Source organism: Nicotiana tabacum, chromosome 17 (assembly GCF_000715075.1).
Source record: "Nicotiana tabacum cultivar K326 chromosome 17, ASM71507v2, whole genome shotgun sequence".
Taxonomy (NCBI): Eukaryota; Viridiplantae; Streptophyta; class Magnoliopsida; order Solanales; family Solanaceae; genus Nicotiana; species Nicotiana tabacum.
Genome location: NC_134096.1, coordinates 106,573,763 through 106,645,851, shown reverse-complemented (window position 1 = coordinate 106,645,851; position 72,089 = coordinate 106,573,763). Strand labels below are relative to the sequence as shown.

Genomic DNA, 72,089 nt, shown 5'->3' with positions numbered 1-72,089 from the left:
GGGACACATGGCACTCTCTAAAAGACCAAGACACTCCACTTCACTAAATAAACCCAACCCGCCCCAATTACCTTGCCCCGCCCGACTAATAAACCCATAAATCAAAAACCCACCGTAAAAACACAAACAAAATATCAAAATTCTAGGGTTTCTTCGCCGTTCCCTTGTTTAGTATTCAGCTGGTCGGAAACTACTTTACGATGTCAGAAAATAGCTGTTCGTCGAAGAGGATCTACCATTGTGGGGAATTTGCTAATCACTTTACTTCAAAAACTCTCTTAAACCCCGGTAGAAGATTTTACAAATGTCCTAAACCTGAGGTACTTTTTATTTCTCTATTTCGATTTATGTTATAATTCCCAACTTTATAGTGTTCAATCGTTGAATTTATTTTGTTGTGGGTTGTGTAGAATGAAGGATGTGGGTTTTGGGAATGGCGTGATGAAGAGTATCCTTATATTGCGTTAATTTCAATTAATAATGTAAGATTAGAAGCTGCAAATCGCGAGATTAAGATGTTGAATGTTTCTTTGGAAGCTCTTAAGGTTGAAAGAGACGGGCTGACTGAAAAGTTTGAACTCATAGAGGCTATGAAGAATTTTGAAGTTAAAAAAATATGGAATTGGAAGCAAAAGTGGTGAAGTTGAAGATGATCATCTCAATTTTATGCTCGCTAATAGTTGGATTTTCATTTTCCTCTATAATGAAGTGAAATTATGTTGAAATTATTTTGTAGAAGGAGAATGTTGTATCTGCAGTTTCCATGAATATTGGTAGTTAGTCTTAGATGTTTAATGGTTGTATTTTTATTGTAATGACATTACTAAGTTAATGATTATTGGCAATTTGTTTCCGATGATATTGATAACCAAATGCTAACAAACAATCATCCCAATTCGAACAGAGGAGATAGGTGGTCTATGGACATATTTCTGGTATGCTCAAAATGAGCTCCTTCAAGCAGACACAACAACAGTAATAAACACAACAGCAGTAACAAAATCTGCTTCAGGGCATCGATTAATTCACTAAAACTGGCAACAAAAAACTGGGCAACAGTAAAAAAAAATAGTAAATGAACAACCTAAGGCACAACATGCAGTAATAAATATGAGTAATGCAATAACTTCAATTTAGACAAACCAACTACATAATTCAGCAAGTCATAAGTTTGATAATTACATCAAATTGGAGAAGTGGATGCCACTGCTATAACTTCAAAAACTCACTCAACCTTAGTCATAATAAGGCATCCAAGTGTTTAAGTTTCACTTTAGCTACCAACTAACAAAACAATCCTAATCAAATTATCAATGCCCCTTTTTTGTCTTCAACTTCCCAATTCTTTGTCTTGTTTGCATCTCCAATTGATTCCCAGTGATTGCTGCCTTTCCCTTCCATGTCAAGTTTACTTGGGAGTATGGAAGATCAACAGGTTCATTTACACTTGTGTTGTCTCTTGTAAACTTGATTGTCCTTGTCCCAATATTCATACCAACCTGCTGCCTTTTCATAAGTCTAGTATGTGATTCTGATATAATAATAGGCCTTAATGGAGGTTCAGGACCATCATCAACATCAGAAAAATGATCTAGAGTTAGAGTAGCCATAAAGATAAATGATTAACTGTTGCCAATGCCTTGACTTGTTTGAGACACTCGGGGTGCTGATAAACTTATATCTGCCAACACCTCATCATCATCGGTGTCTTCATCAAGCAAAGTCCTTTGTCTTTTGGCTAGCTTCTTAGCCCTAGATGTATGCCCATCATTTGATGGCTGCTTCTTCTTTGTCACTTTCTGCCCAGTCAATGGCTGTTTAATGCAAAAAAGAAATAGTTAATAACGATTAAGTATAATAACAAGTTCGTAAATAACAATTGGATCTATACCTTTTTACATCCCCTTGCATTATGGTTTGCCTCTCCACAATTGCCACAGGTCATAATTCTTGCCTTTTCTAGACCGATTCCACTCCCCTTGCCCCTTGCTTGCCTTATCCTTTTGTCTTTATCTCTTTTGACTTTAGGTCTGCCAGCTTGATTCACCAGTTCTGGAGGTTCCATGGCTTGAGATGGATCTATCTTCCAAAATTTCTCACCAGGTACATGCTGTAACTTATGCTTGTAAGTAAGTAGAAAGGCTTCTTTGCTATACCACCAGTGCATCTCTCCTTCAAAGGGTCTTCCTTTAAATACAAGCACGATTTTATTGCATGAGGACATGGGATTCCAGAAAGATCCCATGCTCTACATGTGCATCTTTTTTCCTGTAAATTGACGATGAATTTGTCAACCCCGTTTTGGGACTATTTTATGAACTAGGCAACAATGTTCATCGCATTCACGAGGATATTGTCGCGTTCGCGAAGAGCTACCCTACTAGGCTTACATGATCGCAAAACCCTCACCGCGTTCGCAAGGGCTATACCTCCAGCCTTCGCGTTCGCAAGCCTGTGCTCGCGTTCGCGTAGAAGGAAAGTCTGACCCCTCCCCCATGTCCCAAATGCTACGCGTTCGCGATGAGCCAGTTGTGTTCGCAAAGGGTAAAGCCCCCTATCACTCCGCATTCGCGACCAGGACTTCGCGTTCGCGAAGAGGAAAAACTCACCCTGACCACTTACCCTTCGCGTTCGCGAGAGTATCTTCGCGAACGCGAAGAAGAACACACCAGAACAGCTGCTGCAGCAAAAATACCAGATTTTCTAAGTCCAAACATCCCGTAGCCTATTCGAAACTCACCCGAGCCCTCAAGGCTTCAAACCAAACATGCACACAAGTCCTAAAATATCATACGAACTTGCTCGCGCGATCAAATCGCTAATATAACACCTAAAACTACGAATTGAACACCAAATCAAATAAAATTTTCAAGAAGGTTTAAAACTTTTATTTTCACAACCAGGCGTCCGAATCACGTCAAACCAACTCCGTTTCTCACCAAATTTCACAGACAAGTCTTAAATATTATAATAAACTTGTACCGGGCTCCGAAACAAAAATACGGACCTGATATCCACAAGGCCAAACATAAACCAAATTCTTAAGACCATTAGATTTTAAGTCTTTCAATTTTCAACAAAAATTCATATCTCGAGCTAGGGACCTCGGAATTCAATTCTGGGCATACGCCTAAGTCCCAAATTATGATACGGACCTATCGGGACCGTCAAAATATGGATCCGGGATCGTTTGCTAAAATTGTTGACCAAAGTCAACTTAAATTGATTTTTAAGGCAAAAATTCTCTTTTTATTAGTTTTTAACATATAAGCCTTCCGAAAGAACACTCGGACTGTACACGCAAGGAAGGCTAATGTAAGGTTTTTGAGACCTCGAAACGCAGAATTAGGTTCTAAAATATAAGAATACCTATCGGGTCATCACATTCTCTACCTCTAAAACAACCGTTCGTCCTCGAACGGACATAGAAAAGTACCTGGGCTGGTGAAAAGATGTGGATATCTATTCCGCATGTCTGACTCGGACTCCCAAGTAGCTGCCACGTTGGTCTGACCTCTCCACTGCACTCAAACTGAAGGATAACTCTTTAATCTCATATGGCGAACCTGCCGGACTAGAATGGCCACCGGCTCCTCCTCGTAAGTCAAATCATTGTCCAACTGGACATAGCTGAAATCTAACACATGGGACGGATCGCCGTGATACTTTCGAAGCATGGACACATGGAACACTGGATGAACTGATGATAACCCCGATGGCAACGCAAGCCTACAAGCCATCTCTCCCACTCTCTACAGAATCTCAAAAGGTCCGATATACCTAGGGCTCAACTTGCCCTTCTTTACCTCATTACACCCTTCATGTAATATACCCGAAGCAACACTCTCTCCCCGACCATGAATGCAACATCACAAACTCTACGGTCGGCATAACTCTTCTGCCCGGACTGAGCTGTGTGAAGTCTATCCTGAGTAGTCTAGACCTTGTTCAAGGCATCCTGTACCAAATCTGTACCCAATAACCGAGCCTTTCCCCGGCTCAAACCATCCGACCGGTGATCAACACCATCTATCATATAGTGCCTCATAAGGGAGCCATCTGAATGCTCGACTGGTAGCTGTTGTTGTTGTAGGCGAACTCTGTAAGGGGCAAGAATTGATCCCATGATCCTCCGAAGTCTATAACACATGCGTGGAGCATATCCTCCAAGATCTAGATAGTGTGCTCGGACTGTCCGTCTGTCTGAGGATGAAACGATGTGCTCAACTCAACCCACGTACCCAACTCACACTGTATTGCTCTCCAGAAGTGTGAGGGTGAATTGTGTGCCTCGGTCAGATATGATAGACACGGGCACACCGTGAAGACGAATGATCTCGTGGATGTAAATCTCGGCCAACCGCTCTGAAGAATATGAAACTGCAACAGGAATGAAGTGCGCTGACTTAGTCAGCCTGTCCACAATGACCCAAACGGCATCGAACTTCCTCTAAGTCCGTAGGAATCTAACAACAAAATCCATAGTGATACGCTCCCACTTCCACTCAGGAATCTCTATCTTCTGAAGAAACCTACAAGGTCTCTGATGCTCGTACTTTACTTGCTGACAATTTAGACACCGAGCTACATAAGCAATTATATCCTTCTTCATTATCCTCCACCAATAATGCTACCGCAAGTCCTGATACATCTTGGCGGCGCCCAGATGGATAGAATACCGAGAACTTTGGGCCTCCTAAGGAATCGACTCACGAAGTCCATCCGCATTAGGCACACAAATACAACCATGCATCCTCAAAACTCCATCATCTCCAACAGTAACCTGCTTGGCATCACCATGTCGCACCGTGTCCCTAAGGATAAGCAAATAAGGGTCATCATACTGCCGTTCCCTGATGCGCTCAAACAACGAAGACCGAGCGACGGTACAAGCTAGAACACGAGTGGGCTCAGAAACACCCAACCTCATGAACTTATTGGCCAAATCCTGAACATCTAGTGGAAGCGGTCTCTCACCAATTGGAATATATGCAAGGCTACCCATACTAGTTGACTTTCTACTCAAAGCATCGGCCACCATATTGGCCTTCCCCGGATGATACAATATGGTGCTATCAAAGTCTTTCAATAGCTCCACCTACCTTCTCTGCCTCGAATTGAGCTCCTTCTGCTTGAACAAATACTTCAAGCTCCGATGATCCGTGAATACCTCACATGGAACGCCGTAAAGATAGTGCCTCCAAATCTTCAGCGCATGAACAATGAATGCCAACTCTAAGTCATGGACAAGGTAATTCTTCTCGTGAACCTTCAAATGCCGCGAAGCATATGCAATAACCTTGCCACCCTGCATCAATATCTCACCCAAACCAATATGAGATGCGTCACAATATACTGTATAGGATCCTGAACCTGAGGGTAACACCAATACCGGTGTCGTTGTCAAAGTAGTCCTGAGCTTCTGAAAGCTCGCCTTGCACTCGTCCGACCATCTAAACGGGGCACCGTTCTGGGTTAACCTGGTCAACAGGGCTGCTATAGATGAGAACCCCTCCACAAACCGACGGTAATAACCTACCAATCCCAAGAAACTACGGATCTCTATAGGTGATGTGGGTCTGGGCCAGTTCTGAACTACCTCAATATTCTTAGGATCCACCTGAATTCCCTCTGCTGATAGAACGTGACCAAAGAAAGCAACTGAACTCAACCAAAACTTGCATTTTAAGAACTTAGCATATAACTGGTTGTCCCTTAGAGTTTGAAGAACGATCCGAAGATGTTGCTCATGCTCCTCTCGGTTGCAGGAGTAGATCAAAATATCATCAATAAACACAATCATGAAGGAATCCAAGTAGGCTTGAACACCCGGTCCATCAAATCCATGAATGTTGCTGGGGCATTTGTCAGCCCAAATGACATCACTAGAAACTCATAATGCACATACCAAGTCCAAAAAATTGTCTTAGGGACGTCGGATGCCCTAATCCTGAACTAATGGTAGCCAGATCGCAAATCAATCTTCGAAAACACCTTAGCACCCTGAAGCTGATCAAATAAATCATCAATCCTCGGCAATGGATATTTGTTCTTGATGGTGACCTTGTTCAACTGCCGATAATCTATACACATCCTCATCGATCCATCTTTCTTCTTCAAAAACAACACAGGTGCACCCAGGGCAAGACACTAGGTCTAATGAAGCCCTTATCAAGCAGATCTTGCAACTGTTCCTTTAATTCTTTCAACTCTGGCGGGGCCATGCTGTATGGAAATGGGCTGAGTGCCCGAAGCCAAATCAATGCAGAAATCAATATCCATGTCGGGTGGCATCCCCGGCAGATCTACAGGAAACACCTCTAGAAACTCACGAACAACCTACACTGAATCCATGGAAGGAACCTCCGCACTAGAATCGCAGACATAAGCCAAATAAGCTAGACACCCCTTCTCGACCATATGTCGAGCCTTCACATAAGAGATAACCCTGCTGGTAGAATGGCCAAGAGTCCCTCTCCACTCTAATCGAGGAAACCCCAGCAAGGCTAAGGTCAATGTCTTGGCATGACAATCTAATATAGAATAATAAGGTGACAGCCAATCCATACCCATAATGACATCAAAATCAACCATGTCGAGAAGTAGAAGATCTATACAAGTCTCAAGGCTCCTAATGGTGACCACGCATGAACGATAAACACGATCTACAACAATAGCATCTCCCACTGGTATGGACACATACACAGAAGCACTCAAAGAATCACAAGGTATGACCAAATAGGAAGTAAAGTAGGATGACACATAAGAGTAAGTAGATCCCGGATCAAATAGAACTGAATCATCCCTACTGCAAACTGAAACAGTACCTGTAATAACGGCGTCAGATGACTCAGCCTCAGGTCTAGCCGGAAAAGCATAACATAGGGGGTGGGGCCTACCACCCTGAACTACGTCCCTAGGATGGCCTCTAGCTGGCTGGTCTCCACCTTTAACGGCCTGACCTCCACCTCTAACAGTCTGGCCCCTACCTCTAGCTTCCTGACCCCTGCTCTGGCTGGCTGAGCAATTGGTGGCGGAACCATGGCACAAGAACCCTGATGCTGTGAGTTGCCCGATGTCCGAGCGCAAAATCTAGAAATGTGCCTCGGATCACCACAAATATAACAAGACCTCGGCTGTTATGACTGCTGGCCGTGAAACTGACCCTGTCGACCTGAGTAACCACCCTAAAAACTCTAGAGTGGAGGTGCATTAATAGGGGCTGGTGGTGCGCTGTAGGCCAGCTGGTCGGAATAATGCATCTGAGGGCCACGACCACTTGAGGCACCGTGGGATGCCTGGAGTGCTGAATGAAATGGCCTGGGAGGATGGCCTCTGCCATAAGTACCCCGGCCTCTAGATGAGGCTCTACTGAATCCACCGGAGTGACGAGGCTTCTTGTCAGACCCCTAACCACTCCCCTGAGCTAAAACCATCTCGACTTGACTGGCAACATTGGCAGCCGCCTGAAAAGAAATCTCACTCCCAGTCTCCTTAGCCATCTGCAATCTGATAGGCTGAGCAAGTCCATCAATAAACCTCCTCACCCTCTCTCTCTCTCTCTCTCTCGGTAGGAAGTAGAATAAGAGCATGACGGGTCAAATCCACAAAACGGGTCTCATACTGAGTAACAATCATACTGCTTTGCTGGAGACGCTCGAACTGACGTTGATGCTCCTCTCTCAATATGATAGGGAGAAACTTCTCTAGGAAGATCTGAGAAAACTGGTCCCAAGTAAGAGCAGGCGACCCAGCTGGTCTGGTCAACAAATAATCTCTCCACTATTTCTTGGCGGAATCATTCATCTAAAATGCAGCAAAATCGACCCCATTGGTCTCCACTATACCCATGTTCTGTAGAACTTCGTGACAGCTATCGATATACTCCTGGGGATTCTCTGAAGGAGCACCACTGAAGTGAACTGGAAAGAGCTTGGTGAACTTGTCCAATCACCACAAAGCCTCAGAAGACATAGCTGAACCATCTTCGGCATGTGCCGCAATAACCGGTTGAACTACTCTAACTCGCTGAGCTGCTGGAGCCTGATACTGGGGAGCTATCTGCTCCGGAGCGGGAGTAGTAGGAGTCTGGGCTCCTCCTCCATTCTGAAAGACGGCTGGTGCCATGGGAAATGTGCTGGTCTGGGCCATACTCCCCATAAGGCCCACCAAGCGGACCAAAGCGTCCTGAAGTACTAGGGTGGCAATGAACCCTTCCGGAACCTGAGCTGGTACGGCAGGAACAGTCTGGGCTGGAACCTCCTCGCCCAACTCTAGCTGAGGCTCCATTGCTGGTACTGTTGCACGAGCTCTGGGCTGAGCCCTGCCCCTGCCTCAGCCTCTAGCACGGCCCTGGCCTCGACCTCTTCCCCTCGTAGGAGTTTCCACTGGGGCTCTGGCTGCTGCTCAGCTGAGGAAGCGGTACATTTTCTCGCCATCTATGAGAGAATAAGAGTAGAAGAGTTCAATCAGTATTGAGAAAACAAAATCGCACGACAGAGAAGCATAGAAGTGAAATTTGTTCCTAAACTTCATAGCCTCTGGAAGATAAGCACAGACGTCTCTGTACCGATCCTCCAGACTCTACTAAGCTTGCTCGTGAATCGTGAGACCTAGGCAACCTAGTGCTCTAATACCAACTTGTCACAACCCGGAATTCCCACCGTCGGGACCGTGATGGCGCCTAACATTTCACTTGCTAAGCAAGCCAATGTTAGAGAATCATTACACCAATCTTTATTCCATTCAGTAAATAGCAGCAAATTAGCTAAGATGAAATATAGTGAGTGTGAAATAGTATAAAAATTATATTAATTACTACCACTCGTATCTGGAGTCACAATTTACGAATTTTCTTTTGTTTCTTTATCAACTACAGCCCAAACTAGTGGATAAAAGTGATTCATATTATCTTGCCCAACAATAACTAGTAGCTGTCCTTTAGCCTTCTGTCACGACCCGAAATTTCCACCGTCGGGACCGTGATGATGCCTAACATTTCACTTGCTAGGCAAGCCAACGTTAGAGAATCATTAAACCAATCCTTATTCCATTCAGTAAATAGTAGCAAATTAGCTAAGATGAAATATAGTGAGTGCGAAATAGTATAAAAACTGCATTAATTACTACTACCCAGATCTGGAGTCACAATTTACGAACTTTTAAGATTTCACTACAAGTAAATGTTTGAAGGAAATACAATTGTTTTTGATACAATGAAACATTAAAGGAAATGCATAGAAGGGGACGCCAGGACTTGCGGACGCCAACAGGACTACCTTGGGTCTCCAAACGGATCAAGCCAGCAGCTAAACTCAAGGTCAACTCGGTCCGGTACTAAAATCTACACAAAAAGTGCAGAGTGCAGTATCTGTACAACCGACCCCATGTACTGGTAAGTGTCGAGTCTAATCTCGACGAAGTAGTGACGAGACTAGGACAAGACACCTGCAAATAAACATGTACTATATATCAATATATACAACCATAACAACAATTAAAGAAGCAAGGCAAGAAATATTGGGAAGGGGACATGCTGAGGGGATTACATGGCAAGGAATCACAACAGGAATGAGAACATGATCAATCGATATATCTTTGACAAAAAGAAACAAGTAAACACAGTAAAGGAAAGTACACAACATCACCCTTCATGCTTTTACTCTCAACCTCACCATAAGAAATAATAGAAATGACACGGCATCACCCTTCGTGCATTAACTCTCTCTCATAACATGGCACAACATTACCCTTCGTGATTTTACTCTCAACCTCACCATAAGAAACAATAGAAACGGCACGGCATCACCCTTCGTGCATTATCACTCTCCCTCACCAAGACAATGAACAATAACAACAGGGAGATAGAAATATCAAGAACAAGCCTTACTTCAACATTCAATTCCACATTACTAACCTCAATTTTAAGTCAATATTTAATCGATACCAATTTCCGTAAAACATAATAAGAGTTGTTCAATATAATGAATAGCTAGTCTAAACATGAACAATATGATCAAAGAATACCACGATTACAATAATACAACTCACTCGCACGTCATGACCCAATGACAACACATAGGTACTCGTCACCTCACCTATACGTTGTACTCAACATACAAACACGTAGCAAATAAGCGAATAATACCTAATCCCTCAAGCCAAGGTTAACCACGACACTTACCTTGCTCCGAAGGCCACTCAATAATCTTGTATCTATTCAAAAATGACTTAATAATATCAAATATTGCTAAAGGAATCAATTACATTGCATAAATTTAGATTTTCCAAACTTTCCCCCAAAAAAGTCAAAAATCGACCCCGGGCCCGCTTGGTCAAAACCCGAGGTTCGGACCAAAATTTATTTACCCATTCACCCCCGAGCATGGATATAAAATTGGTTTTGGAATCCGTACTCAATTTGAGGTCTAAATCCCCAAATTTTAAAATCCCTAGTTTCTACCCAAAAATCCCCAACTCTACCATGAAAACCTTAGGTTTTAGGTTGAAATTTTATAAAATGTAATGGAAAATTGAAATAATACGGTTTAGAATCATTTACCAACACTTTGCGGAAGAAAATATCTTTTGAAAATCACCTCTAGGCTGTCTAGCTTTTGAAAATGTGAAAGAATGGCTGAAGTCCCGTTTTGGGACTGTTTTATGAACTGCGCGATAGTGTTCATCGCGTTCGCGAGGACACTGTTGCGTTCACGAAGAGCTGCCCTGCTAGGCTTATGCGATCGCGAAACCCTCACCATATTCGCGAAGGCTATAACCCCTGGCCTTCGTGTCCGCGAGCCTGTGCTCGCGTTCGCGTAGAAGGAAAGTCTGACCCCTCCCCCATGTCCCAAATGCTATGCGTTCGCGATGAGCCGGTGCGTTCGCAAAGGGTAAATCCCCCATCACTCCGCGTTCGAGACCAGGCCTTCGCGTTCGCGAAAAGGAAAAACTCACCCTGACCAGCTTCCCTTTACGTTCGCGAGAGTATCTTCGCGAACGTGAAGAAGAACACACCAGAACAGCTGCTGCAACAAAAATACCAGATTTTATAAATTCAAACATCCCGTAGCCTTTTCGAAACTCACCCGAGCCCTCGGAGATTCAACCTAGACATGCACACAAGTCCTAAAATATCATACGAACTTACTCGCGCAATCAAATTGCCAATATAATACCTAAAACTACGAATTGAACACCAAATCGAATGAAATTTTCAAGAAAGCTTTAAAACTTCTATTTTCACAACCGGACATCCGAATCACATCAAACCAACTCCGTTTCTCACCTAATTTCACAAACAAGTCTTAAATATTATAATGAACCTGTATCGAGCTACGGAACCAAAATACGGACCCGATATCCACAAGGCCAAACATAAACCAAATTCTTAAAACCATTAGATTTTCAATCTTTCAATTTTTAACAAAAATTCATATCTCGAACTAGGGACCTCGGAATTCGATTTCGGGCATATGCCCAAGTCTGAAATTACGATACGGACCTACCGGGACCGTCAAAATATAGATCCGGGTCCGTTTGCTAAAAATATTGACCGAAGTCAACTTAAATTGATTTTTAAGGCAAAAATTTTCTTTTTATCTGTTTTTAACATATAAGCCTTCCGGAAGAACACTCGGACTGTGCACGCAAATCGAGGAATGCTAATGTGAGGTTTTTGAGACCTCAAAATGTAAAATTAGGTTCTAAAATATAAGATGACCTATCGGGTCATCACACCTTCCCCTTTAAGAATGTACCATCAAGCCCAATAAATGGTCTCAAGCCCTCTTTATACCCCATCTTCAATGCCTGAAAACAAACGTACATCCTAAGGAATTTCCTTTTGCCTTGCAACAGTGCTTCTTTAGATAAATTAATAACCACATCACTTCTAGGATTACTGTCCCTCAAAGTATTGGCATATGCTTCAAGCTTGTTATAATCATCAGTGAAACTCCCTTCCAACCTCTCCAATATCATTCTCTTTTCCCTTTTAACCTTTGATTTACTAGAGTTAAGTTGAAATGAATTCTTCATGTGTGCCCTCATTTCTTTCACCTTATACTTAGGGTTGTCTTGCAACTTCTTCTTGAAGTAGTAAGCTATAGTGCTATATTCAACCCTACTGTTATCAAAAGCAGGATTACAGTCATGTCTTGGGTTTAGTGTCTTCACTCTACACCTATCACTGCCCTTGTCACTAGAAATAAGACATTTAAATGGGCAGCCCTGTACACACTTATACCTCACTCTAATTTTGTCACTTTTCAATAGCTCTAATTTCTTTTGATTAACTAATGAATAAAAGTTCATGAACTTTCTAGCTTCAGGAATATCCTTGAAAGACATGCCTTTATGAATCTCTTTGTATTCATTAAGGTTTTCACTAGGATGCTTTTTTCCTTTGAGCCTCAAATTGTTCTAACTCTTCAGAATCATAGGCCAAGCCATCAGAACCTGCCTGATCTTCATCTTCATCTTCACTACTACTATCATCAGTACCAACTAATACTGGAGATATATAAGCCTCATTGTGGTTGACAATGTTTGAGACATAAACACTTTCTTCACACTCATCTACATCATAGACATTTAGTACATTAAATTTCCTCACAAACAAGGCATAAAAGCTGCCTAATCCCTATATCTCCTTCAACTTCATAATACTTACCAGATGGGCCAGCAATTATTAATTGGTGTACCCCTATATACCCTAACTGAAGAGTGTATTCATCTACTATATCTTTAAAAGACAATAGTTCAGAATCTTTTCTTTCTAGATGTGGACCAACTTCTTTGAATAGACTAGGTGTGGCTCTGTAATCTAGTCACCCCCATAATTGAAAACTAGGTCCACAAGAACCATCTACAAACATAAATAAGACAATGTAAAATTTTTATGACTATAAAGTAATACTTTATACAAAATGGACCCCACTTGATAAAGAAATCAGAAATCAAACAATAAAGAATGAAAAAAAAGAGTGATGGTTACTCTTCAATAAAGAATGCGGAACATTACAATAAAGAATGCAGAACTACCAATTTCCAATATACTTAATCACATGCATAAGGAAAATTTGGACCCCATTAAATCATACATGAGCAAAAACATACAGCTCAAAGCAATAACTTCATTATTTAAAAAATAAAATAACACCTCTATTATAGCCCTTAACAACAAGCTAATCATATAAAATACGAGAAACATAAAAGCCTAATAGACCATCAGAAATTAGAAATTAAGGGACCACCTCAAAAGATGCACATACACGAGAAAATAACAATAAATCGACGAACAACAGAGTAGGAAGCACGTATAAAAACAGACATATGCACATTTACCAGAAAAGAAAAAAATCCTAGCTTGAAATATTATGTAGAAATCGCACATTCTTCAACAAAATTAGCAGAAACACCACTTAACTTAGCTAAATCATGAAATTTTTGAAGAAATAACTCACCTTTTTGAATTTCTCGAGTCTTAGATCCGAAATTTTGTCACTGACGAAAACCCTAGATGGAACCCATCCCGATCTTTTTTCCTTTTCTCAATTTTGATCTTTTGTTTATGTGTTATTTACGATGGTTTTAGTGTATTAACTTAGTTGGCTGGGTTTATTAGTCGGGCGGGGCAAGGGAATTGGGGTGGGTTGGGTTTATTTAGTGAAGTGGAGTGTTTTGGTCTTTCAGAGAGTGCCACGTGTCACGACCGTTAAAATAGGGACAAATATACTACTTTATTGGACGGTAAGGGCTTTTAGGGACGAAAAGTATAACGGGGGACGATATTGAATAATATATCATAGTAGAAGGGGCATATCAGGCCCTTTTCATTAGTTTAATTCCCTCCGGAGTTGGGAATTTCAGAAGTTGATGGTATGTTAACGGCATAGCCTTCATCTCGTGCAGCCATAGTCTTCGAAAAAAATATTGTAGCCCATATCGCCGTCTACTACTTCAAAAATGGTCGTCTTCATTACCCTTTCGGCATTTGTGGGAAACAGAATTTCCCCTCGGGTTGTCACGCTTGCTAAATTGAACCTGGTGAGGCGCTTTGTGGCTGGAATAATACTTCCGGTTAGCTTGGCTTATTCCAGCACTCTCCATTGGATAATATTGGCTGAACTCCCTAGGTCCACCAAAACACGTATAATTTTAAAATCTAAAACATTAAGGGAAATTACGAGGGCATCGTTGTGTGGTAGTAGCAGTCCATCTGCATCATCCTCTGTGAAGGTGATGTCGTCTTAAGTGACTTCCCAGAGTCTTTTGCTATATATCACCGATACCTTCATCTTTTTTGCTGCCGAAAAAGTTACACAATTAATCTCGTTCCCCTCGAAAATCATGTTGTTCGTTAGACGAGGAGGGTCTTCTCCTGCTTTCGAGGGCTCCGCATTATCCCGGTTGCGACTGTAGTTGTTCTTAGCCCGGTCACTTAATAATTCTCTGAGATGATCGTTTGTTAACAATGTTGCCACCTCCCCAAACAGATGTCGGCAGTCCCCGACCAGTGGACGTTGGTCCCATGGTACTCGCACCATAGATTAAGATCTCTCTAACTAGGGTCGGATATCATCGGCCTCGGGAATCGTACTTCCTTAATGTTCCTCATAGCTGATACTAGTTCCATTATGTTGATGTTGAATTGTATTCGGACAGCCTGGGGTAGGTGGAGTCCCGGAGGCACGATGCCTTTTTGTCTTGCAACGATATGTTATTTCAGCCGCAATCTGCTTGCCTATCGGTAGCGAACCTATACGCCGAACAAAAACCTCTGCCGCGTCCTTCGGCCTTTTCGTAGGGCAAAAACCGACCTCTGGAAGACCGTCGGTCTGCGTCGAAATCATCATTCAACTTTTCCTTATTCTTCTCTCAGTCCCATCCCATCCCTTAGTTGAAGCCGAGAAACCGAGTTGGTCATCCTCAATTCTTATCTTCGACTTGTAGCGGTTGTGAACATCTGCCCATGTTATTGCTTGAAACTCGAGCAAACTTTCTTTCAATTTTTGGGAAGCATCAGAACTCCTGGGATTCAGCCCTTTAGTAAATGCCTCATCTACCCATTCGTCCGACACGACCGGTAGCAACATCCTTTCCTTATAGAATCTGGTCACGCACTCCCACAATAATTCGGACTCTTCTTGCATAATTCTGAATATGTCAGACTTTCGGGCATGTACCTTCCTGGCCCCGGCATGAGCCTTGATAAAAGAATTTGCGAGCATCTCGAAGAAATCTATTGAGTGTTCGAGTAAAAGTGAAATACCATGTCAAGGCACCTTTCATGAGGGTCTCCCCAAACTTATTCAACAAGACTGACTCAATCTCATACGGAGCTAAGTCGTTTCCCTTCACCGCTATTGTATAAGTAGTGATGTGCTCCTGAGGTCCGAAGTCCCATCATATTTTGGCATGTTGGGCATTTTGAACTACTTCGGGATCAACTCTGGTATCGCACTTGGTTTGAACGGCAACTGGTGTGTTTCTTTGAATTCAATCCTTTCAATACTGGTGGTGCACCCGGGATTTGGTCCATTCAGACATTTATTTCCCTCACAAACTGCATGAGTTCGGTTTTAAATGGATCATTCTAATTATCGTTACAGGATCCGCTGCCATTCCCCCTGGCCCTATAGAAGCCGACCTCACCCCTCGGGGTATTGTTATCAACCTTTTGTGCTGTTTAGTTTGTGGGAGCACCGGGAGGAACTGGACCTCATCCATTTGCATTATTGGAAGCACCCGATAATGCTTGTCTCAACTCTTTCATGACCTGATCCTGTCACGGCCCATAATAGCCTTTTGTTGCTCCCTCAGGATTCTTACGGTTTCCGTGATGTGCTCGTCTTCAACATCATCAGGAGTTGCCTCCTGAACATGTCGTGGATATTGCCCTTCATGTACCGGTGTGGCCTCATCCTTCTCGTTGCAGTATCACTAATCGAGTCTTCGTATTGAGGCTGATTTCCTGGGACCTCAATGTTGTGTGCGACTTTGATATCGTTATCTGTCATTTTTTGTGATTTTCGCTAAGACACAAAGAATTAAACAGGTTAGTAATAGATGTAAGGATCAACTCAATTACGCAACTGTCTAAGCCCCACGGTGGGCGCCAAACTGTTTATCCGTAAAACGGTGCAGTTGAATTTGTAACGTGGTTTACAGACAAGTGAGTCGATTTGATCCCAAAATGATAAATAAATTAAATAAAATATAAGACTTAGCGTTGAAATCGAGATAAGGCAGTGAATAGCCTGATTCCAGGATCGGGTCTTCCGAAGGCAATAATAGCAATATTAATAAGCAAGAAATGAAATATTATTGAGCTTTTGAATAATATATAGCATATGTTTGTCAGAAAATTTGTGTCTCTCTAATGACTGTTGAACTCATTATTTATAGTTGCACCTAGGGAACAAGGTTTTAGGATCAAGCCCCTCTTAAATAACAATTATGGGGGCCATTGAAGAATGTGTAACGATAGGGTATGAATGTCATATTCTCTATAACGGACTATGTATTTAATACTGCATAATATTCTTCATTGAATGCTATCGGGTAGCAGGCATTTATTTATCTTTATGAGCAATATTCCCTTCGGGGACAACCGAGATTGTTGCCTCCGGACTTGATTTCCACCTGTCTCGCTTTTCATCTGTCTTCGGTTCCACTTGTCACTCTATTATGCGAGTGTTTAATATGAACAGATTTTGCCTTATACAATGACCATGGATAGGAAGGTGTGGAGGTTGATAATTATGGTAGAGGGTTAGGTAGTCGAGATTTGTCTTTGTTTTGTTACAGTAGCTTTAGTACATCACTTAGTATCTTTATGTATTTTCACCTTTCTGTACTTCTGTTATTACTTGTGATTGCCTTTGCTTCAGTTTTAACTGTACTAGCTAGTGATAGTTGTGTGTTTTCGCCTGATTTTATGATTGGTTTGCTTGTCATTGGCCTTCCCTCTATCTTCCCTGAGCCGAGGGTCTACCGAAAACAGCCTTTCTGCCTTTTTAAAGGTAGGGGTAAGGTCTGCGTACACACTACCCTCTCCAAACTCCACTTATAGAAATACATTGAGTTTGTTGTTGTTGGTATGCCAAGTATGTCTTTGTTCAAGGTTCTGCTTAGTATCTCATTAACTTCGTGGTTAAGAGCAATAATTCTATTCGCTCCGTCCAAGTTTACAAGTCCATTATTGACTTGATACCACCCTTAAAAAATACTCCCTTTAGTCCATTTTAATTGATTTTTTGGCTTTTTTTGTGATCCACAATATTTAATTTTTTCGGATATCAAGAAGGAATTAACTTCTTTTTTTAAAAGTTGCCCTTGGAGTAAAGAGTCCGCAGTGTTTGTTAAATTTCCAATGAACAAATTAAAAGTTAATAGGGTCAATTTTATTATTAATTAATGCTAAAATATGAATTGTTTAATATATATGAAAACAATCGAAAAATCAATTAAAGTGAACCGAATAGAATAATAAATAACATGGTAATTTTACAAAGCACTACAGTTTTATCAAAATCAATGCTATCTCATTTTTAAAATGCACTAAAAATTTTCTTTGACAATAGAAAGCACATATGGAATTTCTCTATTAACAATTTCCTCAACATTGATTTAGATCTTGCATCTTAACCTTTTTAACCTCATGCCTGCAACTTGTAAGCTCACTGTCGTGTTTTGTCATTTTTGAAAATTGGAAGTATTTTCTCTGTCACGTAAATTTCTTATGACGTTATTCAAGTTGCTTACTCACCCCAACGTGACAGGATTTCTCGTATTTATTTTTAATGCCTTAAATTAATTATATACTATTACAGTTAAATGAGCGAGAAAAAAAAATGTATCATCCCCACTTGCTTATTCTAATAAACCGAGTAAGATTAGCTTGGGTGAAAAAAAACTTAAACAAGCTGGCAAATTATATGGGTAAAATATATTCATATTTAATGATCGCATGAGAAAGTGACATGTGGAACATAAGACAGAAGATAGCCAAATCCGGAGGCAATGATCACGCTTGTTATCGGAGAAAATGATACTCATAAAGACAAAAGAAATATCGTCATCCGGTAGCATTCAATGAAGAATATTCTATGGCATTAAGTGCATGATCCGTTACAAAGAATATGTCATTCATTGTCCACCGTTACACATTCTTCAATGGCCCTCATAATTGTCATTAAAGAGGAGCTTTAATCCTAGGACCTTGTTCCCTAGGTGTAACTATAAATAGTGAGCTCTATCATCATTGTAAAGACACGAATTTTCTGACAAGCATATATTATACTTCATCAAGAGCTCAAATAACATTTTACTTTCCTGCTTATTTGCACTGTTCTTATTGTTCCTGGTAGTTCTGTGCCTGTGATAGGAAAAAGAAAACTTGATCAGATAGTTCGAGGTGAGGGTCCGAAGGAGGCTCAATCTTTCACTATTCAGGAGTAAGGGAAAGCAAATGTGATCTAAGCAAGACGCCCCGAAATTCCATTCTGTAGGGAAGGAGGAAAGAGTTCGACACCTAAAAACCCCGAAATAAAGCTTGTATTCTTCCTAAACCCCCTATTCTTAGCATGACGGATATTGAATAAAGGGACGACCAGGGGAGTACTGATTTAAGGGAAGCTCGTTCTTAGATCATCACAAAGCTATTAATCCAATCTGATCCAAGATGAGTAACCGAGTTCTTCTTTCTATGGTTGGCACGAGAATCCTTTAAGAACTATTGACTGTAAACCATAGCAGTTACAGTCACTCAATGGAGATGTTCGCCTTTGTTTGGAATGAAGATGGATGAACAGGCACTTGATCCTGTTGCCCGCGCTAGTGCATAAGTTAAATACAAAGCGTTAGCTATCACTGCTTCTGAAATTTAATGGTTCTCCTACTTGCTAAATGATGTCTGAAACCAAGATATCTGTCGTTTATTTCAACTTTAAGACTAAGTCTTTTATTTCTGTCTAATTTGTCTGTTATTTTTGGATCAAATTAATTCACTTGTCTATAAATTATCTATAAATTCAACTGTACCGTTTTACATATAAAAACAAATAAAATATGCTTCTTCAAATAAAAAATAACTACTAATAAAATCTAAAGGTGTAGTTACAATTTTTTATCGGCACATTTAGGGATTGTTTCCAATATTACACAAACCCCAAAGACCGACAAAGTTGGAAGAAAGCAATTTTCAGAAGAATGGGTCAGTAACCTTAATTCAAGGGGGTAATAAAGTTTGATTCGCGTAAATTAATGTATCTTAATTTGACTGTATTGTACTGAATCTCAATGATTACATATTACTATAAACTAAACTTTACATTGTTTAGCTAAAGAGTGAATTCTATCACGGGAAGAAGAGCTGAGTGCAGGGTGCTGCTTGCTGGGAAAGAGGATGAAGGTTTGTAGACTAATTAAACTTTATATTTCTTTCAAGATGTAAGAGCCACGGGCCATTGGGCCTTACTCTTCTAGCTCTACCGATGGTTTTTGTGTGAGTTATGTTTTTCTTTATTTTTTCGTATTGCGTAAATAGGGTAAAAATAATTTTTTTTGATAATATATAAATTGTTGCATCCCTTGGCATAGGAAAAGATTTTAACGTAATAGTAAGGATGGGTCAAAAGTTACTTTAAGTTATAATTTTTAAGTCTCAACTATGACATTCCAGTAATTTTGACAACTTATATATATTACTAGGGGTGTTCATAAAAATCCGAAAAATCGAACCAAACCGAAAACCAAACCAAACCGACCAAAAAAACCGATATTTTTAGGTTTGGTTTGGTTTTGGTTTTAAATTTTAAAAACCGATCAAATTTGGTTTGGTTTTGGTTTTAATAAGAAAAAAACCGAACCAAACCGACTATAAAAGTAGCTATTTAAATTTATTATTACACCTATATATATGTATATTTTTATATAAAGTTTCTAAAATTTTATGGTACATATTAGTCATTTGTATTTTTAGTCTAGTTCTTTGCTATTATAATAATCTAATTCTTTTCCTTCTAGTTTGATTGGTAGTTTTCTTTTATTAAGTACAAGAATTTATTTCATGTTAAAAATAGTCGAGTTTTAATTGAGTACTTAAGTTATTCATCACTATTTGAGTCAATTATCATCAATATATCTTGGTAAATGATAGATTTCTCAAAGAGCAATTGGTTTGATAGCGTTACGTTGAAAATGTACTCGCCGGAATATGCGTTTGGTAGTGTATGTCTCATATTTAAGAAAAAAACCGACAAAAAACCGAAAAACCGACAAAAACCGAATCGATAAAAAACCGACTTAATTGGTTTGGTTTGGTTCTAATATTTGAAAAATCGACTTACTTGATTTGGTTTCTTTTTAGGGAAAAATCGACCCAAACCGAACCATGAACACTCCTATATATTACCGACTCCGCTACGGATGTGAAGTTTGATACTATATTATGCTCGTGCAGTCGTGCCTCAACACTAGACTATGAAAATTTCGTCTCCAGTGGATCCGCCTGGGCGCAACCCTTAAGGTTTGATTTGCTATATTTTGCTCAATTGGATGTTTGGTTTAAACTGGATGTTCAGTATCGATTTCTTAATCGTTTTTGTCATACTTAGCCCGTGTGTACCGAATATTCTCGACCATATACAAACAGATAATTTTGCAAAAAACATAGTACTAGAAAGTTATGTAAGGGGAAAAAAAACAGTAGTATAAAATTTTAAGCCTGCAATTTACAAGATTTGAACAAATTTACATAATAGCGGTTTGCATTGATGTTGCTCCATCTGATAAAATTTTTATCATATGTGGACATACCACATTAAGTATGTAACGCTATCATTTTCCTGTGTAATATCATATCCATTAGTTTCGCCTTTTCCTTTTTGATCTTTTAGAAGTTTTATATGCATTATTGTTTCTTCCCAGATATAAGTTCACAGCTAATTAGGAAAAGTATTTGCGGTGATAAAAGCAGAAACCTCCTGTCAGGATGAGATTGAATTTCAATTTGAAATTTCCTAGTCAACAGGAAATGAATCACAAATGTCAAACATGATTCTTGAAATGAAAGTCAGAGGCTCATTAGCCGCGACGTTAAGCTGATTACACTGTTTACTAATTTATGAGGCATAATTAAATAATTGTAACATGAGTCCATTTAAAGCAAGTAGATTTATAGCTTTTGTGCACTCACATGGATTCATTAGCGACTCACGTGCTAAAAACTGTCGGGAACCCTCTTTTTGGGCCTTACGAAAAATTCGAATTGCGAATCTCGTTTTTTATCATTCCTATGTACTATTTAAAATTTTATTACGAAAAATATTTATGTTTTGATATTTATCCGATCTAAATATATTTTAGTTACAAAATATATACAATACACCTTAAAAGGCTCTCAATTCATTATTTGTGCATTCAATCAAGAGATTTAGTTATAGGATGGTCTCATGAGTCATGACATTATTGCTTTCAGAGCGTCTTTGATATATCGGTATTTGAATGGAAAATCCAACTTCTTGGCCCTCGATGGAACCACCTTATGCCCATCCAATACCTGAAATACACATTACTAAGAATTTGGACAATATTTGGTTGAAGTTAATGGAAAAAATAAAAGTATAAAAGTATAATATATACATAATAATTATATATTATACAACTTATTTATAATTTTCATACATTATTTTTACTCAGTTATATACAACTACAATATCATACAACTTAAATACAATTTTTATACAAATTTTATACAATATATCTTTTGTATATTTTGTATCTGATTTATACATAGTAAAAATAAATTTCATACAACTAATTATATATCTACAACCTATCTATAACTTATCTACAACTTTCATACATTATTTCTACCCAGTTATATACAACTACAATATCATACAACTTAAACACAATTTTTATACAATATTGTTCAACTTTCATACAATATTTAAATAAAAAAATATAAACAACAGAATACAATTTATCTACAATTTTACTACAAATTCGTAAGTATAATGTATGTCCTTCTTCTTCTTCTTCTTCTTCTTCTTCTTCTTCTTCTTCTTCTTCTTCTTCTTCTTCTTCTTCTTCTTCTCTTCTTCTTCTTCTTCTTCTTCTTCTTCTTCTTCTTCTTCGAGTTTCAATATAAAAAGTCTAATCTTCACCAAAATACCCTCAAAATTGAGATATAAAACTCCAAACAATATTCCCAATTGATTGCAACAACACCCACTCCAAACAAAAAATGGTTTTTGAAAACCCAAATTCAAATTCAAAGCTTCAAACCTTTTTAATGACTGTCAATAGTGAGAGTCAAACATCTTTAAAATTTATTGATTGACAATTTCAATTTGAACACCAATTGTGCAATATTACTGAAATTTGAACACCAATTGTGCAACACCTTCAACTCTACATTACTGGAATTTCAATAAGTATGGAATTGATGCTCTCTTTCCCTTTGCTCTACATTACTGGAATTAGGGACTGGGAGATAGAGAGAGACGTAGAGAGAGAACGCATGAGAGAGAGAGACGGAGAGAGAGCGTATGAGGGAGAGAGAATAAGGATGAGAAATAATTGATTCATAATATAAAAGGATACTCATTTAGTTCCTAAAGTGTATATAATTGGTAAATTTGTATATAGAATGTAATTAAATTGAAACTTGAGTAGGGAAGATAATAGAGTTTCAAATAGTGTATAGGAATTTAAAAATGTTTAGAATGTTCATAGAAATTGGGCTCCTTGGTGAGCTTTTACAAAAATAGCCACCTATTACAAATTTGCCCCCAATTTACCCTTAGAAAATTCAGACTCTGCAATTCCCTTCCCAGTTGAACCAATTCCCTTTGCACCCATAACTCAAATGACCATTGCCTCTAGAGCTCTCTTTCTCTTCAATAAATCACTCACAACAGCAATCACTGTAACGACAACACCAAAGTCCAAAAATTGGAGAAACCAATTCAAACAAACCCAATTAGTTACCCAAATTTCCTCTATTCTCTTACAAAGACAAAAAATCCAGTGGCCTTCACTTCTCAAGAACCTCAAACTTTCTTCCTCACAATTAACTCCATCGCTCTTCCTTCAAATCCTCCACAAAACCCAAAATACCAACCCACAAGTCTCTCTACATTTCTTCCATTATGCAAAGAACAATCTTGGGTTCCAACCTGATGCCAAAGTTCTTTGTACACTTGTACATGTGCTTCTCGGGTCCGGACTATTCAAACCCGCAAAACCCATAATGGATTCTCTCATTCAAACATACCCACCAACCCAAATTGTTGATTTCTTGATTCAGTCATTCAAAGCTGCTGATTTTCACATTCAGGTTTCAGTCTTGAGCTCAGTTCTTGATTGTTATTGCAATAAAGGTTTGTTCTTTGAAGCTCTTCAGGTTTATAGAAAAGCTAGAGAATATGGTTATTTTATATCTATTGATAGTTGCAATACATTGCTTAGTTTGCTGTATAGAAAGAATGAGTCAAGACTGGCTTGGTGTTATTATGGTTCTATAATTAGGAATGGGGTTCAGGAGAATGTGCTTACTTGTTCCCTAATTGCTCAGATGCTTTGTAAAGATGGGAAATTTGAGAAAATTATTCCTATTATTGACAAGGGTTTATGTAGTCCTGTTATGTATAATATACTTATAGACTGTTACTCCAAAAGAGGGAATTTTGAAGCTGCATTTGGATATTTAAATGATATGTATAGGAAATGTATTCATCCTACCTTTAGTACTTTTAGCTCAATTCTTGATGGTGCTTGCAAATATCAAAGTGCCGAAGTGATGGACTCAGTGATGAGTACCATGGTGGAGAAAGGACATATTCCAAAAGTTTTGTCGGCCGATTACAATTATGTAATTCAGAAGCTCTCTGATTTGGGAAGGACATATGCAGCTGAATTATTTTTCGGGGAAGCTTCTGAAAAAAAGATTGAGCTGCCAGATAACACTTATGGCTCTATGCTAGGGGCACTTTCCAAGGAAGGTAGAGTTGACGATGCTATTTCGATGTACAACATTATACTTGAGAGGAAAATTTTCGTCAGTGACAAATGCTATAGTGCCTTAATGAGTGTCCTATGCAATGAAAATCCATCAGACGAAGTTAGCAGTTTGTTGAAAGATTTAATAGGAAGAGGATTCACTCCTCCCATTTCTCATGTGTCTAAATTTATTGTTTCTCAGTGTGAAATGCGTAAGTGGAAAGAAGCTGAGGAGCTTCTGAATGTTATTCTTCAGAGAGGACTTCAGCTTGAATCTTTTTGTTGTCGCTCTTTGGTGCGGCACTATTGCTTTAGCAGAAGGATTGATTCTGCCATTTCTTTACATACTGAACTAGAGAGACTTGGTGTTGCTTTAGATATCGAGACCTACGGTATACTACTTGACAGGCTGTTTAAATCAAGACGGCACGAAGAAGCTATAAGGATATTTGATTACATGGGAGCTCATGACATGTTAAGCAGTGAAAGTTTTTCAATCATGATTAGAGGGCTATGTCAGGAAAAGGAATTTAGGAAAGCAATGAGATTGCATGATGAGATGTTGAAATTGGGGCTTAAACCCGACAAAAAAGCATATAGGCGTTTGATTTCTGGGTTTGGCTAAATAATATAGTCTCATTTATATTTGATCTCTTAGCTTACTGTACATATGTACAGTATGTCTGCTCATCTGAGATTAGATTTCAGTGATGCTCGCTTTCCGTAGCCATCCAATTTTCACATCTCTATATGCACAACAACTAGAACAACATACGAGGAGAAATGTGAATCTGTCCTCTACTTACAACAGGTAATTTCTGTTTCTTTTCGATTTCCCTTTTTCCTGATTTTGTTCGGAGGGAAGTTTTCATGCATACAGTTGCAGAATGGTTTGACAGCAAAAAACTTCTTACTTTTGGCTACAGTAGAAAAGTTCTATTACTGATGTCATGGTGGAGTCATTTTTTTAATTGGCAGTAATGATGATCTAACTTTATTATGTTAGTTCTCTGCATCATTGCCTAAGGAATTCCCGAGACTATTGCATGTTAGACTGTCTTACACATACTTTCTTAGCCTGGAAACTGTTTCCAAGAGCTTCCTTCTAAATGGTTTTATCTTCCCTCAGTAGAGGTGTCATTTTTCAATTGTATTTCAGCTCGCACTCTTTCTGAAGTGATTCATAATGTCTCTTGTGAAATACTTAATTCTCTTTTCTAGCTGTGCTGCTTCACAAATCAAAATTAATGTGGATGTTTAAAGGACATCTATTACCACAGGTAACAGGACTGGCATGCCTCGTTAGTTTGTTATTATTTTGGATACTAGATTATGATTGCCCGTGTTACCACGGGCCCAACGCGGGGAATGGCTCCTGCAGTGATAGCATATTTAAATTTCACATAAAATTGATTATAGCAGAAAATTAATTATAATAGTTACAGTACAGGAACTCAATTGCTGAATGTAAAATTGTATGGAAACACAGAATATGTAATATTTGGCTGTATACAGTACATAAAAAATATTCTTAGGCATAACAGTTTACTATATTTCTTGAAATTACAACTTCAAATTCAAAAAAGCTAAATGCCATAAAAAGACATAACATGTTACTAATTCAAAAGCAAAAAAACTACAATGCTTAAAAGACATGTCATGAAACTTTAATGGAACTCATCACTCCACAAGCATACAGAACCAGATTGCTTTTGCTTGCCGATTTTCTTTATCATTAACCTCACATTAAAGACACTACTTGATCTCCTGTCATTTCTACTGTTGCTACCATCCTGGCCACCAAAGCAACTTTTTGCCTTCCTTTCGCACTCTGCAAAGCCACATAGTTAACTCGATTATCATTGAGATGTAGAAAGTTTCTATCATCATTGGATGAGATGATAAGAAATTTTATTTAGTAGCTACCATATTGGCTAAGATAAATTCTAAATGCCTCCAAGCAGCATCACCAACCTAGCACTGATATGTGCATATGGCTCGAGAGACTTGCACTACTTGCTCTTCTGGATAGCCATCCATATATTCTACATTGTTGGCACAATCTTGCAAAGGACCAAATTCACATAATCTAGCTAACTCTCATTGTTTTTTCAATCTCAATCATACTTCGTAATAACTTTTTGCAAGAGAGATAGATTCATCAGTTTAGTGATATATGAAGCAACTTTGAAGCAGATACTCATTCTCATCTTTCATATTCGATTTCTTTATTTCGGATTCCGGTGAGGAGGTGTGAGAGGTTGACATTGGAGGGCCTACAGAGAGGTAGAGATAGGCCAAAGAAGAGGTGGGGAGAGTTGATTAGGCAAGACATGGCGCAGCTTCAGCTGACTGAGGACATGACCCTTGATAGGAAGGTATGGAGGTCGAGGATTAGAGCAGTAGAGTAGGTAGTCTAGAGTGTTCATAACAGTAGTATTGACACGCAGTCTCGCTTTCTGTTGGTAGTAGGTTTTTATGACTAACCATTGTTTTCTTTCATTGTTGATTACCTTACTGTCTCGTTGTTTTATTCTGCTTTTATATAGCTTTTTGGTACTGTCCCTTCTTGTCTTTATTTTCATTAATGTGGTGCTTATGCTTTCCTGAGCCGAGGGTCTATTGGAAACAGTCTCTCTATCCTCACAAGGTAGGGTTAAGATCTGCGTACACACTACCCTCCCCAGACCCCACGGTGTGGGATAATATTGGGTATGTTGTTGGATTTCTTCATACCTTCCTATATGCCTTTCTGGAACCCGTCTTAAGTAATGTGCGCAGTCATATAGCAGCATCAGCATTTAAAAGGCCCAATTATAAACTTCACCATAATTTTCCAACACACATGGATCACTACCATTTCCTCTTAGACAACTTTGTCTTTACTATCCTTAATGAAACTAAGAAATATATTCACAACTAAGGTTTCAACAACACATCATAACCTATGAAATATAGGAAGAATTTATGCATAAGTTTCATATAATTATGGCTTAGAGAAGTGCAATACAGATTTTGACTGTGCACTTGGTCAAAATCCTCTAATGATATTTGACTACTTAAAAAGTATGGAGCTAAGCTAAGTAAAGAAATTTAGTTGCTTCTCAGAATCAACAAACCAGACATTAGACTGGTTATATAATTCTTTTTTTCATGTAGCGTGTCATTAACAGCTTATTTCTCAAGTTAATTATAGCTTTCAACTAAAAGTAATTGGATGCCATAAAGTAGTATTTCAGTAACCAAAAAGTAAATTCAATAGAATTTTTCTTGAAGACAACTTGCAAAATCACTTCATGTGCCAGATGCACCATTTTTCCGAAAACTTAATACTCTATCTTACTTTAAAATTCAAAAACTTAAGAACAAACATGTTTATATAACATGGATTAATCCTCTAGCTAACTGTAATGCATGTTTCCAAGACTAATCGACCTTCTTCCTTTCTACTGCAATACTCAATCAACATCCCAAGATGTCACCTGACCAAAAAATATATTTTAGTTTCAATCTTTCCGTAAGAGATAATGCATATAGGGTCATAGGGATGCATAACAAACAACAAACAGAAGAATTTTTAAGAAAATGAGATGTTATCAAATAGAAAGTAAAATAATCAAGCACAAAAGTGTACTTTAGCAAGCATAGATGCAAAGAGAGACTGAGAACCAACTTACATTTTAATGGAACCATCTAAGCTACATGTATCCATACAATCATTGGTTTTAGTTAGAGGAGATAAAATCAATACCTCTAGGATGCACCATATTCAGTATCTTTCTTTTTTAAAAAAAAACCCTCCCAATTTGGGAGGATCTATAGTGTTTCCACACTTCCCCTCCGGCGTGACTCGAACTCAGGACCTAACGGTCGTGGGTGGAGTTGTTTTTACCAATTGAGCAAGCCTCACTTGTCAGTATCTATTAGAATATATATAATTGACAACTCCATGGATATATTGCAACTATTTCAAGTCTCTTAAATTGCTATGTCAACATACTGATCTCATAAGCTCGTCCAATCATTTAAAAGAAAAAGAAATAAATTTTAATTAAATGACCATTTTTCTCAACAAAATAGAACCAAAAAAGCCCTCTTAGGTACTCCAAGCCTTCCGGTAGTGTGGGGTCTAAGATTCAATTCTATCAAAAAGCACTTTTTATCAAAACAATCAATTACTTTGCATATACCATCTAGAAGCTCAAAAGAAACGACAATCAACTCTGACCTAGTAAATAGAATTTTAGGAATTTAAGAACCCTCTTTTATTGGAGTACGTCTCCTAAATTAGATGAATAACTAAGAAAGAGTGTATGATAATCCTTGGACTCGTGCACAAAAAATAAGGAAGATGATTTTTTTTTTGGATAAGGTAAATTGTATTAATCAAAAGGGAGAAAAAACTTCCGCATACAAGAAGTATACCAAAAAGTAGAGAATTTACATCAAAACATGATTCTCTACAAAAGACGCCCAATCTTCTACACAAGTAGGGGCTATATGTGTGCACCAAAAAGCGATCAAAGATAAAAGACTATTTTTAAGATGTGAAAACGGAGATTAAATCCCCTCAAAAACTCTCTTATTTTTTTTCTCCCCAGACTATCCACATGAGAGCTAACGGGGCAAACTTCCACGCCTTTTACTTGCTTCTTCTACGGAAACTGGCCCAGCTATATAGTATTTCCTTTACAGTGTTTGGCATCACCCATTGAACACGAAAAAGATTCAAGATTGCCCTTCACAAACCCCAGGACACAAGGCAATGCAGCATAAGATGATCAACTTCTTCCCCTGAGCTTTTACACATGTAGCACCAACTAACAAGTGTAATTCCTCTCTTTCGCAGATTTTCAGCTGTCAAGGAAGATGATCTTTGAAAGAAACGGATGATGACGTATCTTGAAAACAATAAAGTGGTAATTTTTTTTTGAGCTTCAAGAATCTTAATGTGCAGTCAATTTAGTTTATGTAATTCACATCTCTTAATACTTTTAATTTGTCAACAAGTATTTTTTCAAAGGTCTCATCGTTGTTATGATTCATATTCAACATATCTGCAACTTTTCTATTCCCTGAATATGTTTCTAAAGATTGAGACTTGAATTACATGATTAATTTTTGTAGCCAAATCAAGAATCCAAAGTTGAATTTTTGTTAGGGAATTCTTTCACAGTTGTAGAAGCATAAATATCCAAAGCATAGAATACACCTGAATAAGAAACAAAAACTGAAAAAGTGAGGAGCTGTACCATGGTTTCAAGTAGCAGAAGAGGATTATGCTCAAAAGTGTGAAAATCCATTTTAGTCTCTCTTGACATTAAGATGTATAGCAAAATATCTAGTATCTTGAAATTTGAAAAAATGCAAGACTTTTCTAGCTGATGACAGATTTAACAAGTTACCAACTTGAGAATTCGTAATAACTTCCCAAAGTAGAGCAGAAAGCGGGAAAAGAATTGGAAAGTGCGAAGAGAATTGGACAAAAATTGAAACAAAATCAGAACCGAAATTAATTGTAATACCCAACCGAGAAGACGAAAAGAACTGAATGAGTAATCTTTGAAATGAATAAAGTGAAGGACAAAGAACATTGAAGAGAGAGTTTGGGCAGAACCATAGCAACAACAGGCATGGATTTTAGCTTTGAGCCTATGACATTGGAAAATCTGAAGAGAGCTTGAAGAAGATTTGGGAAAAAATTAAAGAAAAGCATACCTGAAATAGCGATAGCTAGCTGAGAAGATGAAGAGAAGTGAAAGAGTAGTATGAAATGAGAAGAGCAGCCTTGCGTCTGAATTTTAGAATGAGAAAGACAAAAGGACAAAAAGCACCATTTTAATAGAGACGTCTAAATTACTATTCTACCCTTGGTCGACCTCTACTTCGCTCTTCTATATAATAGGAAAATCTGGCACTTATGGTTAAAACTAAATCCATTTTTGTCTCTAATTATTGTTGGATTTTCCTAAGGCTTCTATCATCATGGGAAAACAGAGTCGTAAGTGCAATTTTGTATGTATCTGGAGGTATTTAGTAAATAAGTTGCAACTCAATGAGATGATACAATATGCATAATGAACTTCTGCACTTGCAAGCCTTTAGGACAAACCTGCATGTCCTCAATCAGGAGAAATAACTAAGACTTGCATATGCTGCACTCTTGTTACCACCCTGTCCCCCTCTCTGGCTTGATTTTCATCATTATAGCTTACCACATTCATTATGTAATTTTAACTGAAATGAGATGTCAGCCTTGCCTCTTTACTCTTCTATGTTTTAAGTTATTATAAACATATATTAAGTGGAACTCACAGTTTCTTTTTGCTGTTTAATATATCCACTTATATTCATCTCTTCTTCATTGATATAGTATTTAAGTTGCGAGCGTCATAACAGTTAATGATATGTGGTCTGAAGTCGTTATAGTATTAATGGAAATTTATCAAGGGTAATCTCAAGTCTCAACATTGAACACCACTGCTGATATGGGTGATCATAGGGAATCTCCCCTAGTGCTGATTAGGGATGAAGGTATTACAGGCAGAAAAATGGTGAGGACTCACACTCAAAGTTCTTCCCAACGCAGTGCAAACATCAAACATAAGCTAGAAGATGGACCCTTAGTGGCGTAATTAGTGCTGATAGTGATGTAGAGAAGTGCTTCAGTTTCAAATTTTACTCCTGCTTCTTTTATATGGTTTTTTCCTAGAAGATTATTTGAGATCCCTGTGATCAGACTTACCCGAGAAAGAGGTAGCCAAGGGTTCTCTAGGGGAAAATAAAGAGCACCAAGGAGGTGGCAAGCGGTAACTTGGATGATCTAATTGGCAGTTGTAGTCTAGTTTTGGTTATAAGGAGTTTCCAAAGCAATCACTTGGTGTTAAAACCAAAAGCAGGAGCATCAATGCCTTGTTGTGACGCCCATGTCGGAGGGCGGGTCAAGCATGACTGACAAGCTTCTGAAGGGAGTGCACATGTCACCTTAGGCGAATCCCAAATCGAAATGGGAGAGGAAAATGAAGAGCTCCATAAGGCACAACACAACTTCACATGGTACGCATGCTTTTGGGCTCGATGATAGATAGCCCAAGGGGAAAATCTATGAGGTCTGTTGGGCTAAATTGGATAATATGTGCCATGGACTTGGGTCGTGACACTTGTACATGCGTTTGCTTAGTAAATGTAAAAGCAGATGCTTCTACTTGGTGAAAATTTGTGCCTCTATAAATTCCAGAAGGTGCGAAATATGATCTACATCTCTTTTGCAATGTGATGGCAGTTGGACATGGTTTTTAGGAGCAAGATATCTCTCCAACTTCCATTTCTTCGCTTTGTTATGTTCCAAATTCCTACATCTTGTCCGAAGTTTCCACTCATTTCAGTTTTACAGACTTAAAAATGCGTAAGTATCATATATGTGGGTCTAACAACTCTGATGATTTTATGAATGACATAAAATACTTGTTTTATATATTGTGCTTTCTGAAGTGTAACTTTCAACTAGCAGCATCTTGACTTTGAAATGTACAGCCTTTGTGAACTGCCATTTTCTTGGGGGTTTAATCATTGCAAGATAAATATGGAAATGCAGCAAGTGAGGCATCTTGACTTCGTCAATAGTTTTTTATTCTACGGAATCAGCAAACAGTTTGAACATAAATCCGTAAAGGATCATGCAATTTGCTTATATAGTACTTGCCTTAAATTGAAGAAAGTCACTGTACCAGCGTTTTTTTGCCATGGGAGAAGATGATGATTCAAACAGACAGCTAATGCTTTGCTAGTCCAATTTATGATCCAAATTCTGCTGCTTGATTTGACATATTACTACTGCACCAGGAGATCAGCACTATATACTTCTTGTGCCAAAATTTCTGAAGTGCTGTGGATCCAATTTATGCTAAATGAACATTTCCTTGATCTTGTAGGAAGAGCTACCTTTTGCAGCTGAAATTAGTAGAGTTGCCTAATTGTAGACTTGTAGTGCTGCAGCTTATATTTTAATTGATTACTATTAATATTTGGGATATTATGTTGGTATTTATTTGTACTGTTTCTTGAAGTGTTTTGTTGCTTTCATATATTTTTCTTCAGCAATTGATGTTTGTTTTCAGACTCTTTACCAGTTCCGGTCACCATAGATTTACAAAAGGTTAGATGTTAGCGCAAAAACAGCCCTACGATCAAAGAAGAATATTGTAGCTGAAGTTTTTGACATTTTATATATTAGAAATAAGGTTTGATCAAGCTTATGAATAGAGATTGCCCGTCCGCAACTGCATGTATGCTTTTTCCTCTTCATTGATTCTAACATTTCCCTCCTTAGTTACAAGATTTTATTCCTTTTCAACTAAATAGGAATAGACTCCGTTTAGCTTAGCTGAACAATAGTATCTTTTAACACCAAGTGCTGAAAGACAATGTTTAAGTGCTTGAGATGATTTTACAAATTAACAATTAATACGTATTTTCATAGAAGTATTGAAATTAAAAATAAATAATTATGTTTGAATTCACTAAAAATAGATATTTTGATGTCTTAATAATCTGATTAAATTAAAAAGAAAAAATCCAAAACCCAAATACATTTTGCAGTGTAGTAGCTAGGCTAGGATTGCAATTTGAATAACAACTTCCACCGTACAATTTCGTATAGTTCGTGGAACTTCCAATCTTACCATTCAAGTATTCTTGCGTGTCTGTAATCTGTGTATCCACATAAAAATCTTGCTCAGTCAATAAGACCCGACCCGAAATCAAACTACCCATATCTTGCCCTTCCAACACAAATACATTCTCGACAACATTTCTGCTTTTTCTGCATGCATGAAACCCTTCAAAATTTTCTTATCAATCTAACAATGGCAATTTCTCCATCTCCATCATCTCTTTTACTCATCACCCTCCTCTTCCTCCTTACACCCATATACACTCATTCCAATACCTCCGATGCCTTACTCTCCGAACTGATCAACCTCCGATCACAATCACCCACCGGCGTCATCCACCTCAATGACTCCCTTCTCCAACGCATCCTCTCTATCCCTTCCCCTAAACCTTTCTCTTCCCTTATTTTCTTTGACGCCAAACAGCTCCACTCGAAATCCGACATCAATCTCCCTGCTTTCAAACGTGAATTCTCCCTTCTCTCCTCTTCTTTCCTCGTCAACCACCCCAAAAACAGCAACAACACTCACATCTTCTTCTTTGTCATTGAGTTTCAAGAATCTCAATCTTCTTTCGCCTTGTTTGAACTCAAGTCTTTACCCCATATTCGGTTATTACCCTTTTTTTTAACGGATTTGAAAAGGGATAGTGTTCCAATGGATGCTTCCGGTTATTCAAGGGGAGCTGAGTCGATGAAGGAGTTTGTAGAGGCGAATGTGGAGGTTAATGTGGGTCCCATTCATCGACCCCCAGCTATTTCCAAGAAAATGATGGCTGCTATTGGTGGTGTATTCTTGATTTGGAGTCCATTTTTGGTGAAAAAGATTGTTTCTGGAGACACCCTTTTGCATGATAAGTATATGTGGATGACCGGGTCGATTTTCGTGTACTTTTTTAGTGTTTCAGGGACAATGCATAGTATAATTAGGAAAGTGCCGATGTATTTGGAGGATAGGAATGATGCAGGGAAGATGATTTTCTTTTACCAAGCATCTGGGATGCAGTTAGGGACTGAAGGTTTTGCTGTTGGATTCTTGTACATAGTTGTTGGATTGTTGTTGGCATTTATGACTCATGTTTTGGTTTGTGTGAAGGACAGGGGAGCACAAAGGTTGTTGATGGCTTTAGGGCTCATCGTTTCGTTTTGGGCTGTAAAGAAGGTGATTTACTTGGATAATTGGAAGACTGGCTACGGTATTCATGCTTATTGGCCTTCAAGTTGGATGTGATAGCAATGTAGTTTCTCTAGCCGATATATTTAGCTGGTATTCTCTTAGGTAAGATCTCTGTAGTAGTTTATACTACATGTGAGCTGATCCAGATTCAACCAATAATATATAGTTGACTGAAAAGTTTCAGCTTAGATTTATGGATCTTTGTACCTGTAGTGAAGAATGTATGTGCCAGTTGAAGTTTTGAAATATGTTTTGCTAGAATTTGCACTCTGTATATCAATAATTACATGTTTACGTCTCTCAAAATTACTGTTTTTTAGTTACTTACATGATCATTGTTGAGGTTTTAATTTTTAAGATGAAATAGTCTTAAAATGAGGGTGAATGGGAAATGGAGGGAAAATGAAATTTTTGAGTAAAATTTTAAGTTTCCCCCTCTTGACAATGAGACATTGTCCCATATTGGAAGAGGAAGAGATTTTTGGTGGGTATATATATAATTGCTCTTCTTGTAGCTCTTAAAGAGTTAAGAAGAAAGCAAGTCTCGCGCCGTCGTCGTCGCTCGCTCGGCTTCGGCTTCGGCTTCGAGATTTATTTGTTAATAGTAAATATTAACGCAAGATTATCCGGGACCAAATTTATCCGGGAATGGACAAACATGAATATGTACTTGCTCTACAAACAAGCTAATGCTTGCTCCACCATGGAGGGTGGACGTTTGGTCTTCTTCAACACTGGCTGCTATATATATGTGCAGCAGATGTTGAAGAAAGACACTCAACAACACAACACATAAGACACAAACTGAAATCGCTCAACAGATTTGGCTATACATTGCATTCCTTCCTCTCAGTATTTCCATATGATTTTCTGAGTTTCTACTCCCTCGTTCTGCATTGTTTTTTAACTTCAAACAAAGCAACTGTAAGTGTGATTTGCTACCGAACTTTGTATTTGCTTAAACACTGGGGTTTGAAGTACCGCTACACCAGTGTGTGATTCGTTCTATCCTGGGAGGAAATAATCCATTACCTTGGGTACTAGGAGGGGATTAAATTCCTTAAGAAAACACTGTGAATTCAGTGGGCTCGAATTAATTACTGTTTCATTACGTTAACTTATATTTTGCAGAATTATTATTTACAAATACAGCAATATTGGCGGGAATAACAATCTTAAGGAATTTAATATTTATTTCTGTATTTGTGTTATTCTTATTATTCTGCAAACTAAAACCTTTGTGGTTTTGTGTACTCCCGTTTTGGAGAGTAAAGCCTTCGTGGCGTTTTGTTGGAGAAATCTACGTGATTTTTTACTCCAGTTTGAAAACGTGTATTAAACGTTTGTTTGTGTCATTCTTTTATAGAAAAAATGACGACTGAAAGCGAAAACCAAGCTATTCCGATGGTGACTGCCAATGCATCGACAAGCCGAACACCGGCGTTGGCACCGACAGAAAAACCCAAAAAATTTTCCGGGATTGATTTCAAGTGCTGGCAGCAGAAGATGTTCTTCTACTTAACTACGTTATGTCTACAAAAGTTCATCAAGGAAGATGTTCCTGATCTGCCAGATAAAACTCCAGAGAATGAACGCTTTCTCGTGATTGAAGCGTGGAAGCATTCTGATTTTTTATGCAAGAATTATATTCTTAGCGGACTGGATGATAATCTGTATAATATATACAGTAGCGTGGAGACGTCAAAAGAATTGTGGAATGCGCTTGAAAAGAAATATAAAACTGAAGATGCCGGGATGAAGAAATTCGTTGCCGCAAAATTTTTGGACTACAAAATGGTAGATAGCAAGTATGTTATTACCCAAGTCCAGGAATTGCAAGTGATTCTTCATGATCTACTTGCTGAAGGTCTTGTCATCAACGAAGCATTCCAAGTAGCAGCAATGATTGAGAAGTTGCCTCCGTTGTGGAAGGACTTCAAAAATTATTTGAAACACAAACGAAAGAAAATGTCCCTTGAAGATCTCATTGTTCGGTTGAGAATCGAAGAGGACAATAAAGCTGCTGAAAGGAGAGGCCGTGGAAATTCAACAATAATGGGAGCAAATATTGTTGAAGCTAACAAAAAGAGGAAGAAGGCTTCTGGTCCGAAATATAATCCAAGCAAGAAGCGGTTCAGTGGAAACTGCTACAACTATGGGAAAACCAGACACAAATCTACGGAGTGTCGTGCTCCGAAAAAAGATAAGAAAAGGGGTCAAGCAAATATGGTAGTAAAGCATGATGATGTTGATAACTTGTGTGCCATGCTTTCTGAATGTAACTTGGTGGGAAATCCTAAACTGTGGTGGTTTGATTCAGGAGCCACTCGCCATGTTTGTGCAGTTAGAGAAGCTTTTGCTACTTATGCTCCTGCTGGACCCGGAGAGACAGTTTATATGGGAAATGCTTCAACAGCAAAAGTTGAAGGATATGGGAAGATATTTCTGAAAATGACTTCTGGCAAGGTCATGACTTTGAACAATATCCTTCATATTCCCGAAATGAGAAAGAATTTAGTCTCTACTGGACTTTTTGTTAAGCACGGTTTTAAGTGCGTTTTTGTGTCCAACAAGGTTGTCATTAGTAAGAATGAAATATTTGTAGGAAAAGGTTACCTCACCGAGGGCCTTTTCAATCTGAATGTAATGGTTGTGGAAAACAATAATAATATTTCAGTTTCTTCTTACTTACTTGAGTCAAATGATTTATGGCATGTACGTTTGGGTCATGTCAATTATAAAACCTTGCGAAAAATGATTAACTTGGAAGTACTGCCCAAGTTTGAATGCGAAAAATCAAAATGTCAAACATGTGTGGAATCTAAGTATGTTAAACATCCTTATAAGTCAGTTGAAAGGAATTCAAATCCTTTAGACTTAATTCACACAGATATTTGTGACATGAAGTCAATACCATCTCGCGGTGGAAAGAAGTATTTCATAACTTTTATTGACGATGGTACTCGATATTGCTATGTTTACTTACTGAATAGTAAAGATGAAGCAATAGACGCATTCAGGCAATACAAAAATGAAGTTGAAACGCAACTTAACAAGAAAGTAAAAATGATAAGAAGTGATAGGGGTGGTGAATATGAATCTCCTTTTGAAGAAATATATTTAGAATATGGAATTATTCATCAAACAACAGCAACTTACACGCCCCAATCTAATGGGATTGCGGAAAGAAAGAATCGCACATTAAAGGAGATGATGAATGTGTTGTTGATAAGTTCTGGTTTGCCACAGAACTTGTGGGGGGAAGCCATTCTTACGGCTAATCGAATATTAAATCGAGTGCCCCATAGCAAAACACAATCCATTCCATATGAAAAATGAAAAGGAAGGAAGCCCAACTTGAATTATTTTAAAGTGTGGGGGTGTTTGGCAAAAATGCAAGTTCCTAAACCCAAAAGGGTAAAGATAGGACCGAAAATCGTTGATTGTGTTTTCATAGGATATGCGACAAATAGTAAAGCATATCGATTTCTGGTTCATAAATCAGAAAATCCCGACATTCATAAAAATACGGTTATAGAATCAGATAATGCTGAGTTCTTTGAAAATATATATATCCGTATAAAAAGGAATGTGAGTCGTTTGGTGAAGGATCTAAACGACCTCAGGAAGAAACAAAAGAAAGTACATGTAATCAGGAGGATCCAAGACGTAGTAAACGTCAAAGAACATCTACTTCATTTGGACCAGATTTTGTGACTTTCTTATTGGAGAATGAGCCTCAAACATTTAAAGAAGCTATGACTTCTTCGGAATCATTGTTTTGGAAAGAGGCAGTCAATAGTGAAATAGAATCCATATTGAACAACCATACATGGGAATTGGTTGATCTTCCTCCTGGAAATAAACCTTTGGGTTCTAAATGGATTTTTAAGAGAAAAATCAAAGATGATGGCACTATTGATAAATTCAAGGCAAGACTCATAGTCAAAGGGTATAGACAACGAGAAGGTCTAGACTACTTTGATACATACTCTCCAGTTACAAGAATTACGTCCATACGGATGTTAGTAGCGTTAGCTGCAGTGTATGGTCTTGAAATTCATCAAATGGATGTTAAGACGACCTTCTTAAATGGAGAGTTGGAGGAAGAAATTTACATGGAACAACCTGAAGGGTTTGTGGTTCCAGGTAAAGAAAAGAAGGTATGTAGACTTGTTAAGTCTCTTTACGGACTAAAACAAGCACCCAAATAATGGCATGCGAAATTTGACCAAACAATGTTGTCAAATGGTTTTAAGATAAATGAATGTGATAAATGTGTGTACATTAAAAATGTTCCAAATTACATAGTCATTGTTTGCCTATATGTGGATGATATGATGATAATGAGTAATGACATTGCCAACATAAATGCTACTAAGCATATGCTCAATAACAAGTTTGATATGAAAGACTTGGGAGATGCTGATTTAATTCTGGGAATTAAGATCCATAAGACTCCTCAAGGTCTGGCATTGTCACAATCTCATTATATTAAGACAGTACTTGAAAAATTCAAGCACTTGGGCTTTAAAGTTGCAAAGACTCCAATTGACGTGAATCTTGCATTAGCAAAGAATAAAGGCCAAAGCATATCACAATTGGATTATGCTCGTGTGTTGGGATGCTTAATGTATATCATGAATTGTACACGACCAGATATAGCTTGTGCTATAAGTAAACTGAGTCGATATACGAGCAATCCAGGCCAATCTTATTGGATGGCAATGAAACGAGTTTTGTAATATTTAAAACATACCCAGAACTTTGAATTGCACTACAGTAATTTCCCTGCGGTGATTGAGGGATATTGTGATGCAAATTGGATCACCGGTTCAACTGATTCTAAGTCCACGAGTGGATATGTATTCACTATTGGTGGAGGAGCGGTATCTTGGAAGTCGTCCAAACAAACATGTATTGCCCGCTCTACAATGGAGGCTGAATTCATAGCCTTAGATAAAGCCGGTGAAGAAGCTGAATGGCTCCGGAATTTCTTGGAAGACATTCCATTTTGGCCCAAACCGTTGGCACCAATATGCATACATTGTGATAGTCAAGCGGCAATTGGAAGGGCTGGGAGCGTTATGTATAACGGTAAATCTCGTCATATACGACGAAGACATAAAACCGTTAGGCAATTACTCTCTAGAGGAATTATCACGATTGACTATGTAAAGTCAAGTGATAATGTGTCGGATCCACTTACAAAAGGCCTAACTAGAGAGGTAGTTGAGAAATCATCAAGGGGAATGGGGCTATGGCCGAGAACAAGTCATTGTGGCGGTAACTCTACCTAGAAGACTGGAGATCCTAAGATCTAGGTTCAAGGAGATCAAACAAAGTTATTAATGACGGTTCAACATTGTCAAATAAAATTTTAGTCCGTTCTCGTGATGAGACAATGTTCAGTACCAAGGATAAAGCATTAAGGCTTTTTAATAATTTCTAAATTTGATACGGGGTATATCAAATAGTGTATTTACAGGATGCCACGTTTAGGAATCACCTATGTAAGTGTGAAGTGTTAGCCGCTTCAAGGAGAACTTTGTAAGGCCAGTTCCCTACGCACTTATGAAACCAGGCGGTGTTCATGGCTGAAACGAACACAACAATGAGAACCAAAGACGGTTAAGGGTTGATTGTGTGACTTATGGTTGTCTAGGTATACACCAAAGATCGACGGTTCAAAGATATCAAATCTACCGATTGACCGAGTATATCCGACATAAGTTTACTACGGAAAGTTCAAAGGGAAACCTACTTATCCAGATGCGATTAATCCTTGCTTGTAAATCACACCGTTTTTTCATGCATACTTCCGTGATATAGCCATTCCCCATTCATGTGGGGGATTATTGAGGTTTTAATTTTTAAGATGAAATAGTCTTAAAATGAGGGTGAATGGGAAATGGAAGGAAAATAAAATTTTTGAGTAAAATTTTAAATTTTCCCCTCTTGACAATGAGACATTGTCCCATATTGGAAGAGGAAGAGATTTTTGGTGGGTGTATATATAATTGCTCTTCTTGTAGCTCTTAAAGAGTTAAAAAAAAAGCAAGCCTCGCGCCGTCGTCGTCGTCGTCGCTCGCTCGGCTCGGCTTCGGCTACGGCTACGGCTTCGGCTTCGGCTTCGGTTTCGGATTTGGATTTGGTCAAATGATCGATTGATTGATTAATTTTTTGGACCAAATTTATTTGTTAATAGTAAATATTAACGTAAGATTATCCGCATTTATAACGGATATTTTTCAATCCGTGTATTGACCATTTGGCAGCCGCCTAATGCTCTTCCCACCATGAATGTGCTTGCTCCACAAACATGAATGTGCTTGCTCCACAAACATGAATGTGCTTGCTCCACAAACAAGCTAATGCTTGCTCCACCATAGAGGGTGGACGTTTGGTCTTCTTCAACACTGGCTGCTATATATATGTGCAGCAGATATTGAAGAAAGACACTCAACAACACAACACACAAGACACAAACTGAAATCGCTCAACAGATTTGGCTATACATTGCATTCCTTCCTCTCAGCATTTCCATACGATTTTCTGAGTTTCTACTCCCTCGTTCTGCATTGTTTTTTAACTTCAAACAAAGCAACTGTAAGTGTGATTTGCTACCGAACTTTGTGTTCGCTTAAACACTGGGGTTTGAAGTACCGCTACACCAGCGTGTGATTCGTTCTATCCTGGGAGGAAATAATCCATTACCTTGGGTACTAGGAGGGGATTAAATTCCTTAAGGAAACACTGTGAATTCAGTGGGCTCGAATTAATTACTGTTTCATTACGTTAACTTATATTTTGCAGAATTATTATTTACAAATACAGCAATATTGGCGGGAATAACAATCATCACAGACTGTGATCACCACTTATTAGCATCCATTTAAGTGCCTAATATGTAAATTGTTTATCATAATTCAGGCAAGATGAGGGTAATTATTGTGTAAATAGTTAAAGACCTGGAGTTGCCACCCCTAGGAGGTGAGAGGCCTTCCATAAATTTATATTGGTTTTTAGCAGACATTAGCACCAAGAAAGGGATATTTACCTTCCAACCACCAGCACTAGTCTTTAGCAAATTAAAACCATATGGTATGATTATGGAGAGCGGCCTCACTTGGAGAGCTAAAGAAGTTAGCATCAGTTGTCAGACAAGGCAAAGAATCTGATATCTGGGAGAAAAAGAAGAGTAGAAAGTATAAAAGGTTGACTAATTAAAATCAGAAACAGCTGATATATTTTGGTGGGATCACATAGACTTTTGAGGTTTAGAGCCTGGCAGTTGCTTTTCTTGAGTTTTGAGGAATAGGCACTTTCATATTCTTTTCCCGCAGAAGGTAAATCGGTATGTAAGTGGCATAGGAATTTTATCTGCTTGATTCTGATGCTGCATATCTTGGATTACTTTGACATAACATTTGCTGTGGAAAATGGTACACTACACTTCAATTAAAGCAAAAAAGGGGTGATAACTTGAATAGTTGTTGACATGCTCTTTTCTTTTCCATATGTCTAACAAATTTCTTTGCATTTAATTAATTGCAATTTTGCATATAGTACTTTGAAAGGTCCTAGACGAGAGAAGGATGGTCCTTGGATCTTTTACTTCTGAACTGTGACTAATACTTCCTTCTTTTGCTTACTAACCCAAATTTCTACTAGTAATTTTCTGGAAACTTGTTTCTGTCATAAATCTGAGTATGTAAATTGAACTTTCTATAAAAGAGAGGAAAGCTAATGTGTGTTTTTAAGGTACTAAGGCGCAAAATAAGGCTGATATAATGTTCTTGTTAGCTGAACATATTTCTCCTTGGATGGTAACAAGAAGGGATAGATAGCTAGACCGGATATAAAAGAGGAAATATAAGTGCTATTTCCCCTGGTTAGGATGTAAAAGTGGCCTTATCTTGAGCCGAGGGTCTATCGGAAACAGCCTCTCTACCTCTCCAGGTAGGGGTAAGGTCTGCGTACACACTACCCTCCTCAGACCCCACTTGTGGGATTATACTGGGTATGTTGTTGTTTGTTTGTTGTAGGATGTAAAAGTGGAGGATAAGCAAATATTCCTTATACACTTATCAACACTTTCAATTGGAATAGCAAGGAGGAAGTAAATAAAATTACTTGAATTATAAGCATTTCATATAGGGGGATTCAGTGGCTTATTGATTGTTCATCATAAGATCCGAGGGAACCAATGTGTAACATTATGTTGTTTCGAAACCACTATCTTAATCTCATTTGAACAATTTTTTATTAATAGCTCCAAAACCTCGGCGATCATATAAGATTATCAGTCTTCTTTATGACTTCTTATACTTGGCCACAATATTATGCTATTGTTGCAGAGAGACCTTTCGACATGGCTATTGACAAAAATGATTCCATAAACAGAGTAAGGAAAAAACGAATTAGAGTAGTTGTCTTTCTTGAAAATGGTGATATAAGTTATATTTAGATGCATATTTTTTTAAGAAATGTTGCTTAAGAACTACTCTACCATCAAGAAAGATAGAGAAAGATGAAATGTTATATCATTAACTTTGATCTGGGATATGCTGATTAAGCTCTTGAGGTCCACCGTCCACCTTATGTTTTTTTCTGGCATAAAAGGGGAAGTGGGTGGCAAGCGTGTTTTCACTTTTAGATGTAAAGTTGGTCATTGTTCAGCAAAGAATATATTCTTTTGAGCAATCTTTAGTGACCCGTACTGCAATCTAGTCATCATTTCATGTGTAGCGTTCTGTTGTTGCTCCCATTCTCAAGCCAATTTCACCCTATCGCTTCCTTCAGTCACATATATGTGCAGCAAAAAACTTTAAAAGAAGAAAAAATTTTGTTGGCCAAAAAGCCTGATGGTCGGTTTGCTTCAGTAGATCTTGCTAGTTTTTAACAACCCCATCTTTCCTTTTCCTTCGTTGTGTAAAAAAGGTGCATATGAATTTCAATTCTTTAAGACTTTTCCTGTTGTTTTGTTTCCCCTTTTTCATGAACTTGCGTATCCATGCAGCAGCTTAGATTCTCCTTTACATTTTCCTTTTTCTATATATATTCTTTCCTTGATAGCCAAACCATTTACTTTCTTATATTCTCTCAAACGTTGCCCTCTTTGTGCTTGAAATTTAAATAAGACATTGAAAATTAGTTGAGAATTTGAAAGAAGAAATGGAACAACAATTAGAATTGGTAGGAAGAGCATTTGTGGATCACTACTACAATCTTTTCGACAATGATCGATCTTCGATTAGTACTCTGTATCAACCAAGTTCAATGCTCTCATTTGAGGGCCAAAAGTTGCACGGAAGTGAAGATATCTCTTCTAAGCTTAATGCATTGCCCTTTGGACAATGCAGGCATGTGATTAGCACCATTGATTCTCAACCTTCGGCCTTTGCCGGAGCGATCATAGTCTTTGTCAGTGGTAGCATTCAACTTCTTGGAGAGGACCATCCCCTGAGGTTTAGCCAGGTCTCTCTTTCTCTCTTTCCTCCATATATGTTATCTGACCGGAATGATGAACTACTTGAAAAAAAATAAGGCTAAACATCTTGTTTGCAATGTATTTTCTGCAGATGTTTCACTTGATTCCAACTGTAGAAGGAAGCTTCTTTGTGCAGAATGACATATTTCGCCTCAACTATGGCTAATTTAGCATTTGTGTGGAGAAAATGTTGATCAAGAGAAAAGAAAACTAGTGTTAATGTGAAGGAAATGTTGAAGAGAGAAAATCATTTGCTGTAATTTGAATTGGTGTGGTGCTTCCTTAACCACATTGTTGATTTGCTAATTGCTTTTGTAATATCGGATGTCATTTATTCAATTTGCGACCACTTCAACTTTTGTCTTTTGCCTTCATATTCTGGCAAACTTAAAGCATGGAGTCATTTCCTACAAGACTATACAATAATTTGATTGAACAGGTCAAGACTTGTGTGGTGAGATGAGTTGCATATGCTAAGATCAAAAGGTCCAAATTCAAGTTTGGTTGAAATATAAACGTATGCACCATTTAATTTATTGGTGATATTCTTATTTCTTCACGGCGCCACTCTCTGCTAGCTGGAGTGTTTAACATTACAATACATTTCCATGTCTCTGGCAAAAATCACTTGAGTTGACCCTTTTTTTAAAAAGAAAGAAAAAGTAGTGGATCGCAGATGCATATATTGGATAAAGAATTTGCAGTTGAGTATCAATTTATGATCTTTTATGTTCCAAAGCTTTTAGCATCATTATATAAAATAAACTAAGCCATATTTCTCAATATATCATGATTAGTGATAGTCGTTTACTTTATTGAACCAAAACAACAGCAGAATATGCTATTACGAAAAACAACATTACAACCAACAACTGAAAATACTACGGCTCAGAAACTAGCAATACTTGAACATGATTAATGAAACAGGTTTCTCACAAGCCCTCAGTGTAAGCGACACCAGTAGATTTCAACCATACTCCTCCTTGAATCAGCTGACTTACTGTGAATTTCGTCGCCTCTGAAGCACTTAAAACATGATAACCGGGCCACTTCACTCTCTTACTAGTTCCAGCTCCAGGTCCTTTGTTCATATACTCACCATAATATAAAGTTTTCAAGGCAAAATCGCCTTGCCATACTGACCAACCTTCTGGATCAATATGGTCTCCAATATTGGACTGCATAAATACAGTTCGTGAGTACGCTTTCCATGGACGGCCTAAATATGTCTTAACCGACCCTTTCACTGATGCTAGGTCTGAGGTAGCAATAATGTCACAATTTTGGATTGAAGTTCCTGTATTTTGGTTTGGATCTTCACGACCTTGAGCTGTAACCATGTTCTTTTGTCCACTCCCGGGCTTTCGTGCTGCGATTTTTGAGTTTTGGAACACAACTGCAGCATTACCAAAGATGAAATCAACAGTGCCAGCGATGTAACAATCTCTATAGAATTGACGAAGGCTGTGAGTGTAGAGGGTGTCTTGGAATGCATCTATTTTGCAACGATTGATGACTGATTGATCTGCTCCAATTCGAAGTGCTACTGCTTGGTGTTTTGATGGTCCTGCTGTGTTTTGAAACTGCAGATCTTGGGCTATGAATCCATCCCCAACAGCAGCTGCATTTAAGAAAAAATGTTACGCAACCAAATTTAAAAAAGAAGTCAAGCCCCAATTGAGAAAGAAAATTTTCATTAGCTGCATTAAAATAAATTAGGTTCTCATTAGTTGAATTCGGAATTGAGATACCATAGCTTCGGCCTAAAGCCCATTGGTGACATTCAAAGATTAGAGGTTGCATATGTTATCACCACCAAAAAGTTGTTCAAGCCCCAATTGATACACAGCATCTATCCTTGGAAACACTATTGTTCCAAAAATATATTGTAAGAAAACTGTTATCCCACAAACAATTTTAGGACTTTTTGTTAAAGAATTCTATTTTCAACCGCAAATCTTCAAGATTCCAGCTTTTCGAACAGGTTTTTCTGCATAAACCTTTTCTTGAAGAAACATTTACCAAAAATTGTCCAATGGACTATTTGTTGGATTACAAAGCTTCCATTTTTCAAAAATGATAGTACTAAGTCAGTCAAAACAATAGAGAGAAAGGAGATGTTTACCAACAGTGGCAGATTTGAAGGTTGTTGAGCCATCCACAAAATTCAAGCTCCCAGTGATAATAGTAGCATCCATGCCATCACCAACAAGCATAACATTCTTCTTCTTTTTCCCAATCTCAACATTCTCTTTGTATATTCCTTTTTTCACATATATAACATACCGAGTCTTGCTATTATCTGGAGTAGATGCAACTGCTTCCTTTACAGTCTTATATTTTCCACTACCATCTTTTGCCACTATTACATTGGCTTTTATGGCATTTGCAGAAAGTTGCAAAAGCTTTCTGTCATTAGGAGTAACCCATGATGGCAATCCATCAGTAACTGATGGAAGATCCATGGTTTTGACTGGTGCCATTTTAACCATCAAGGCTAAGGAAGTCTTTGCCCTTGTTATCAAATCCTTCAACATGGGCTCCATAATGGACTGGACCAGTCCATTTAGCCCATCTTTGCAAGTAACATGGTTAGTCAGAATGCTACTTAGCCATGTATGGACATCAAAATGAACTTGGGTCGATAAGTTCCCAAGTGACATCATGGAGTCCATTAATCTGTCCCTTGACAAATCCATTAACTCTAGACAATCTGCTAGAGCTGCTTGCTCCTTGTCATTATTAATCCTACTGTTCACATTTCTCACTAAATCGATCGCCTCATGGATTTTTAACGATGATTTATGTAAAACCATCTGTAGTAAATCCACTGTTTTTGTATCCATCACACCAGTAGGTGCAACCTCAGACACCATGGCCAAGCAAGATGGTTGATCTTGGGCACGATCACAAACATGGGCTATCAAAGAAAGAGATGGGCTGCTGCTATTGATGGTCCAGATTGAAACTAATCCAACTGAGCCCACAATAGCAACAAAGGAGAGAAGAACATAGAGAGCTTTAGAGGAGGAGGATTTTGTTGTGAGAGTGTCTAACAATGGTTGAGAGGAATTAGTAGCCATGACTTAGTACAAGTGTGTAGTGAGCTTCAGTTTGATCTACGGATCATCTTCTGACTGCCGGTGTTCTTATATAGACTTAAAAAACCAAGAATGGCCAATGCTCGTTATAATTTTAACATTTAACATACAAAGAAAAAGTACTTAAATTAAAGCACAATTTAATAAAGCTACTTTAGTTTACTTTTAGGTGGTGAGGAAAAGTTCAGGTTATTATTATTATAATAAATGTTTGACACATGTGAGTGTGAAATACAGGCAATCTGTTTTCCTAACGCTAAAGTCAGTCCTTAAATGAGTGCATGGATTGGTTTCTTTTGATCTTTTTCTTTGTCGATCTTTTTCTTTTCATGACATAGCATGTACGTGCGGTTAGTCTATAAATGGACACCTAGTACTCCATTTTGACCGGATGTGCATCGCTACTTGCTAGTATAAGTGTGTTTTAATGTAAGCTATATACACACAATATAATAGAAATATTTTTTACATTATTAGTGTGATTTAACATGTAATAACATGTTACTATTATATTTATCAAGTTATATATTGATATTTTTCATAGAGATTTTACACACACACACACACACACACACACACTATATATATATATATATATATATATATATATATATATATATATATATATATATATATATATATATATATACACACAAATCCGGGCCCACCCGATTCTACTATTTGACCGAGACCGGGAGGTTGCATCGAAGGACGGCCTCGTAACGGAATAGACTAAATCACGAGGATAAGGTACCGAGTTCAGAATCGAGGTACCTGTCGAGATCGAGGCTAGTAGCGATCGAAGCCAAATGAGACAGACATCGAGCAAGATCGAAGATAGCACAATAACACAAATGCGAGATATCCGTGACTGGTTTAGGATCATGGCATAAATCTCGGAATGGATCAAATCAGAAACGATTAATTAGCTAATCATGGGATTTCAATCTGTAATTAGAATTATACCATAAGTGAAATTCCTCTACTATATAAAGGGGGGTTCTATTCATTTGTAAAGAACATTGTTCACATATATAAAAGCAATATAATTCTCTTTCTCGTTTATACTATTGTTCATCAGCTTGTTATATTTTAATTATTCTTGCATCAACCTGTTCAAGGGTATCCAAACTCGAGAGCTGAGTTCCGTTCTAACACTGGTTTGCTTTACTTTATAGTTTATTTATGTTATTAATCTTCATATTTATCAATTGGTATTAAGTGAAATCACGTGTCCTTAGTACCTCATTATAAGTTTAATTGTTATCCAATTTTAAGGGTAAACAGTTTGGCGTCCACCGTGGGCCAAGGATAATAGTGATTGCTTAATACTGATTCCGATAACACATACTGTTTTACACTTGTTCTCATAAGAATCTTTATTTTCAGGATAAACATCTCAAACTTACAAGTAGCGCATACACATGGTGACAACGGCCTCGGATTTTACGGAAAAAATGACAATATAGTCGCCCCGAGAATCGAGGTGCCTCAGGCTGACCTCGAGGGAGTACCAATTGCAAATCTCGTCGATGTCCGTTCACATGTCGCCCTAGATGTAAATTTGGGCGTTGATCCCGAAGGTAGAGAAGTTTGATCAGGTGTTCGAGGTACGCAGGGCGGAGAAGATGGTGGAGTTAGCCTCCAATTGATATTCGAAACGTTACAGGCTCAACAAGCCGTTATAGCACAACTACAAAATCAATACCGAACACCAAGTAGGATCGAACCAGAAGTCCTTCACAGGACCGAGCATTTGCCGGAAAGGTTGAACGCCAACGGATCGGGGACTGGTCCCGTCATTATGAAAATGCTCGAGGATCTCACTAAACGGATTGAATCTGGAGAAAAAAAAATAGAGGCAAATGACAAGAAAGTAGATTCATACAACTTCCGGGTTGACCAAATACCGGGGGCACCGCCGATTCTAAAGGGTATGGATTCAAAGAAATTCGTACAGAAGCCTTTCCCTCCAAGTGCGACTCCGAATCTCAATCCGAAGAAATTCTAAATGCCAGAAATTCTTAAGTACAATGGGACCACCGACCCTAATGAGCATGTCACTTCTTATACATGCGCAATAAAAGGGAATGACTTGGAAGTCGATGAGATTGAATCTGTTTTCTTGAAGAAATTTGGAGTAACCTTGTCTAAAGGAGCAATGATATGGTACTACAATTCACCGCCTAATTCCATCGATTCCTTCGCCATGCTTGCAGACTCCTTCGTAATGGCACATACCGGAGCAATACATGTTGCAACTAGGAAGTCAGACCTCTTCAAGGTGAAATAAAAAGACAACGAAATGTTGAGGGAATTCGTATCTCGGTTCCAGGTGTAACGCATGGAACTACCATGGGTCACAAACGATTGGGCCGTTCAAGCCTTTACTCATGGATTGAATTTTTTGAAGTTCGGTGGCATCACGACAACTAAAGCAGAATTTAATTGAATATCTAGCGGTAACCTAGGCCGATGTACATAATCGGTACCAGTCAAAGATCAGGGTCGAGTTTGATCAATTGGGGACCTCTTCCGGTTGAGTTTATCCAAATAGGCCCGTCGGTAGAACACAAAGGGATATCGACAGAGAACCCCCCTTGACCACTAAGTTATACTTTTGGGCTATCTCAACCATATAATGCAGATCGTAGAAACAACGGCCCAGGACTCAATCTCGTCCGAAATGATCGAAGGAACGATTGAGGACAGAGCTCTCGAGGGGTCATGAGCAAATGTGGCTTCGATAAACATGCCGATCCCGCAGAAGCACCACGATTATCAGAATACAACTTCAGCATCGACACATCAGGTATTGTGTCAGCCATTGGGAGTATCAAAGATACTAGATAGCCTAGACCTCTACAAACCGATCCATCCTAAAGAACCCCCAATAAAATATGCAAATACCATGGAATACATGGTCATAGAACCGAAGACTGCAGAATACTAAGGGAGGAGATGGTCCGTCTATTCAACGAGGGTCACCTTCGAGAATTCTTGAGCGACCTAGCTAAAAACCATTTCAGAGACAGGGATGCAAACAGAAAAAACGAGTAGGAAGAACCACAACACGTGATTCACATGATCGTGGGTGGGGTCGATATTACACAAGGGCCCGTGTTCAAACGCACTAAAGTATCAATCACTAGGGAAAAACGTGCTCGAGACTATGTGCTAGAAGGCACTTTATCATTCAATGATGAGGAATCATAAGGGATCTCACCACCCCACAATTATGCTTTGGTAATCTTTATCCTTATAAATACAATTCAGGTTAAACGTGTTTTGATTGATCTAGGAAGCTTGGCCAATATTACTCGATTGAGGGTCGTGAAGGAGCTCGGCCTACATGATCATATTATACCCCCAGCTCGAATTCTCAATGGATTCAACATAGCGAGTGAAACAACTAAAGGTGAAATCATCCTACAAGAAAATGTAGCCAAAACTATTCAAGAAACAAAGTTCCATATGATCGAGGGTGATATGAGATACAACGCACTACTCGGAAGACCCTGGATTCACAACATGCGGGTGGTACCCTCACCCCTTCACAAAATACTGAAGTTCCCAACACTGGATGGAGTAAAAACAGTGTATGGGGAACAACATGCTGCCATAGAGATGTTCGCGGTCGACGAAGTAATACCGGTATCGGCGCTTTCGTCAATAAAGGGATCAGAGTCCAAAGGAAAATAGGAAGATAAATAGCAATCACAACCACCAGCCTCGACTTATCAATAATATGGATTGTTTTGCTTGGTCCCACCTAGATATGACAGGGATCCTGCCAGATATCACTACACATCGATTGAGCTTGGACCCGAAGTTTCGCCAGGTAAAATAAAAGAAAAAGGGGCCAGTCCCAGGTAAAACATGCATTCATCAAGGACGAGGTAGCCAAACTTCTCAAAATAGGATCCATTCGAGAAGTAAAATATCCTGAATGGTTAGCAAACGTAGTCGTAGTCCCTAAAAATATCCTGACTATAAAGATTTAAATAAAGCATGTCCTAAAAACCCTTTTCCTCTGTCGAATATCGATCGCATGATCGATGCCACGGCCGGCCATGAGATCCTTAGTTTTATCGATGCCTACTCCGGGTACAATCAAATACAAATAAACCCGGAGGATCAAGAAAAGAGTTCGTTCATCACTAAGTACGACACCTATTGTTATAATGCAATGCCGTTTGGACTAAAAAATGCTGGTGCCACTTATCAATGCTTACCAAAATCGAATGTTCGAAGAACAAATAGGTAAATCAATGGAGGTTTATATTGACGATATTCTAGTTAAGTCATTGCGAGCTGAGGATTCGATATACTAAGGAAACACTACATGAAACTCAACCCGGAGAAATGTGCATTCGAGGTCGGCTCGGACAAGTTCGTTGGCTTTATGGTATCAAATCGGGGGATCAAAATCAACCCCGATAAGATCAAGGCAATCAAAGACATCACAGTGGTGGATAATGTTAAGGTCGTACAAAGATTAACAAGGCGCATAACTACCTAGGCCGATTCATCTCGAGGTCTTCGGATAGAAGTCACAGGTTCTTCTCACTGCTAAAAAAGAAGAACAATTTTGCATGGACCCCGAAATGCCAACATGCATTGGAAGAATTAAAGCGGTACCTCTCGAGCCCGCCACTTCTTCATACTCCGAAAACGGATGAGCAACTCTACTTGTACTTAGCAGTATCGAAAATCACGGTAAGTAGGGTCCTAGTTTGAGAAGAGAAAGGTACGCAATTTCCTGTTTACTATGTTAGTCGAACTTTAGGTGAGGCCGAGACTCGGTACCCACACTTAGGAAAATTAGCGCTTGCCCAAATAAGTGCCTCTAGCAAATTAAAACCATATTTTCAGTGTCACCCGATCTGTTTCGTGACTACTTATCCCCTTCACAATATTTTGCATAAGCCCAAAATTTTTGACCGATTGTCCAAATGGGCCATCGAGATCAGTTGGTACGATATCGAGTATCGACCCTAAAGGACCATTAAGTCTCAAATCTTAGCGGACTTCGTGGCCGACTTTAAGCCAGCCCTCATACCCGAGGTCGAAAAAGAACTATTATTAAAGTCGGGTACATCATCAAGGGTGTGGACCCTCTTCTTAGACAACGCTACGAACATGAAGGGGGTCAGGGCTAGGCATCATTTTGAAGTTACCCACGGGTAATATAATTAGACAAGCTATCAAAACTTCTAAGTTAACTAACAATGAGGCCGAGTGTGAGGCCATGATTGCAGGTCTCGAGCTAGATAAAGGTTTGGGAGCATAGGTCATCGAGGCTAAATGTGACTCCCTGCTTGTGGTAAACCAAGTCAACAGAACCTTTGAGGTTCGAGAAGATCGAATGCATAGGTCCTTGGATAAACTACAGGTGACTCTACATCGGTTTAAAGAATGGATCCTACACCATGTGCCTCGAGAACAAAACAGCGAGGCCGGTGCCCTTATAAATTTGGGGTCATTAGTCGAAGATAACGAGATTAGCTCGGGGACTGTCGTACAACTTTCAAGGGTAGTAATCGAAGAAGGCCACGCCAAAATCAACTCCACAAGTCTGACCTGGGATTGGAGGAACAAATATATCGAGTACCTAAAGAACGGGAAGCTTCCATCGGATCCTAAGGAATCGAGGACTCTACGTACGAAGGCTGCATGATTCACATTGGCTGGAGATGGAACACTTTATAGAAGGATGTTCGATAGACCATTGGCAATATGTTTGGGACTAGGAGATACCGACTACGTCCTACGAGAAATCTATGAGGGCACCTGCAGAAATCATTTCGGTGCCGAACAAAGTCATCAGAGCAGGATACTATTAGGCCGATATAGAAAAGGATACAAAAGAGTTTGTTTGAAAATGCGACAAATGTCAAAGGTATGCGCCAATGATTCACCAACCCGGAGAGCAACTCCACTCAGTCTTATCCCCATGTCCATTCATGAAATGGGGAATGGATATCGTCGGCCCTCTACCATCGGCCCCAGATACAGCTAAATTTATTTTGTTTATGACTGACTATTTCTCTAAGTGGGTTGAAGCACATGCTTTCGAGAAAATTAGAGAGAAAGAAGTCATAAACTTCATCTGGGACCATATTATATGCCGATTCGGGATGCCTGCCGAGATTGTATGCGACAATGGAAAGCAATTCGTCGGTAGCAAACTAACAAAGTTTCTCGAAGATCATAAAATAAAAAGGATCCCGTCGACGCCGTAACATCCTAGTGGGAACGAACAGGCCGAATCGACCAACAAGACCATAATTCAAAATCTAAAGAAAAGATTGAACGACGCTAAGGGAAAATGAAGAGAAATAGTGCCCGAAGTCCTTTGGGCATATCTAACAAAATCAAAATCCAGTACGGGGGCAACACCGTTCACTTTAGTACATGGCGCCGAAGCTCTGATCCCGGTTGAAGTCGGGGAACCTAGCGTCAGGTTTCGATATGCAACAGAAGAGTCAAATCACGAGGCTATGAATACAATCCTCGAATTGGTAGATGAAAAATGGGAAGCCGCCCTCATTCGAATGGCCGCACAGAAACAACGGATCGAAAGGTACAACAATCGAAGAGCCAATCTTCGATTCTTTAAAATCGGGGACTTGGTTCTAAGGAAGGTCACCCTCAATACTCGAGACCCAAACGAAGGAAAACTTGGCCCGAACTGGGAGGGACCGTATCAGGTCCTCGATATCATTAGAATGGGATCCTACAAACTTGGCACGATGAACGATGAACAATTACCAAACAATTGAAACATATCACTCCTCAAACGATATTACTGCTATGGTACGACCTTATCCATTTTCGTTTATATTTTTTACTAACTATTTGTAGGTGTTTAATCAAAGACATCAAAGGATTCTTCAAACACAAAGTCCTCAGGTCTGAAAGCACACGTTGCACTCTTTTTCCCTTGCACCAGTTTTATTCCCAAATGGGTTTTTCGGCGAGGTTTTTAGCGAGGCAGCCATTGTTCGTGCTAAGTTAGAGCAATTCAACAGTTTCCGAGGCTCCTTTACAATTAACCTCGAATATTGGGGGGCATCAAACTCAGATAGTTACAAGGAAAATATTTCGTGTCGATAGGGTCTCGATAGGCAAATTTTGTAAAGGACCGAATGGTCAAATGAACCGTGTCCATGTAGGTTACTCGAGCCCTAATGGCAAAACATGTACGCATGTATAATCTATTGAAAGAAGTATTTTTACTTACCAGATGCTCCATGCCCTAGAGAAATTTATACTTTACAATTTCATACTTATGATCTATTGTAGAAACTAGCTTAAGGGCTGATCACAACTGAAGTTCAAACAATTTACCCTATACTTGGGGACTGTCGTCCAAACAATTGACATGATCGAATTAGTAAACCTCGAATTCGTAAGACCTTAAAAAGGCAATCCTCGATTTTATAGGCCACGACCACCCCTCCTGGGGACTGATACTTCGAACGAGTTCGAAGTATAGCAGGGAAAAAAGACTAAGTGGCAAATTCCAAACTGAAGGCTACGGACAAATTATCACGGTTCGGAGACATCCGAATTAAGTTATAAAACATGAATTCAAATATTCTCATAAACCGGTTAAAAAAGGCAACCCTCGGTTGAATTACTAAGGGTCTCGATAATATCGACTCTCGAAAAACCCTAAGGGGTATCGAATTGTTCGAACTCTCAGATAATTTTGTGCTAAGACGTAACAAAGAAAAGTATTTCGATAACACCAATCTACGAAATACCTAATGGGTACAAATTTTAACACCAATCCTCAAAAAACCTAATGGGTACAAATTTTTATGATTAGTTTTTTCAAGCCGAAAAAGGGAAAAAGCCATTCTTTTGAGGCCATATCGGCCTAATTCAAGAGCCTAAGGGCCATTTTATTTTTTGAGTTTGAGAAATCTTCCTTACTCAACTAAAACCTAAGGGTCACTCTACTTCGAGTTCGAGCAAGTACTCACTCGATTTTAAAGTCTACACTGGTCTGACTTCGGTCTAGTTGCCTAAAGTACCAAACTTGTGAGGAAAATCTCCATAAGTCATGGAGGCATGAATGAAATAGAATTTTCACGAGGCAGGATATAGAATAAAGACAAGTCAAAAATAAAAAAAGATCTTTTTTATATATACGAAGATATTTACAAGGACCGATCAAGGTCCCGCACAAAAAATCCAAAAAGAAAAAGCCTACGATTCTTAATTTTCCTCAGGGGCAACTTTTTTTCCATCGAGGTCCACCCCATTCTTGGACCCGCTCTTGCTGCCATCATCATCATCGGAAGAGGCCAACGTTCCAGCATCAGCTTCATGCTCTCTAGCCTTTATTATCTCGTCGGTAAGATCGAAACCTCGAGCAAGGAACGCCTCGAGGGTTTCCCTCCGAGTTTAATTTAGGGAGTTCAGTAATCCAATATGCTCGAGTTTGAGCGGTCTCGACTGCCTTTCTCTCTTGGACTTGAGCGGCTTCAGCATCATCCCGGTCGACGGCCACGATTGCCTCTGCCTCGGCCTTTGCCTTTTTGGCTTCAGATTTGGCCTTTGCAAGTTCGGAAGCCAACCGAGCCTCGAGCTCCTCTATTTTCTTTGCATGGGCTGAGCTCTTCTCCTTCATGCCTCGAAGTTGACTTTCGACCGATGACAATTAGGTTCGTGCAGCCTCTTTTTCAGCAGCAAAGCGGTCCATACTTTCTTTCCACCCCAAGTTCTCCGCCTTCATCGTGTTGACCTCCTCGCGGAACTGCTCGATCCTCTTGACCTTCTGCTGCGACTGTGCGATTGAAATGTTAGCCACCATTCCTGAATCGAGCCCATGATCTTTTAAGATTTTCATTACCTGATCGATCAGGTTGGTCTGATCTTGGTGAGCCTTGGCCAACTCGTCTCGGAGGTCCTTGATCTCCTCTTTTTTTTGCCCACTGAGAAGGTTAAGGGAATTCCTCTCCTTCGTGAACCCTCGGAGGTCGGCCTCACATCGGCTCAGCTCTGCTCGGGACTTTCAAAATGCCTCCTGATGGAGTGCCAAAGCCTATACAGAAAAAAGAAAGGAAATTAGACAGGAAGAGAAGAAATAAACTAAGTATGATATCGACAAAGGGAGTTGAGATTCACCCGATTCAAGGCTTGTTGAGCCTCATCAAAGAGACTCGATAATTCTCTCAGGTCGGTGGCATCCTCAACCTCGATAAAGTAACCACGGAAGGGGTCTTACCCTCCATGGTCCCCGTCTACTTCGGGAGTCCTCATATCTTGGGCCTCCCGAATTGCCTTCTCGGAAAATATAGGGAAAATCGGCGAGTGTCCAATATTTGTTGCCCCAAGTGAGCCACTTGAGGTGTTCTCCTCGTTGCGAAGGGCCTCGGAGCCGGCCCCTTCAAACATACCCGCCTTTTTCTCATCTCGGCAGGAGGCATCTTCGATCTTCGATGACTTGGGGACTTTGCCTGAGCCCTTTTCCAAGACCCCCTCAGCTCAAGGCGGAATCTTCTCAACCACCACCGACTTAGCGGCCTTTGGGGCCTTGCTGGTTTTCTTCACTGGGGCCACCAGTTCCGAGCCATCGACTTCATCCTCTTATTCTTCCTCTCTTAGTAGTTGAATCACATCCACAGGGAGGGCAACAATGTCTTTCTTCGGCTTACGAACCAGATTCTTCTTAGGCTTTGGATCCTCGAATGATGAGGTCATTTTCCTCTTCTTATCTTTTGCCGGCTTCTGAACCAGGGTCGAAGTCTCCTCCTCACCAGACAGGGGCCTCATGGACGCATCCTTGCCCAGACCTGTACACGAGAGAATTGAATAAGTAGAAGAAGGGCATCTTAATCAAATCATCAAATACACCAAAAGTGGGCTTACCATGATTCTTGGCCTCTCATCGGCCCTTTGCTAAATCACGCTATGAGCCCTCAGTGTATGTAGAGGTCGAGGCCAGATTTCGAACCCAGGTCTCGAGGTCGGGAATCGCAAAGGGCATCCAAGCGACCGCTACATCATAGAAAAAGACATCAATGAGAAACTACAAAGGAACAAATAATACGTGCAAGCTAACAGTGATACGGTACTTACGATTCATGTTTCATTTCTCAGAAAATGACATCTTCTCGGCTAGGATTAGGTCGGAAGTCCTCACTCGAACGAACCGGCGCATCCAACCTCGATCCTTGCCCTCGTCTATGCTCGAGAACAATACTTTGGTAGCCCGGCATTGGAATTTTGTTAACCCGCCTTGGTAGAGGGTGAAAGGAAGCCCCTCCACTTTGCTCACGAAGAATTAGAGCAGAATAATAATTCGCCAAACTGAAGGATGTATTTGGCCTAGGGTTATTTGATATTGACGGAACAAATCAACGATGACGGGGTCGAGAGGCCCAACGTGAAAGGGTAAGTGTAGATACTTAGAACCTTTTTGCCCTCCCAGTTGTAGTCTTTCTTTACCTACATATGGTATCCCTCCGTTATCGAGTATATATACCTCGACATTGGCTCGCATCGACCAGGAATCGACGAGGCTTTATCGAACTTGAAATCAGAGTTTAGCGCGCACCCCTCAGGAATACATTCCTCAAGACGGGGTTCCACCGTCGTTTTCCCGCCGGCCGGTTGAGAAGATGAAGCAACTTCTTTTTGTGGTACCGTTTTCGATGTTTTTGCCATTTTTGTGTGAGTTTGAAGTAGATGGAGGTAATAGGACTTGACGTTTGAGAAAGGATTAACAGCAAAACCTGAAGATTTGTAGAAGGGAAGAACTTAAGAGATATAAAAGCTTTGGAGATTAGAAGGAAGTGAAAGTAAAGTTTGAATTAATGAGAAATGGGTCTAATTATTGGATTCACGGCGACGGTTCAAAAGCACTAGTGGTCGATCGCCAACTGACACTCATTAATGACTTGGGAAACTGTACCGATGGGACGTTTCGGTCACTTCCGCCGCTTACATCACGAGGAAGATGCCATGACAGGTCGAGGTAGAAAATCGAAGGCTCGATTCGTCTTCTTGTCATTATACTCCAAAAAATGAGGACACTATCTGTATACGGTTGAATCTGGGCCCACCCAATTCTACTATTTAACCGAGACCGAGAGGTTGCATCGAAGGACGATTGCGTAACAGAATAGACTAAATCACGAGGATACTGTACCGAGTTCAGAATTGAGGTACCTGTCGAGATCGAGGCTAGTAGTGATCGAAACCAAATGAGACAGACATCGAGCAAGATCGAAGATAGCACAATAACAGAAAGACGAGATATCTGTGACTGGTCTAGGATCATGGCGTAAATCTTGGAACGGATCAAATCAGAAACGGTTAATTAGCTAATCTTGGAATTTTCTTCTATAATTGAAATTATACCATAAGTGAAATTCCTCTACTATATAAAGGGGGATTCTAGCATTTGTAAAGAACATTGTTCACATATATAAAAGCAATATAATTCTCTTTCTCGTTTATACTATTGTTCATCAGCTTGTTATATTTTAATTATTCTTGCATCAACCAGTTCAAGGGTATCCAAACTCGAGGGCTGAGTTCCGTTCTAACACCGGTTTGCTTTACTTTATAGTTTATTTCTGTTATTAATCTTCATATTTATCAATTGGTATTAAGTGAAATCATGTGTCCTTAGAATCACATTATAAGTTTAATTGTCACACACACACACACACACACACATACACACACACACACACACACACACACATATATATATATATATATATATATATATATATATATATATATATATAGAGAGAGAGAGAGAGAGAGAGAGAGAGAGAGAGATTAAACAAGTACAGTTAAATTTGTAATATAGTTTATAGACACGTAGATTAAATTGACCTGATTAACAAAATAACACAGTGCAAAGAAAATAAAATAAAGACAAGTGTAGAAAGAACAAGCCTAGTCTTGAGACTAATCCCATTGGAACCAAGAATAATTGGCGACAACACTCGTATAAAGCTTAAAAGAGTGAGAAAATAATATTAGTCTTTGTGTAATCAGTTTTTCATATTTTTCCAATGAGTATAAATGTTGTTATTTATAGTTAAATTTGAGAAGATAAGATCCTCAAATCATGCTATTCTTAAAGATGAATAAAAATTCCTCTTAATGGATGCATAACCTTTGGGAATAAATGCTGTAATTTTCTGTAACGGATGCTCTTTTAATGTTGCACTCTCAAATCAGTGCCTTACTTTCAAATTCTTTTTCCCGACTTTGATGCTTTCGAAATTTACACAATATCGGTCACATGAATATATCTGGTACCAGCTATCTGTTGACTTATTTTTACCCTATCATTACTGTCACGTGTCTGCTTGAGATATGTATACTTGGAAGCCGTAAATTTTGCCGAATGCAATCTACCTTACAAATGACTTAATTTTGTAGATATAATTTTATTCTACTGTTACTACATAAAATTTGAACCCACTATATATGTACTAGAAATTATGCAGTACTGCAGAAACTGTTCAAATCATAAGCACTCGGATTATGATAAAGTATCGGTGTAATGATATCAGCAGCGATATAAAACTCTATTTTTAATTATAGCTCTAAGATAAGATATCAAATAGTACCTAATTGGCCCTTAAAGCATTAGAGTCATTTGAAGCATATAGAAATGAAGAACCAGGGTCAATGTGACCATACCATCATTCACCCTATAGCCAGTGTTTAAGCAATTATTCTTGATAGAAACAGGTATAAACAACGAAAGCAAATAGTGAGGATTACTTGTATGTAAAATATACAATACATAATCACCGACTTTAATCAAACATAAAATTGATACTTATTTCTTGAAGCGTCACCGCGATCGAGAAAAGAGCCTTCGAGTACCAGCAAACACCGCCCACGAGATCATCCTCCAGTTCCACAGTCTTATGCTATGTGACCCAAATAATGTCCGGAATTAGCGAAACTCGTGTGGACGAGTTTCTCCTAGGAAAACTATGTAGTAAAAATCATAGCCTCCTTATGAAATAAGACCCCTTTATATAACTAGAGGTTCTAGGGTTTAAAACATTTTTCTAAACCTGTTGGGTCTTCCTTTTCTACCAAGAAATAGAATTCCATTTAATTCCTAATTATTCGGGCACAACAGGGACCACAATATTTAATTAACGAGGCTTCCTATTATAGACTTAATTCGAAATATCCGAATTAATACTACCATAATAAATTATGAATTATTCCACTAAAAATTCGTAACTACACTCCTCAGTTCAATTTCGAAATTCTTCTATTAAATCTTATTTAACTCCCCATGTTAAGATTCAAATACTGATCAAATAAATTAAATTACTGACAATTTAATTCATTAATTATTTACTTGAGACTTTCACTTAACTTATTTCATGTGACAGATACAAAATTCTCCTGCAGGGTTTATGCATGAAAACTTATGAACTTTTATAAATGTGTATCATCAATCTCTAGACCGAGACATGGATTCCATCAACTAACTATTACTTTGACAATGTATATCATTATTATGCAATTTACCAGGCATAGTGACCCACGAAAGGATCTCGCCTTTTAATAAATCAAAATAATAATAATATACACAGCTAATAATTATTATATCAAGATTAAGAGTATAAGTACATTTAACGGCTAGAGAATTTATTTTATTAAGTCAGTATAAAATATTTAACTTTATTTGGTTCGTTCAATACATACAAAAGGTACTAGCATAAGAAGTCGGAATTAAACCATTCCCATAATCAAGATAAATTTATTCAATCTTGTGCTACAATCAATCCTGATGGTTTGTTTAATTCCATCATTAGATTGTGAACATGATCTTTATACTTATAAGAACCGATGATTTAATCTTTCGCGTATAAGTTAAACTCTATATACTAAATCATCTACTATATAAGTATATGACACAAACGAATATATGATCTATTTAAAACTTTATTAAAATTGAATAAATAATTGTTCCATAATAAATATTATATCCAAACCAAAATCCATGGTTAATAATATACATCCCAACAATCTCCCAGTTACACTTTTAACCATGAGAATTATTAGAATATAATATATCTAAATACATGGTTAATAGTATATGCCCTAATAATTCTTTAGTTGGAAAAGTAATATCCACGATTGTTCTTTCCTTATGTATGTAACTTTAACTTTGGATATTTTAGTGTAAATTTGAATATAAAGACTAAAGTCCCAATGCCCAGTGTTTAAGCAAATATATTCTCTAGTTGGAAAAGCATGTCTTTTTGTTACATTAGTTATATATATCTGGAGTAGTATAATTTTTTGCCCATAAAATGATACAATTGAATTCATACGTGGTTTCTAGACAAGTGAACTAATTTAATCCTGAAATAATACAATAATCGAAAAAATATACAATACTTAGCCTTAGAATGTAGGTGAAGTAGCAAAGATGGTGCTTCCGTGAATACGGTTCCCGGACACAGCAATGATGCGATCAGAAAGTAAGAAAGTAAAATTATATGAAGTTTTGTATAGAATATAGTATATATTTTTCCAGAAAATTCCTCTCCCCTATAATGGTAACTCAACTCACTATTTATAGCTATGTCTAGGGAAAAAAGTCCTAGGATCGTGCCCTCCTTTAATGTCAATTATGAGGGTCATTGATGAAGATGTAACGGTGAACATAAATGCCAAATTCTCTGTAACGTATCGTCGCTCTTAATGCTGCAGAATATTTCTTAGTAAATATTATCGGGCGTAGAGCATTTAATATACCTTTATGAACGTTATTCTTTCCGGTGACAAGCAGAATGGCTGTGTTCGGTCCTCATCCATCCCATCTTGGATTTCACGTGTCCTCCTTTTAGTCAGTCACATGTCATATCATATTTTACCCTATACAGATAGTCCACCTGCTTTCTGATGACATAACTTTGTGTTACCGGGAAGTTGGTAGAAACACCTTTTTGGCTGGTATTACTATAACTCCCTCTAAAGGTCTCTGACAGTTGATAAGACGCACGTCTCTCTGTATTTACTAACCCAAACACGCGTCATCCCATGATTCAGTACAACTTTTTTCGATTATCGAGGTAATCATGACCATGAATTTAGCCGCCAAAATTTTACTTATACGCAACTTTCTTTTCCTTTTTTGTTTCACAATTTATTGAGCTTCTAATTTGCGTTCTTGTTTTCCATCCTTTTTCTAATTTTATTCAAACACAAAATCATTTCCTTCTTCTTTTTCAATGGCTTCTTTCTCTAAGCGTGTTGGTTCTACAAAGAGCAAGAACAAAACCAAGGATTCCGTTCCCCTAACAGTGGGTTCCATCATCCCAAGAAGGCTTAATACTTCGAAGAACTTTGAAGAGAAATTCCTTACTACTAACCCTAGTACATGGGCTGTTAGCAGGTACCCTTCTATTATTTGTCCTTCCAATATTCCTGTTATGAAAGAGGACTGCCGCTGCAATGAGTTGGAAATTATTGCTCCTGATTTATCGGAGCGAGTGACCCTTCCCAAGGAAGGTTTTACATATTTTTTCATGTATCCCTTTACTTTGGGTACATTTTCTTTGAGTAGAGAGCTTGATTCCGTGATTGCGGAATTTTGCCTTCGCTACCATATGTGTTTGGCACAGGTAAGTCCTTCAGTGTGGAGGATGATCGCCTGCCTCCTATGTTTATGCCAAGAAACTAGAGAGGAACTAACTCTAACTCATATGATGAACCTCTATTCCCCCAAAATCTTCCGCATGGGAATGATAAACCTTTGCAAGCGTGGCCACCATGCTTTGTTGTCTATCATGGATGATGATAACTACCGTGGGTGGATGGAACGGTTCGTTGCAGTTGCCACTAACGACATCATTCCGACAATGGCTTCGTCCTTTCCGGTTGCTTGGAACCGCCCTTGTAAGTTCTTTGTATATTATTCCTTTGACTAGATATTCGTATATGGTCGTATCTTTACCCTCCACATGTTTCAGAAACTCGATGGATCCCATCGGTGGTGAAAGGTTTGAACCGCTGGGTTCAGATGATCTTGGACATCAAAAATACAGGTGGAAGGCAAAAAATACAGGTGGACGTCAACTCGATGGATCCCGAAATTCTTTCTTGGAAAAAACTGGCCCTAAAATACAGGTGGAAGGCCAAAAAACATGGTAACTTTAATTTATCTTGCTTCCATTTTTGTATATGAAGAACTTAGTTGAACCCTTCTAACTTTTTCACGGAATTAGGTCTACCTGCGGGCTCTGTTGCTGTCCCCGAGGAGGATGTTCTGGTTGATGCAGTGAGCTGCTTCAGGAAGCACTTACTCGAACAAGTATCTCCAGGCCTGTTTCGGGTGCAAATACTTCTTCACAGAGTACCCGGTCAGAGGATAAACAAACAAAGAGAAGACGTTCCTCCGCGGCCGGGGAAACGAATAAAAGGGCAAAGATTGATGCGTCCGAGTCATCTCTGTTCGCGATGATGACAGGTCCTCCTTCCGGGCCGGTCGTAGACACTGTGATGATCGATGATGATGAAGAAGCTAGTGATAAGGGAGCTTCTATACATAGAAGGTGACGATCCTTATCATCTCAACAAGATGCTCAACCTATTGAGATAGTTGCACCAAATGAAGACGACGTATCAACACTTTGGGGAGAATCTGATTTAGTAGAATATGCCAACTTGTTGTAACCTGTGCTACGAGGCTGAGTGTCGGGTCCTTGTCATCTTTGGTTGGAGAGCATCAAACAACCAACACTACATTTGATGCATCTGCTTCTCACTCTTCAACTCCATCAGCTTCATCTCCACCATAACCAACACCATCAATTGCTACATCATTCCCATCTTCGTCCACTCTTCCACGGCGCGGTTGCTACACCACAGCGCGGTTGAACAATGCTATGTATAACGACGCGGCGGTACGTTCCTTCCTTACTCTGTTATTTCTTCTACTTTTGAACGAATGTATTCTGAGTTTTACCTCTTCTTATTTTATAGACCAACTTTCTTGTTTCTGAGGGCCTTCAAAGGTTGATTCGCGAGAAGGATGAACTTACTTCTGAACGGGATCAGCTTTTGGCGGAAAGAGACCAGATTGTTCTCTGCCCCTCGGAACTAGAAACCAGAGCTACTGAGGCTATTGTTTTAGAGGCTCGTTTGCAGCAAAGTGAGCTAGAAGTGGTAACCCTTAGACAAGAAACTAGGCCGATGAGGGTATGATTTGATGAGGCCAAGGACAAATGGGTAGAAATATAGAACGTCGTTCTTCCTGCAACTGACCGTGAGGCTGCTTCAGCTGAAAGAGTGATTAACTTGGAAACAGCCTTGAACTCCAAAAGTGAAAAGCTTGCTGATGTGGAGACGAAACATGACCAGCTAGAAGAGAACTACAGAAAAACTATCGAGCATAATAGGATCTTTAGTTCAAATGTCCGCAAGCTCGACGTCAACCTCAAATCTGCTAGATCCGCCCGGGAAAACCTTTCCGCTGAGATTACTCAACGCAAAGAAGAACTTAAGCGTCGAGCGACTTCCCTCATTGTTGAAAAAACTTATTCCATGTATAGCATGAGGATAAAAACTTTGGAATAGGCCAAAACTAGTATCATTGACGTTGATGCCGAAATTGCTAAGGCCCTAGAGCTTGAGTTAGCTGCAAAAAATGGACTCCCGATGCAGTCTGAAGCTCTAGGTTCTTCTGATTTCGGTTTCGAGTTTTCAGAAACTAAAGAAGGATCGGAAGGTGATGAGGCCGAATACTAAATTGGGGAAACATTGAGCCATTGGTGGAACCACCTACTTTTCCCGGGGATGCGGATACTTCTCTTCCTCCTGGTTCCGGAGGCGTTGCAGTTTAGCTTTATCTTTCTTTTCCCATTTTGTACTTTTGTCGTGTTGGTACGTCCTTGTAAATAAAGACATATTGTTTGCTCAAGTATAATTTGAGTCTCACTTTCGTTTGAATATTCGTGCAAGTCTTTAGCTTTTTTATTTGCTGGAGCTTTCTACACATGTTATTCTGCTCGCATTTTACTATGTGTAGTATCAGATGCTTTTTCTTCAAAGCATTTCGGTTCCAAGTATTATCCCTTTTAGGTGAGGGTTTCATTGCGCAAGTGTACTTTTTGCGTCCTTTTCATATGCGGCATCGAGTGTATTTTCGCCCGATGGCGTATTAGATTTCAAGCATTGATTATTCCGGAACCAACCCTTTAACGTGAGGATTTTTATAAGAGAGGGCCCTCTTATGTTTACGGTGCTCTTGAAGAGGACGTCTCATGTTCATTACGGCACTATGATTTGAAGTACTTGTTTAACTTTCAAATGACAAAGTTAACTCATCGTTTAGACAAGAAACAAGATAAAAGTAAAGGATTTTTTTTATTCCTTTTATTTTCAGAAATTACATAAGCATTTTACTATACAGAAAAGAAATTGCCATTTCTGGTGGCTATCCTGTATAACTTATTTCTACGGGGATGGTTGCGCAATCCTTGGTCCCGATGATGCATTTTGTTTCCAGATTTTTGTTCCCGGTTGACGTGGCAGTCATTGTTGCCTTCCTCATATTGTTCATATTATTTCCTCCACTGTTCTAATGCGAAGAATGCGAATTTGAACACTGGAAGTCTTGTACCTTCAGAGGTTCCACCAATGAATTGCTAGGTAATCCTTCACTTGGCAACATACCTTACTTCCTCTTAAGAATCCATGATATCAAGCGAAATAATACCTAACAGTCCTCTAGTGTTTTGTGCTCATGAACAATCGGGTAACACCTGTTCGGTAGCAAACTTAACTTCCCAGTGGGAATTTGCTATCGAATCAAAGATTATCTAATCGTCCCCGAGTGGAAGCTTGCATGTTTGCCTTGCTATCAAAAGTCTTTTTGTTGTTGTCTTTGTAGTGTGCTTTTTGTTGCTACCTCATTAAAAACCTTGGCAGAAAAACCCAATTGGGACAAAAACTGAACGAAGGGAAAAAGAGTGCAGCACATACTTTTGGTATTCATCAACAATAATATCTATTGAGGTGTGCCACGTTCCAATTGATGGGAAACTTGTCTCTATTCTGGTTCTCCAACTCATATGAACCTTTTCCGGTGACAACTGAAATCCGGTAGGGACCTTCCAATATTAGACCTAGCTTTCCCGTGTTGAGCTCCCGAGTATTTTGGGTTACTTTCCTTAGAACCAAGTCTCCTGCTTTGAAAAAACGAAAGTTGGCTCTTTAATTATAATATCGCTTCATCCTCTGCTTTTGAGTTGCCATTCTTACATATGCCAAGTCCCTGCGTCCCTCAAGTAGTTACAGGTTGATTAACATTGCTTCGTTGTTTGATTCTTTATTTGTCTAAGAATATATCAAAGTAGGTTCGCCCACTTCAACCGATATTAAGGCTTCATCACCGTACATGATGGAAAAAGGAGTTTCTCCTGTACTTGATTTGGTCGTTGTTTGGTAGGCCCATAGAACTCCGGGCAACTCTTCGGGCCATTTTACTTTTACCGTTTCCAACCTTTTCTTGAGGTTTTGGATGATCACTTTCTTTGTTGACTTCTCTTGACCATTTGCGTACGGATGATAAGGCGAAGATGTGATTCTCTTTATTTTCAAATCTTCGAGGAACTTTGGAACTTTTGTACTGATAAACTGTGGCCCACTGTCGCATGCTATCTCTTTTGGTATTCCGAACTTGAAAATTATATTTTGCCGTAGGAAGTCGACCACTTCGCGTTTTCCGATCTTCTGATAAGAACCTTCCTCCACCCATTTAGAAAAATAATCAGTCAAAATTAAAAGAAACCTTACCTTTTTCCGGGAGCCGGTGGCAGCGGTCCGATGATGTCCATCCCCCATTTTATGAATGAACATGGGGACCAAAATCGAATGTAAGGGTTTTGTCGGTTGATGTACTAGTGATGCGTAGCGTTGGTACTTATCACATTTTCGTACGAAATCGTTGGCGTCTTGCTCCATGCGAGGCTAGTAATATCCTACTCGTACTAACTTCAGCACCAAAGAATATGCGCCTGAGTGATTGCTGCATATCCCTTCGTGGATTTCTCTCATGACATAACTGCCTTCTGATGCTCCTAAGCACCGGGCCAACGGGCCTTGGAAAAACTTTCTATACAATGGCCTTTCTTGAAGCTATAACGTGGAACTTTGGTGCGTAAAGCCTGTGATGCTTTAGGATCGTCAGGCAACTTTCCGAGCTCGAGGTAGCTAATTATTTCATTTCTCCAGTCCCTGACCAGACTAACCGAATTTACCTCAAAATAACCAACCGTATCAAGGACTGAGCTCATCAATTGTACCATTATTCCAGATTCTGAACCCTTTATTTCTATCGATGAACCCAAGTTTGCAAATGCATCTGCTTTTGCATTATCCTCTCTTAAGTTATGATTAATTGACCACTCTCTGAATCGTGCCAGAAGGGCCTCGACCTTTACCACGTATTGTTGCATACATTCTGCTTTGGTATTAAAGATCCCGTAGACCTGATTTACCACCAGATGTGAGTCACATTTGATTTCAATAACCTAGAAATCAAGTCCCCTGGCCAATTCGAGACCTGCAATTAAAGCTTCATACTCCGCTTCATTATTAGTTAAAAGGATCATTTTGATAGCTTGCCTTAAGGTTTCCCCAGAAGGCATGGTTAAAACTATTCCGAGCTCGAACCCTTTTACGTTCGAGGCTCCGTTCGTAAATAAGGATTAAACCCCTGATGTCGATTCCGACACCATTACTGCCTCTTTGGTTGCCAGAGGTAGCAGTCCCAGGCTAAAATTGGCCACGAAGTAAGATAAGACTTGTGACTTAATTACAGTCCTCGGTTTATATTCTATGTCGAATTCACTCATTTAGATGGTCTATTTGGACAATCTGCCCGAGAACTCGTATTTATGAAGGATGTTCCGCAAAGGGAAAGTAGTCACCACATCTATTGGGTGGAATTGAAAATAGGGCCTCAACTTCCGAGCGGTGACTACGAGAGCTAAGGCCAATTTTTCCAAATGTGGGTAGCGAGTTTCTACTCCCGTTAAAATTTTGCTAATGTAATAAATGGGAAATTATGTACCTTCGCCCTCACAGACCAAAACTGCACTTACCGCAACTTCTGAAACCGCGAGGTAGACTAGCAATATTTCGCCTTCTTTTGGTTTTGAAAGCAATGGAGGGCTTGATAAGTACTTCTTCAGGTCCCTCAGAGCCTGCTGGCACTCCAGTGTCCATTCGAAATTCTTCTTCTTTTTGAGTAATGTGAAAAAGCGATGACATTTTTTTGACAACCGGAAAATGAACATGTTCAAAGCTGCTAATCTTTCTTTGAGTCTTTGGACTTTTTTTATGGTCCACAATTGATCCGAGATATCCTCTATGGCCTTGATTTTGTTGGGGTTTATGTCAATTCCCCTATGCGAGACCAGAACTCCCAGAAACTTACCAGAACTGACCCCGAACGAGCATTTCTCGGGATTAAGTTTCATGTTATGCTTCCTCAGGATGTCGAATGTTTCTTCAAGATGCTTAAGATGGTCACCTTCATTCAAAGACTTAACGAGCATATCGTCTATTTAAACCTCCACACATTTTCCTATTTATTTTCAAACATATTAGTTATGAGCCATTGATAAGTGGTTACAGTGTTTTTCAACCCGAAGGGCATTACATTGTAGCAATATGTACCGAAGTTTGTTATAAACGAAGTTTTTTCCTGATCTTCCGGGGTCATCTTAATATGGTTGTACCCAGAATAAACATCGAGGAAACTCATCAACTCGCGCCTAGCAGTGGCATCAATTATTTGATCGATATTTGGCAGTGGAAACGAATATTTCGGGCACGCCTTATTAAGAACTTTATAGTCACAAATATGAAATTTATTGTTCTTATTAGGAACTACTACTACATTGGCTAGCCAGTCTGAATATCTTACCTCTCGGAACAAACATATTTTAAGCAAGCAGGTTAATTTTTCTGTGATGAATTTATTCCTGGCCTCGGCAATAGGGTGCTTCTTCTGTCGTACCGATGGTAAGTTGGGATCCAAACTCAGATTTTGCACTTCTATTTCCGTCGGGATACCTGTCATATCCTCGTACGACCATTCAAAACAATCAGCGTTAATTTTAAGGAATTCAATAAAATCAGACCTGAGCTCGGGGTGCAATCCTGTCCCCGAGTGAAATTTTCTTTCTAAGAATTCTTCAAACAATGCCACTTGATCTAGTTCCTTTGTCATGGATTACGTTGTGTCCGTCTCTTCCGGAACTTGGAAACATCTTTGTACCTGATAATGTTCTGACGACTCTGCCCCTGGCATAACCTCTTCTAACTCGGGAGTATGCGTCGGTTCCTGTAATTTCTATGTCGTGCGCTCCTTCCCTTTGATACTGGAAGATGAGATTGCGTTCATCTCCCTCGCTGCTGGTTGGTCACCTTTTATCTGCTTGATTCCTTCGGGCGTTGGAAACTTCAGCAATTGGTGATACATCGAAGGTCCAACTTTTAATTTCGTATAACCATAGCCTTCCTAAGATGTTGTTGTATCCCATATCACCATCCACTACTTCGAAGAGAGTTGTTTTCATTACTCCTTCAGCGTTCGTGAGTAGCAAGATCTCTTCCCGGGTCATCACGCTCGCAAGGTTGAATCTAGCGAGGAGTTTTTTTGTCGGAATAATGCTTTCGATGATTTTAGCTTGTTCCAACACTCTCCATTGTATGATATTAGCCAAACTTTCTGGATCCACTAGAACACGCTTAATTTTAAAATCTAACACATTTAAAGAGATTACTAATGTGTCGTTGTATGGTAACAGTAATCCGTCTGTGTCTTCCTCCATGAAAGTGATATCATCTTCCAAGAGGCTTTTGCGGTGAGTTATCGATACTTTAGTCTTCTTTGCCACCGAAAAGGTGACCCCGTTAATCTTGTGCCCGCCAAAGATCATGTTGATCATCTGGTGTAGGGTTTCTTCTCCTGCTTTCGAGGATTCCATGTTGTCTCTGTTGCGACCGTAATTGTTTAATGAACATTCTTCAATAGCGTTGCCACCTCCACCCGAAGATGTCGTCAGTACCTTGTCCGGTGACCATTCGTCCCGTGGTATTCGCACCGTAAAATGTGATCCCTCTTGCTGGAATCGAATCTCATAGGTCTCAGGAATCGTGCTTCTTTAATGTTCCTCATGGATGATACTAGTTCTACTATGCTGGCGTTGAAGTTATATTTTGATAACCTGGGGTAAGAAAGATCTCGAGACCCCGACGTTTCTTTATCTTGAAGTGATCTATTATTTCAACCACGATCAGTGCCTCTGTCAACGGTGAACTTGTGTGACGCTTGAAATTTTTTGCCATGGCCTTTGGTACTCTCGTAGGGCATAACCGCCCCCTCAAAGTCCGCATATCCGAATCTTAGACATCTTTTGATTTTTTTTTCTGTTATTCTCTCGTCCTTTGGCCGATGATATCGAACCGACCTGTCATCTTCGATCTTTATCTTTGACTCATACCTATTGTGAACATCTGCCAGGTTGTTACTTGAAACTCAAGCAGGCTCTCCTTCAGCTTACGGGAAACGTCTGAACTTCTCGGATTCAATCTTTTGGTGAATGCTTCAGCTGCCCATTCATCCGGGATGGCCGAGAGCAACATTCTTTCTTTCTGGAATCGGGTAATAACTCTCGTAATAATTCAGATTCTGCTTGTGTGATTCTGAATATGTCGGCCTTCCAAGCTTGCACCTTTCTGACGCTGACATGAGCTTTAATGAAAGAATCCGCGAGAATCTATGGAATGCTCGGGCAGTAATGAATACCACGTTAGGCCTCCCCTCGTGAGAGTTTCGCCAAATTTCTTTAGCAACATAGATTCAATTTCGTGAGGAGCTAGATCATTTCCTTTCACTGCTGTTGTGTAGGTAGTAATATGTTACTGTGGGTCTGAAGTTTCATCATACTTTGGAACTTCAGGCATTTTGAAACGCTTATGGATTAATTCTTGTGCCACACATGGATTGTATGCTAATTGAACATACTTCTTCGAGTTTGGGCCTTTCAATACTTGTGGTGCGCCCGGGATTTGATCTATGCAAGTGTTTAATTTCCTCATGAACCGTAAAAGCTCATCTTTGAATGGATCGTTCTCGTTAATAAGACCTAATCTGCTCCCCCAGCCCCGTGGGAGCCAACTTCACCCCTTAGGAGTGTTGTTGTCGACTCTCTGTATTGTTTGGTCTACGGGAACAACAGGAGGAATTGGATCCCGTCTGTTTGCATTATTCGAGGCCCCCAATAGTGCGTGTTTTAATTCTGTCATAACTTGATCCTACCGTATGAGTTGGCCTAGAATGATTGCATGTTGCTCTAGCAGGACCCTCACAGCATCCGCTACATGCTCCTCATCGGCATCATCGGGAGTAGACTCCCGTACCCGTCGAGGGTACTGTCTGTCATGCACCAGCATGGCGTCATTCCCCTCATTGCGGGTGTCATTGATTGAGTCCTCGAAATGAGGTTGATCCCCTCGAATTTCAAGGTTGTGTGCATCGTTAACAGTGTTTTCTGCCATTTTCTTGTGATTTTTTCTAAGACAAAATAATGAAAACACGTTAGTAAAAAAAGCAAGGATCAGTTTAATTACATGGTTGTCTAGGCCCCACGGTGGGCGTCAAAAAGTTAGCCCGTAAAATGATACAGTTAAATTTATACATGGTTTCTAGACAAGTGAACTAATTTGATCATGAAATAATACAATAATCGAAGAAATATACATTATTTAGACTTAAAATGTAGGTGAAGTAGCAAAGATGGTGATTCCATGAACACGGTTCCCGGACACAGCAATGATGAGATCAGAAAGTAAGAAAGTAAAATTGTATGAAGTTTTGTATATAATATAGTATATGTTTTGCCAGAAAATTCCTCTCCCCTACAATGGTAACTCAGCTCACTATTTATAGCTATGTCTAGGGAAAAAGGTCTTAGGATTGTGCCCTCCTTTAATGTCAATTATGAGGGTCATTGATGAAGATGTAACAGTGAACATAAATATCAAATTCTCTGTAACAGACCGTCGCTCTTAATGCTGCAGAATATTCCTTAGTAAATGCTACCGGGCGCAGAGTATTTAATACACCTTTATCAACGTTATTCTTTCCGGTGATAAGCAGAGTGACTGTGTTCGGTCCTCAACCATCCCATCTTGGATTTCACGTGTCCTCCTTTTAGTCAGCCACATGTCATATCATATTTTACTCTATATAATAATATGCACATGCACTTACTTCGATAACTTTGATTTCTCCGAAATTGGGGTGTTAGAAGAAAAACATGATAAAATATCGTTCAGGGATAATCTCAAATATCTCTCTCCAAGTTTGGATTCATAACATTAATCTACTTGGTAATAGTTTGCAATATTATAATTGTCTCCCTTGTTTTAAGTTCTTCGTAGTAGTTGTTTTAAATATTTAATAATATAATCGTAATTTTCAGATCAGCTTAAGTACCCCTTAACTTATTTTATGGTATACTTACTACTTCCTAATCAATTTATCATTAATGTAAATAACTATGGGTGTGTTTGGTACGAATGAAAATATTTTTCAATTTT

General features: G+C 39.1%; 4 protein-coding genes across 10 annotated transcripts; 3 read left to right on the top strand and 1 right to left on the bottom strand.

Annotated features, from left to right (window-relative positions):
• The first annotated feature begins 22,826 nt into the window (after nt 1–22,826).
• On the top strand, nt 22,827–32,076 carry LOC107785389 (pentatricopeptide repeat-containing protein At4g21170-like). 7 transcript variants are annotated; one of them, XM_016606687.2, is made up of 3 exons: nt 22,827–24,823; nt 28,862–28,931; nt 31,546–32,076. In XM_016606687.2, exon 1 carries the CDS (start codon nt 22,880–22,882, stop codon nt 24,635–24,637), a length of 1,758 nt encoding a protein of 585 aa, XP_016462173.1. In that variant the 5' UTR covers nt 22,827–22,879; the 3' UTR covers nt 24,638–24,823; nt 28,862–28,931; nt 31,546–32,076. The 7 variants fall into 7 exon arrangements, with proteins under 7 accessions (XP_016462173.1, XP_016462172.1, XP_016462171.1 ...); XM_016606686.2 differs by having other exon boundaries at nt 30,515–32,076; XM_016606685.2 differs by having other exon boundaries at nt 30,463–32,076.
• Nucleotides 32,077–32,604: 528 nt separating this feature from the next.
• On the top strand, nt 32,605–34,118 carry LOC107785381 (putative dolichyl-diphosphooligosaccharide--protein glycosyltransferase subunit 3B). Its single transcript, XM_016606674.2, has one exon. It carries the CDS (start codon nt 32,838–32,840, stop codon nt 33,909–33,911), a length of 1,074 nt encoding a protein of 357 aa, XP_016462160.2. The 5' UTR covers nt 32,605–32,837; the 3' UTR covers nt 33,912–34,118.
• Nucleotides 34,119–42,469: 8,351 nt separating this feature from the next.
• On the top strand, nt 42,470–43,724 carry LOC107785388 (nuclear transport factor 2B-like). The gene is made up of 2 exons (XM_016606680.2): nt 42,470–43,337; nt 43,442–43,724. Exons 1-2 carry the CDS (start codon nt 43,035–43,037, stop codon nt 43,514–43,516), a joined length of 378 nt encoding a protein of 125 aa, XP_016462166.1. The 5' UTR covers nt 42,470–43,034; the 3' UTR covers nt 43,517–43,724.
• A 437-nt stretch (nt 43,725–44,161) lies between these two features.
• On the bottom strand, nt 44,162–46,552 carry LOC107785386 (pectinesterase-like). The gene is made up of 2 exons (XM_016606677.2): nt 45,476–46,552; nt 44,162–44,971 (listed from the first exon to the last, which is right to left on the bottom strand). Exons 1-2 carry the CDS (start codon nt 46,431–46,433, stop codon nt 44,283–44,285), a joined length of 1,647 nt encoding a protein of 548 aa, XP_016462163.2. The 5' UTR covers nt 46,434–46,552; the 3' UTR covers nt 44,162–44,282.
• Nucleotides 46,553–72,089: the final 25,537 nt, after the last annotated feature.

Excerpts from the sequence above, each read along its gene's own strand:
- LOC107785389 (XM_016606687.2), top strand. The coding sequence starts at position 22,880 with ATGACCATTGCCTCTAGAGCTCTCTTTCTCTTCAATAAATCACTCACA.
- LOC107785381 (XM_016606674.2), top strand. The coding sequence starts at position 32,838 with ATGCATGAAACCCTTCAAAATTTTCTTATCAATCTAACAATGGCAATT.
- LOC107785386 (XM_016606677.2), bottom strand. The coding sequence starts at position 46,433 with ATGGCTACTAATTCCTCTCAACCATTGTTAGACACTCTCACAACAAAA. Across the intron at positions 44,972-45,475 it reads CTTCAAATCTGCCACTGTTG|CTGCTGTTGGGGATGGATTC; the intron begins GTAAACATCTCC and ends TCTTAAATGCAG.
- LOC107785388 (XM_016606680.2), top strand. The coding sequence starts at position 43,035 with ATGGAACAACAATTAGAATTGGTAGGAAGAGCATTTGTGGATCACTAC. Across the intron at positions 43,338-43,441 it reads ATCCCCTGAGGTTTAGCCAG|ATGTTTCACTTGATTCCAAC; the intron begins GTCTCTCTTTCT and ends TATTTTCTGCAG.